Source organism: Tripterygium wilfordii, chromosome 8 (genome assembly GCF_013401445.1).
Source record: "Tripterygium wilfordii isolate XIE 37 chromosome 8, ASM1340144v1, whole genome shotgun sequence".
NCBI lineage: Eukaryota > Viridiplantae > Streptophyta > Magnoliopsida > Celastrales > Celastraceae > Tripterygium > Tripterygium wilfordii.
In genome coordinates, this window is record NC_052239.1 from 4881250 (window position 1) to 4953338 (window position 72089).

The 72089-nt window shown below is 36.6% G+C and overlaps 1 protein-coding gene and 1 long non-coding RNA gene across 2 annotated transcripts; both read left to right on the forward strand.

Moving 5' to 3' along the window:
• Positions 1-5874: 5874 nt before the first annotated feature.
• Positions 5875-7837, forward strand: LOC120003380. The gene is made up of 2 exons (XR_005469336.1): positions 5875-6122; positions 6290-7837. It is a non-coding gene; the product is annotated as an uncharacterized LOC120003380 (long non-coding RNA).
• A 5870-nt stretch (positions 7838-13707) lies between these two features.
• On the forward strand, positions 13708-15949 carry LOC120003574 (serine carboxypeptidase-like 48). Its single transcript, XM_038852593.1, has 7 exons — positions 13708-14033; positions 14111-14282; positions 14736-14855; positions 14943-15086; positions 15163-15313; positions 15475-15563; positions 15653-15949. The coding sequence occupies exons 1-7, from the start codon at positions 13708-13710 to the stop codon at positions 15947-15949; spliced, it is 1299 nt and encodes a 432-aa protein (XP_038708521.1).
• Positions 15950-72089: the final 56140 nt, after the last annotated feature.

Here is a 72089-nt window from a genome sequence, read left to right on the forward strand (position 1 = left end):
TTGGGAAAATGAAACTTCTGTGGCATCTCGATTGAGGAGATGCGATCGACAAAGGGGGAGTCACAATAGCTGTTCAGTTGGCTTTTCTTGATCGATGTTGGGACTCTGGGCATCATCGAAGGATGAATTCTATGAATAATAATCGCTTGGATTCGTTCGAATCTGTGGATTGGTTGGATAGGATGATAATCCCCATGCCAATGGCGGAGACGTGATGTTGATCGGAACCAACATTGAACAGGGAGGAGGAGGTGGAGCGAAGGATAATAGAGAATGCCCATCACTCGACTGGAGGAGGCTTTGACGGTTAGAGGTTTCAGTCGGCATGTCGAGTGACGACATAGGCTTATGGCTTCATGAAAGTAAACTTGGGAGGCCCATAGGGGAGTGGAGAGTTGAGCCATCAGTTGCCCTATCGTTTAGTGTAGAACGGCATTCTCGGAGTGCATAGTCATAATCTCTGACCTTATCTTGGCATTCTCTTCTGATAGGAGTGTCGACCAAGCAGCTTGCTCCTCCATTTGCGTTTTGAGCACCGCCAATTGGGGTGCGAAGTCGTTTGCATTATCTAAATTCATGGCTGCTTCGAGTGAACTAGCGTGAACTTAGTGAGAGAAATGAATGGCTTTTAGAGAGAGGGAGAGAGAAATGAGGCTGGGACCTCACATATTTATAGCGCTCTAGGTGACGTGACCTGCACTTGTCGACTGTATAGATAGGCCGGCCTTAAGCTTTGATTGGGCCCAAGGTCTTCTGTAGGAGCTTCCTAGGTAAATGGGCTTTGAGCCTTTATAGGCAGACTGTTCATGCTCTCATGGGCCTTTTGGGCTAAGTTCAATACTCTCATTGGTCTTTGCGAGCTTGGCTAAGACTCTCGTGGGTCTAATTGCCAATTTGTTTGGGCCATCGGCCTATCAGGGTCAACTAAGAATGGTCGACTAAGACTCTTGTGGGTCTAGCATTTGTCAGCTGAATCTTGGGTTATGAGCCTGGTCGACTAAGACTCTCGTGGGTCTAGTATTGTCGATTGGGGCACTCGTGGGCCTTGTGATGTATAGATTGATGTGGATGATTTTTGATCCATACAATGATGATAAAATTAGATGCCCTAGTGTCCTTTTAATGGATTGAATTTCGTCTATTGCTTTTGCGTTCTTATATTTCTAGTATTATTGTTTTACAGAATTTAGGATTAATTATAATTGATAATTTACAGAATTTGTTCAACACTTATGGGAATGATACTCTACTTTTCACTAGTACCATTGTTGGAATGGTACACTTGCGAATTTGTACAACAGGTACCGTCATTTTATTAAAAAAATCACTCTTTGAAGAATATAAATGAATCCATCCTTATCAGAGTATTCACAATCGAAAATTCACAAGGCATTAATTTAACTATATGTGGATGATCAACAGGCTAACTATGAATCACAAACCCAGTTTCATGTGTAACTTATATAGTACCAGATGTGAAATGGGGTTCTTATATTTTGAACACAAACCCAATTCTTTGACCTAATAGTAGTATACTCCTCAAGACATATTGAAAAATAGGAAGAAAAAAAGCCGACCACAAGCAAGAAGAATCATTGATCTACAGATAAATTATATATAGATTAATACCGAAAACCAATATTAGAACCTTGTGATCATCTACCAATATTAATACCAAAATACAACTGTTTATATAGATTTTGTTTGACTTAAAAAGGTGACTTGTTTGATTTATATAGAGAATATTTTGTTTTTATTAGGATAAGACCAAGGAAAAAGAATAGGGTCGGCCAAATTTCCTTATATTTATAATTCGTTAGCCTGCTCACTTTCCTATGTGTGCTTTTATATATATGTCTATATATACACATCACTCAAAGTTTGTCTCTATACCTCACATCATGTTCAACACATATACATATAGGGAAAAGTACGAATAGACAGGATCGTTTGTAATTGGGTCATTGAAAGAAATTTTTTTCCAATTAGATCATCCAATGTTCTAAGTTTTAGCAATTGGATCACTCCGGGCCGATTCCGGTCAATTTCACGGCGAAGATTGATTACATGTCATAAATTTATCACTGTGTAATAAAAAATAAAATAAAGAAAGCCACATGGGATATAAAAACAAATTAAATAATTAAAAATGAAAAAACAGAAAATAAATAAATAAATAAATCCCAAGAACATAGCTCCACTCAATTACAAGCTCAACAAAACGCCAAATCGAAATCCAATTTAAGCTACCAGAAGAGATAAACCCATTAACGCTACTTTTTCTAATTGCAATGGCCTCTCCAGAAGTGGAATCTCAATAAGACCATACAAATAAAGGAAAGAGGAGTAATCACTAAGAGTGTGTTTGATTTAAGTGTTTTCCAAACATTTTCTGTTTTCCTTTCCTAGAAAATAGAAAATATTCTGAAAATGTGTTTGGTTAGCCATTTTAGAAAACAATAGAAATGGAAAATCATTGAAAATTAGAAAACATAAAAATGTCGTTTTCTAAATTTAGAAAACACGGGATTCAAATGACGCGTGTTCCGTCTTTGTATTTAGCGAGCACCACAGTATGTTTGCACAAATTCTTTTATTTATTATTTTTGAATGAATTTATATGTAAATGGTGGGGAATTCAATGCAAGTGTGGCACGTACTTCTGCATTTATTTGTTTTTAATTAACTTCTATTTTCCTTTAGTGTATATATATATATATATAAATAGACTTTATTTTAAGCTAGCATTTTAAAAAATGTCTTTGTGATGTCGCTCAAAACATTTAATAATGATTTTTTATAGTATCAAAATACCCCTTCAATAAGACAACATGTATCTATTCTATAAAATTCTAAGCCGGAGATCACCTCGGTCTAACCAGGTATTCCTCATAGTGTCTCCCCTGAGGAAAACCTCGGGGATCCCGTAGTTCGCTTACGTTATCTGTGCAGCGAACATCGACCAAAGATTCCTAATAGAAAATAATTTTTCACTACTTTAAACCAAACATGTTTTCTACTCTTTAGAAAATAGAAATAGAAAATAGAAACTGGAAACGAAAATGAAAATGAAAACAGAAAATAGAAAATAGAAAACAAACCAAACGCACTCTAAGCTTTCTTCCGATTTTCTTTCGTTTCTCAGCAGAACCCTAGGCTTCGATTCGCACAAACGAATCAGACAAAAAAAATGCAAACAAGAGCCAAAACCTTGACCTTGTGGAACGCGTTGTTCGTCGGCATAGGATTTGAAGTTCCCCATCACCATTTGTTTGATTACAAGTCTCTGGCTCAGGATCCTGATCCCGATTCCGGACGCACTGAGTCGGACTCACCGTTCATGAACTCGTCCATCGTTTCCTTCCCCATTTTCAGGTCAACTCAGATCCTTCAATTGTCGATTTCAGGTTTTGAACCAGAGCAACTTCAGACAAAAGACACGGTCCACTACCACCGATGATGATAATGAAGGTGGTGTTCTCATTTCAAGGCTTTCTATCTGTTGTCCCACATCGAAAAGATGTGGGACTTAAAGTCTTATTTATAAGGCTAAAAAGCCCACCCTAACACACAACAAGGCCTTTTCCTAGGCTTGGGTGGGTTGGGCCTAGCCCACCTGCTTGAGCCTAAGGAGAAACAAAACCGTGCGGGACCGATGTATCCACGGGATCCGGACAACCCAAAGCGTACAATATTGTTGGTGTGTATAAGGTTGTGGATTTACAACATGGTATCGGAGCAATTCGATCCAGTTGGACATGACCTCTACTCCATTTGTTGGGTCTGGCATAACCCAGCCCACAAGTGCGGGGGATGTTGTCCCACATCGAAAGATGTGGGACATAAAGTCTTATTTATAAGGCTAAAAAGTCCACCCTAACACACAACAAGGCCTTTTCTTAGGCTTGGGTGGGTTGGGCCTAGCCCACCTGCTTGGGTCTAAGGAGAAACAAACCTGTGCGGGCCCGATATATCCACAGGATCCGGACAATCCAAAGCGGACAATATTATTGATGTGTATAATGTTGTGGATTTACAACACTATCAAAAGCCAATCGATCTGTAATTAGCATCAGAAAGTTACGGATCATTACTAATCTCTTGGAAACTTCCTCCGTCGTTCTTCCTCTTTCTGGGAATGTTTATCCCAAAGGATAGATTGAATGTCTCAACATTTTCTCTTTTTCATGATATATTTTGTTAAATTCTCATTGTTGTAATGAATGATGACGATAAATGAAATGATTCTCAAGGGGGTATTTCACAACGATCAATATAAGCAAGCCGGCCAGGCCTTTTGAGCTTCTCATTGATACAGGCAATACCCTCTCTTGGTCAAAAGTCATAAACCCTGCAAGAATTACACTCCGATAATGATAATATAACTGGTAACATTAATTCGTATGATTTACTCACGCTTGGTAATAATATTTTGGTTGGCTTAGGCTAAGGCCCGAGGACGCCTTGTACAAGACACCAAAAGATAGTATCGTGCACTGTTGGGATCCCTTATGTACTGCCATCCAAGGAAACAAACACAATTGTGCAAACGCACTTGAACGATGTGACTATATTATTCAATATATTAATGGCAGTTCAACTCAAGGCTATTTTAGTCAATAGTCACAGATGTTCTTCAACTACGACTTATGGATGGCTCAATCATTGATCTTCCTTTAGTCTTTGGGTACATATATATATTTCCATTTAATTTTCTTTAATGATTACATTATCATTAGATTCATCGATGTGAATAGCTATGCTCCACTGTAGGTGTGGATACAAGCAGATTGGACATTTCCCAAGGGCTGGAGTCATTGGTTTAAGCAGGAAATTAGCTGGCCTTTTGTCGCAGATTTATGAGCAAGGATTAGTAAAAAAAAGTGATTGGGCACTATTTAATGGAAAAGGGGTGGGTTTATAGTCATAGGATACAATCTTGTACCTCTTGTAGGAACCTTCTGGACGCCAATCATAGACAATCACAAATTATAAGATATATCCAATTAAGCTCTATCTATCCTGTACCCAGAATAGGATTTCTATATATATTTGTTCATGTTCTTCAGGCGCTACGCATCAGCACCAATTGATCTGTTGTTTGAAGGAAGTGCGACTCAAGTTCGAAGACTTAAATTCTTCTTCGACATTGGAGCCTCCTTAACCTACTTCAACCCACAAACCTACCGAATCACACTTGATTGGGTAACACATTAATTAAACCAGCAACATCCATTTGATCCTAATCATGAGCTAATTATGTAACTATTCATCTTTTACTCGAGTACGAGCAAAAAATAATTGTGGGGTATTTGATGTGCATATATTTTACCACATTTATGTGCTTAAGTTCATTATGTTCTCGATAATTTGTGATGGAATTGGGTTGATGCTATTCATGTTCCTTGTATTTTTATTGTAGGAAGAGTTGGATCGGAGATGGAGAAACCATTGATTCGAGTTAAAAAATGCATTAGATGACCACTCCAGCACTCACGGGCACTCCAACGGAAGCAAATATGCATTTAGATGGTAGAAGGATGATTCTTGACCGCTCCAGCGGTGGGAAACTGCACAATTTCACTAGAACACTGATTTTTGGCAACTCCAACGCTCCAACGAGACTCGACGGGAAAAACTATAGTTTTTCTACCTCTTTTAGATTTTCTAATTTCCAAACCCTATTATATAAAGGGGGCCACGAAAATTAAGAGGACACACTCTTTTTTTAGGTTTTTGGACAGCAAACCTCATTCTCTCTAAGCTTTTGCAAGAATTCAATGATTTGACACTACAAGAAAATTGACTTACTATACCCGTGCTTTTTCATAAGCGCAGCTATAAATAAATTGTACTTGCGGTTTTACAAACCGTAGGTATTGGTGTTACTTATACCTGTGGTTTTTGCCATCCGCAGGTGTGATGTTCTCTATAGCTATGGTTTTTAAAAACCGCGAGTAAAAAAGTGCGTTTTAACAATGTCGTTTTGCCCAGTATATACAACCTTATGTCTTTTCTTCCTCCCTCATCCCTGTTATGTGCAACGCAAAAAAAAATCATTCACCCCTCTCGTTTCAGACCTAGCCAGAGCTCCACTTTCCAGATCTCACAACCCTTTTAAGGTATACAAACTCCAAATCCCATCCTCGGTATACGCACTTGATTCTCTTGCATCTAACTTTATAGCGTTTGCGTTTCCTTTGATTTGGTAATTTTGACGTTTTCGTCTTTTGATTTTAAGATTTGGACCTCGATGTGGTCTAAATTGTGTTTTACCTTGCCTTCCCAGACATGCTCGAAAGCACTGTAGCCGGCTTTGACGACGATGTAGATGAAATTGCAAATCGGAGAATGCATTTGAGTCGGAGAAGAGCCTGAGATCATTTAGCCCAACTGGTTTGGTTCAAAAGTCACTTGACTTCAACCATTGATGATTTCAAGTTCTTCTCATCAACAAAACCAAATATTGAATCCCTAATCATCCATATAATTTCATTTGCTTGGATAACGAATAATCGTAAAACACGTACGGGCTCTAGGTTTTGGTAAGTTATTGTTCTCAACCTAGATGTTAATTATGAGTTCTTAACTATGATTACATCCGCCACTTCTTAGCTTGTTAGTTGTTTATGAGTCTCTTTTTATTTCAGTACGTCCGATAAACGTTGGATTCATATTTTTTTTGGGCATTATTATGTTGTGTAAATGCTAGATTTACTTGTTTTCCCTTTGACGGTGATGGTGTGTCTCTTTGTGCAGTTGTGCTATGGTGTTGTGAAATTATGGAGTTCAATTTTCAATATAATTTTCACCGAAGATATATCTTGCTTTCTTGTTTTTGATGCCATTCAAGGCCTCTTGGCAGTAGGGACTCTGTGAGTTGTTGGCACTTTTGTTAACAATGGTCAATGAAAGAATACTGTGGATTTTTTTTGTAAAAGAACGAAATTTTTGCTTCTCAGTTTTGAATTAATTCAATGCAGGGATGGCAGGGTTTGGGTCATGTAATTGATAAGTTTGGTGATTGAATGTATGGAAATGAATCTTGTGAAATGGTTCAATTGTTTAAAATGAAGTGAGAAGACCTAGTGTACCTCAAGAACAAATGTAAAGAATCTCATTTGTTCTTTACTTAATGCTTCATTAGTTGATTTTACTTAATGATTTTGTTTCAATATTTCTTGTTTAAGTTAACTTTGTTTAATAGGGACTTGGAAGCAGAAGCTCAAGAAAAAGCTCTGTCATTAGTTTGGGTAGTCCCTGTGAGTTTTTCATAGTCTTCATCTTCTTTAATTCAAATGATTTGTTCTTGATATGGTACCCCATACCAAGCACTAAGCAGACTTTTGTAGGTCTCTCTATATTTAATTTAGCTTTATACAGTTGTGTTACATTGGGGTGATTATCCTCATTCTGTGTTTCCTGATGGAAAGGATGTATGTTTCTTTGGCTCTAAATCTTGTTTACATCTTAATTGTCTCTCAAGTTTATAACGCATTGGGGAATGTTCTATGCCATGGCAGCAAAAGAGTCACAAAGCAATGGCACAAGAGTTTCCCGAGTGAGCATAACTCATGATATGAAATGCAGGATCTTCGGTGATAACTTTCAGTTACTCATACCCCATTCCCATGGCACAATACTTTAGAATTAGGAATGCTTGAGCTATTATTTCTTGTATTGTAGATTTTGTTAAGTGTATAAGTTCTCCCGATTTTTTCATTTCTTGTCGGATTGTTTAATTTCAATATAAGAGAGTTGAATATGCTATTCGTTGTTATGAACAATGTATTGGTGTAATGTTTAATTTCAATATATTTTGTTTGGCTTTGAATAATTTTTTATCTTCTTTACATCTAAAAAAATTAAAATTTGATATAAAAAAATATTTATATATATAAAAATAAATTCAATATTTTATGGTTTAGGGTAAGCTTTTACCCGCGGTCAAAAATACTAAAAACCGCAGGTAAAGGCATTACAACAACTGTGGTCAAATTATCTTTACCCGCGATCAGGAAACCGCAGCTAAAGGTCCTGTGACGTTCGCTTAGTCCGCGGTTTTGCAACCACGGGTCAAACTTATAGTTGTGGTTTATTGTACTTATACCTACGATTTTAACCGTGGGTATAAGTACATTTTGTTGTAGTATGAGGCTTCCTACTCAACAACAATTCCATCAAATCAAATCAAGAGGATTTTCTTCGACTCTCTTCCATGTTTTCTCTTTTTAGATTTGTTTTTGCTTCTTGGATGATGGGTTGTAACTAAATCTCTTTGCTAGGGTTTGATGTAGTCTAATATGAATATTGCAAGTATTTCAATTAAATGAATGCTTAATTTTGGTTCAATGATTCTTGTCTTTAATTGTCATGCTTATAGTCTATTGTTTATTTGATTGCTTGATCACCAATTGAATGCTCAATTAGGCTCATCTAGCTAGGATTAAAGAACGAACCGAATTCACGTGTCTTAATTGGTTGTTATAGTTCTTTGGATCGTAATAAGTTATTAGTCTTGGGTTAACAATTGCGAACCGAATAGGATTAATCCATTGTTGATAATATTTATTGGCACCATGAACGAACAAACCAACGTATTTAAGAAAGGATCAACCCTTGAATTGGAACCATATTTGTGTGTTAATGACTTGAATGCTTGTGATAGGATTATTAGGTGAAATCATTACCCTAATGTTTTTCTCTTATTGGATACAAAATCTAAATTTTATTTCTTGCTTTCTTATTTTATTTACATCAATCATTCTTCATTTTTCCACAAATCTCAATCATTCATCAAGTTAGGTACATTGATTAGATTAATTAATCTCTGTGAGATTGACCTTGTGCTTGCATACACCTATTAGTAGACTCTTGTGCACTTACGAGAATTATTAGATCAACATACACACTCTGAAACTAACAAAACCTATAAATTTTTGGTTGGTTTTGCTCTTCAATCTCCCGAACCTTGCGCTTCCTGTAACGTGTTGAAGGTAAGCACAATAAAGCACCATTAACACCATCCCAAAAATCATTGATACAAATGGATCAAAACTCAGTGGCAAATTTATGAAATCACGCCAGCTTGTTATTTCTAAATAAAACATGGTAGTATACTGGATAATTGACACATGGCAAATCTAGTAATGCAAGTGATTCAATGCTCCTAGCGTGTAGTAGTCCAATGACACAATTGTAAAACATTGATTTTGGAAACTGCACAACATTCAAACCGGTGTGAAACAATGTCAGCTTAGCCACAAATAAGGTATTTTGGTAAAATATGAGCACAAACACTCTGGACCTATCAAAAAGGAAGATTGAAGTACAATATGGAAAAGGGAAAGTACAGTGTAAGCTTAGGCCCAAACAAGGTGTTTTGGCCAAAATAGGTCCACATATACTATGGACCCATCAAAATGAAGGCTGAAATGTAATATGGACATGGGAAAGTATAATGCAATGTTCAAGCAAAACAATATGATTTAAACAACAGACAATTGGTATTAAGAGCACTTTGGACAACTTAATTGTAAAAAGGTCATGGGTCTTTTTAAAATTGTAAAAATGTGCAATTTAAGGATAATTTGGTCATCTGACTTAAAATATTTTTTGGTTTATACCTACAATACCCTTCTTCTTCTTCTCCTCCTCCTCCCTCCAACTATCCAACTTCAGTGTGTTCCCTCTTTCTCTCCTTCTTCTCTACTAAAAGCTATCTCCTTCTTTCTCTCCTCCTCCTCCTCCTCCTCCTTCTTCTTGTTCTCGATCTAAATTGTTCTTCGTTGCCTTCTTCCCCGTTTTTGCCTGAGCTTCTTCTCTCTTCATTGCGTTCTTCTTCGTTGCAAGATCTGGACTGCATCGAGTTGCTTTTGTCTCCGTTTTTGACAGATCTGGACTATGCTTTGTTGCTCAATCTGGGCTGTGCTTCGTTCTCTCTTCTCTCCTTCCTTGCTCTATCTGGTTTGTACATTCGTTCTGGAAAAACATTTACAGTTGCAGAAATGTATCACTATAGTATCACCAAAGAAAAATGTCATATCTGCACTAAAATTCACCAGCAAGCAAGCCAAAAATCCCTCAACCACTTACGTTCCCACAAATTGATTGTTGATATCAATTTAATGAAATACACATTTAGTATCACTATAGTATCAATCATTTGCTGCAATTACAAAAGTTTCACTATAGTATCAGTTTACCAAAATTTCAAAAAAAAAAATAGTTTCTGCACCAAAAACAATATTATTCAAACCAAAATTCAAAAATATTGAAGGAAAATATATGAAAATTAACCACGTGAAAGCCTCAAATGCACAAAAGTATCAGTATTGTATCAAAAGCCCTAACAGATTCCAACTAACCCTAACTAGCAAATGTACCAGAAATTAACCAAAACTTTCAAAAATCAAGACATCTAAACATGATTTGAAAACGAACAAAGGTTTTTGGTGCACAAATTTCAGAAAATATCACCAAAGTATCCATTAATCGAAAAAAGCTTTGGGTATGTGATATGCTAACCATTTTCCAAAAAATCAGTATAGTATCACTCGAGATTGAGAAAGAAGCGTCATTATGGATGTGAAATCTTTGAAAATGAAGGTTTTAAGGTCCGAAAATAGGTAGTTTTTTACAGTTCGTGGAGAGAGAAAATCATGGAGAGAGAAAATCCTGGTGTGAGGAGGTAGGTTTTGTGGGAGAGAAAATGAAATATGAGGTTATTTTGGTAAAAGCAGGTCCCCATTGGACTTTTTTAAAAGGATATTTTAGTGGTTGCATCTTTTTACAAATAAGTACAATCTATTGTACCGGCCCACAGTTTTCCCTTTAAACAACTATATGGTCATTTACAACATGACTTTAAACAATGTAAGCCCCAAAAAAAGGCCAAAACACACAATGGGAAACAACACACCATTCAATCCAGTGTGAAATAATGTAAGCTTTAGCCACAAACAAGGCATTTGGCCAAAAAATGGCCATCAAACACTCTGGAACCATCAAAATGAAGATTGAAGTGCAATATGGACAGGGTAAAGTACAATGCAATGTTTAAGTAGAACTATATTCCAAAAAGCGCCAAAATACAATATGGGAAACAACATTACCCATAAAATAGTGTGGGAACAATGTAAACTGAACCATTTAGTTTAAAAATAAGTTAGTCGCCAAAAATTCTGTACATTGAATATTCCAACCAAGATGCCATATGAATCCATCCAAATTAGCTGTGAAACGCAATAAGGTCAGGAGATAAAACAATGCAATGGATGACAAAAAGAAGATGTTTTCGATAGTTTAATGGTGTTTCACACAGAGTGTGAAACAATGTAAGAGAGACAATAGGCCAAAATACAAAATACACTGATAAAGATTTTTTGGTCGGCTTGATGGTGAGGAAACAACGTCATGGTGCTTCAAAAGTACAATCCTCGTTGCTTTGAATCGGAAAAACATGACAGAACGAGCTTCTGAGGTTGTAAACCGATTTGGAGAGAATGGGTGATGGATTTCCCGTGTTTCATTGTATAAAGCATGGAATTCTGAAAGTTTTTAAATGCTCCGAAAAATTGAATTTCAAATTTCGAACTCGAAATTCAATTTTGCCATGTGGATAGGCTGACTAGGCATGCCACATAAGTTTGGAAAGTTTTGGGATCATTTTAGTTGGGATATTTAGCAGCACCGCTTTATATATGGATACAAAGAGGAGAGAGAGAGGGTTTACAGTTGTCACATGGTGATGGTGTAGAAAATAACTTGGCAAAGGTCTCGGTTTCTACGCTTTTGTTTTTTTGGTCCCATCGAAGGGTTCAAGGGACTGAAATGACGGAAATACCCTCTCAATTTTGTGATTTCCGTGAGTATTTGTATTGAACATAAAATTTTAATCTAACATCACTAAAAGATGAATAAATCTCTATTGGGACTGGTACATAGTAGAAATGCTTATTAAATTCGGATAAATATGGTAGCCAATGGTATTCTACTACTTTTCTCTGAAAAATTCACTACAAACAAGAGTTCGATTGGAAAATGTGAGTAAACGGGTTTATTCCAATGAAAGGTGAAACCAAAAGCTAAAGATCCCAACAAAAGGATACAAACTAATGTTTGCTTTGCTGTTACCAGCAAGTTATTAGCTTGCCTAAGACTTTTATATATATTTTTTAATTACTACCTATTTTTCATGTGTATTTAGGTAAAATCTTACGAACCCACACAATGATCACCAAATCATGCTGGTTAGACAAGCAAATGAGAATTCCATGATAAAAATACCCTTATTATTTTTGGACTAATGTTTTTGACATCTTATATGGTTTAATCATATATTGTCATTAGTTGAATGATAACAATGTAGAATTCACCATTTCATCCAATCATAAAATCTTAATTGGAATATCAGGAGTATATGAGAATCAAGCCCTAAAAAAGCAATTATACATCCTCAACATGCACAACAATATTAATTTAAGTGATTTTTTTGTGAATTATTGTGCGAGCCTATAAATTTATTTAGTGTACACTCGAAAGGTGGTGGCTTAGTAATTTTTTTTCTAGGTTATTTCACGAACTTATAGGTTTATTCAGTATACACTCAAAAAGCTAGTGGGGATTAGTGTTCATGTTAAAAAAAGAGTGAATTTTTGTACATAGCCCGTGAAAATCACAGTGTATATCATATAAACAATATCTTCAGCAGTAAAAACGTTTTAGTCATTTTATATCATGGCTACTCCAAAAAAAATATATAAACATTATTTTTAATAAGGGGACGGTTAAATACACCGTTACTTTTGTTAAATACTACACCATGTGTTAAATACACCACAACATAAATTTAAAATATATGTGCTTTTATAAATACACCACCCTAAATTTATTATTATACCCTTAATCATTTTTAATTAAGGCACATCCACACTATTTTTGTTAAATACAACACTTTGACTAAAATAATCTATTGGTTCTAAACATTGTACTGTCAAGAAAAAGGTTTGGGAAGGAGAAGGAACTTGTTAGACAAAAAAAAAAAAAAAAAATCTAAACTAAAAACGCATTATTCCTTCAAGTGGCCTGTAGTGACATTAAGTAGTAACAAGTGGGCTTGAAAATCACAAACTAAAGCTATAAACAGTGCCTTGTTGTTCTAAAAATTCTACAATATTAAATATTATTTTCATATTAAATTTTGAGTATGTACTTTTTAGTCATTTTATAAAGTGACATTATTGTCCAAAAAATTCTAAAAATTTGTTGTGTTGTATTTAACAAAAACAACGGTGTATTTAACCTTCCCCTTTTAATAAACACTATAAATTATCTTAATACACAAGAAAACCAGTCACCATCAAGTATTCAAATTATTATCGTCATGAAAGGGATAAATACAAAAGACACCTTACAAAATTAATGACTCATAATTGATATAGCATGTTAAAAGAATTAATATATTAATAGCAAAGAATCTCTAAAACAACAAAAAGCCAAATACTATTTTCTTAATTCTAAATCATTTTAAATTTCATCGAACGAAATATAATATTTTTTTTTATAAGGAATAAACAAAACATGCATAAATTTGCAGTAATCTTTTTTTTCTTCATAAATCACCACGACCTATATATATGCCCTAGGCACCTTATAAATAGAACACAAAAATCGAGGCACTTACATTTGTCATATAGACAAATAACAATGGCTACAATATTATTTTTTAGCATTGTTATTTCAGTTTTTCTTTTTGATGTTTTCTTAATTTCATCGTCGGCAAATGCAAGATATACTAACAACCGCTTACATTCATCAAGAACTGCCATTTCACCAAAAGAACGAGCAACAAGACGACTTGTAAGATCACTAGACTTATCTCCCCAAGAAGATATCAACTCTTCGGAAATCGATGCTCCAAGACTTAATGAGAAAAAATTCAAGTTTCCTTTTCTTCCCACTTCTGATCCTTCTGTGGAAGATCTTGGATCTTATGCTGGTTACTATCAACTTCCAAATCCAGTAGGTGCAAGGTAATTAATTAAACTTGGTATTGATATTTCACAAATATATGTCAATCGTTCTTTAATTACTTATTACTCTTTTGCAGAATGTTTTACTTCTTCTTTGAATCACGAAATAGAAATGATGAAGATCCAGTTGTAATATGGTTGAGTGGAGGACCTGGAATCAGTTGTAGCATTGATTTGTTTTATGCAAATGGCCCTTTTCATATTACAGAAGATTCTTCTCTTACATGGAATGATCATGGCTGGGACAAGGTATCATATCTTGATACATTCTCTTTATTTTGTAGACTTGAGCATAATTAGAAAAAAAATTATGTTCAACTAAAACTAATATACATGTTCGACTTTAAAATGATTAGACAAGTAATTTTTAACAAAACAATTGGAATGCCTACGTAGTTTCAAGAATTCAATTTTATATATTGCCAAGCTTTATTGCTAGAAATTTGCCCCTGTGAGTACTTTGACACGAATTTGAAATTTGGATACTCAATTTGAAACGTTTGAAAAATGAGTTCCCAAGTTGAATTATGTCAGATTATTCAATACCCAAAAGTGCTATTACCCCAATTGCCGAATACAAATTGAAAATTTTCAAAATCCGTGTGCCTTGACAATTAATTCGTTGGAATGTATCACTTGTTTTAATCCCTTCAATGTTTAATTCCCCATAAAGTATGTCGTAATTTTTTTCTTCTATTACAGACATCAAATATTATATACGTTGACCAACCTATCGGAACAGGTCTTAGTTATATAAATGACGATAGTGACATAAGGCACGATCTAACTAGTGTCATCGATGATTTGTATAATTTCTTGAAGGTACTTTTCTTTCCTCGTTCTTTCTATTCTTAATAATGTAATTAAATTTAGTATTTGATTAGATGTCTAACATTTTCATGAATTTAGGAATTTTTTATAAAGCATCCTCAGTTTACTCATAAGAATTTCTTCATAACTGGACGAGCTTATGCTGGCCATTATGCTCCTGCTCTAGCTTCTCGAATTCTAGAGGAAAATGAGAAAGCCAATGCAATTCCCATAAAACTCAAGGCATGTATATCTTTGTCTCCAAACAAAACTCATGATATATTTCTTCATAGAATTTTATTAACGCTACTTTTTATAGGGATTCGCTATTGGTAATGGACATATAAATCCTCACATCCAATACCCAACCATACCAGAGTTTGCTCTGAAGCATAATGTGATTACGGAATTGAATTACTCAAATATAGAAGATTCAATGAGAAGATGTCGTGCATATACAAGAAATTGTGGTGCATATAACTTTTGACTTCAATTACTTCCCCTTTCATAATTTTCTTGATCTTTTTTTTTTTTTTATATTGTATGTGTGAGGATATTTGTTCAATGTTAGTACAACGTCACTCTCAAATGTGGTTGATTTTTTTTTTTTTTTTTTTTGCGTTCTTGCTAGTCAAGGGTATTAAAGAGGCTTGTTCTGTTGCATTTGATTATTGTTTCGAGATGATTAAAAGGACCCGAGAATATGCTGGAGATACAAATGTAAGAAAATCATATCAATCTTTATATATCATGTATTCATGAGTAAAACAAATTATTAAATTTAACTTCAACATATTTGTTATATGTAGTTTTTTGATATTAGGAAGCAACGTGTGAATGGCGTTAATTATGACTACTCAAAGATGGAAAGATTTTTTGATATTCCATCAGTAAAGATTGCTCTGAATGTACCTCAAGACAAAACATTTGTTCCAGCAAGTAAAACGGTATTTGATGCCTATTCGAAGAAGGACTACATGAGGAAATTTGATGTTGAAATTTCTGCTTTACTGGAGAAAGGAATCAAGGTCCTTATCTATGCAGGAGATCAGGATCTCCTTTACAACTGGGATGGTAAATCTCATGGTTCAATATACAAAACCTAATTAGGATTTATTTTATACTCACGTAAACTTAGGCCCTATTTGGTATTAATACTGTTTTTAGTTTTTTGTTTTGGTTTTCAAAAAATAGAAAACAAAAAAAAAATGTTTGTTTGTATTTTTTGTTTTCTTTTTTATCAAAATCTACAACATGTTTTCAAAATTTTTAAAATAAAAAAAATGTTTTCAAAAAGTTTTTGAAACACCACATACATGACGACTCCCTTTCTCTTTTCCACGACATATGTGTCGACCCTTCTCTCATTTTCGGGTTGGGTCCGACCCGGGTCAGTTCCAGGATGGTCTTTGATGCTGAATCGATCCCTGGTAGGGCTTCAGGCCCAGGTCTGTCCTAGGCAGAGCTACGGGCCCGGGTCAATCTTGGGCTGGCATTTGGGCTAGGGTCAGGGCTCGGGTTGGAGTTGGTCCAGGCAGGGCTATGGGGCCGGGCAGGGCTATGGGCTCGGGTTGATCCTAGGCTGGGCTTCGGGCCCGAGTCGGTCAGGATATCATTTACAAATGGGATGGTAAATCTCATGGTTCAATATACAAAACCTAATTATGATTTATTTTATACTCACGTAAACTTAATTTGTGGCATTGTCGATCGGTAAATCGGTTGCGTAGGAGTTATGAAGTCGTTGTTGGAAATGGAATGGAATGGCAAGACAGAGTTTAAAGAAACCTCGATGGTTCCATTTAAGGTTGATGGTGCAGAAGTAGGATCTATAATAACACGTCATCCTCTCACTTTTATCAAGGTTGGACAATATCTTTGCGCATATATACGACATGTACATGTGTGAATATTCAATTAAATGATTTGATCTGACTTTCTCTATACATTAGGTCTCTAATGCTGGTTGCATGGTTCCAATGGATCAACCAAAGGTTTCTCTTCAGATGATAAAAAGCTGGATGGAAAGGGAACTCTAGTGAGAATTGAGAAATTTGTTTTCTTTTCATCGGTCGCAATCTTCTTTTACGTCTCTGTATTTTCAATATGGAGTCTTGTGTTGGGTTACTACTGCTTTTAGTCCAAGTAGGAAGAGATCAATGTACATAATATGACATGTACGTTATGCACGCGTACTCTTGTAAGCCAAGAATAATGTGACAAAAATGCTAAGAATCCGTTTGGTTTGGTTTGTTTTCTATTTTCTTGTTTTCTATTCTATTTCTATTTCTATTTTCTAAAGACTGAAATCCTTTCACCGGATCGATGCTCCATTCCAATATATTTTGCAAACATGTTAATTATAATATTTTGCAAGTCTGAAACGATGTAAAATTAATGAACTATTATTGGGACCAATTATGTCACGCCCTGACCCGCAGAGCGTGAAGAAAATGACAAATACATAAAAACCATATACCAAACACAACCACGTGTATCTCACGTGTTACGTCCCAATCCAATATAAACTTTACCAAAAATTTCAGCAGCATCTCCCCATAAATTGAGGAAACCCACCTGTAATCAAGACACAACAAATACACTTCTATTATATCCAAATCCACTGACCCTCAAGGTCCACCATTAAATACAAATTCCATCATTCAGCATCAACCATCCAATCATCATAGAATACCACTCTCAATCATCCCTATACCATCCATATCCAACCATACACATAATTCTTCATACTACAACTAGCACACACAAACTTGACAATGCAAAACAACACTTCATGCATATATAACCATATCCATGCATATTTACCACTAAAACATAACCAAACATGTATATATAAAACACACACAAGTACTACGTAGATACACAAAACAACTAATGTCCAGGCCACCTCCGTAACGCGTCCTCTTGCTGATCCGCAGCCTGTGCACTAGATCCTGTCTCACCTGTGGGGAGGGAAAGTAGATAGGGTGAGCAAAAAGCTCAGTAGGGATAAATAATAGAACACAGGAACAATAGTATGGCTGGAAATTTATAACGAATTCATCAATGCAGCAATATGCAGTGCAAAGCTAATGCACCCGATCAACCTAACCGAACCTCCATATCCTCCACCAATGACACCCAAGCTGGCGAATCAGATTCCCGCCATGCGGCGATAAGTCGACGAGAATCCACCGCACTACCTCTCTCTCTAGCATCCAATCAATACCACAACCACATATCCATCAATCTCAAACCGCTAGAGAGGAGGTTGGCACACGTGTGGTCGCAACCACTAACTGTTGGCCCCATAGTGATATCTCAACCTGCCACGCCTGGCCTAGCATCACATACTAGCCAGCATGCAGTGACAAATTCCGCTACAGGAATCCTCTGGCCTAGGACCATCACAAGGCTCCCAACCATCATCCACGCACGTGCCCAAATCATCCAACACCTAACGTGAACCCCGAGTCCATCCTCGGAACACACAATGCATCTAATGTAATCCTACAATTCATGTCATTCATGCAACAAATATAAATACAACATCCATTCATCATGATGCATGAAGATTACATAATGCTCTAGTTATGACCAAGCATTTCAAGGTTATATAATCACCAAAATAAATCACATATAATATGTCATTGACAAGTAGGTAAAGAAACAATGGTAAGCCCTCAAGGCTTGTTTCCTCTAGGAGAAAATTGAGACAGAAACCAAAACTTACCATTTAAGCAATTCAGTGGCTTGGAAGTATTTCGAAATAAAAGGGTGAGAAATCCCTACAATTTTTATTCTTTTTATAACTAAAGCCAATTTATTCATTTTATTTTTATTATTCTACATTTTATTTATTTTTATTTTGAGACGGGGTATTACAAATTAAACGCCGTGTTGGACATGGATGAATTGAAATGCCCAGATTATGAGCCTGCAATAACTGCATTATGGGTAGGGGAGGTAAGAAATGCGTCTGGATCGGATAATATCACGTATTTATGGAATATTTACATGTTCGAACTCGAACTCTAACTCGAATTAGATTTCAGACATACTTAATTAACCAATCCCGAATGGATTTAAATCTGGACATGTAAACCAAACAATAATCTAATCTGTGTTAGGGTCCAGACAAGTAAAGCGTACAAGATTTCTATGTTTGGACTCAGACCAAGTTTTAAACTAGACAAAAATTTTGTGTTTAAACTTAGATTTCGGACATATCACTTATGTCCAAACTTGTTTTAATCTAGATCAAACAAATTTGATCATCCGTACAGGACAAAGTTTTGTAACCCCCAACAAAGCAAAATTCTGTCCAAAACATTTAACAACTCTTGACCGTTGGATATAACCCAAGCATTTCATACATTTCTCATAAATATTTTTTACATCTTTTTATTTAATCCTACTCTAAGGTGTAGGTGGTGGTCCACTTTTTTCAAAAGTCAAAAGACAACCTATTAAACTATTTAGAAATTATTTAATAAAAAACAATAAAAAGAAGGGTTTTTCTAAAAACAACCACCCTATTTACTATATAAATCCACCCTAGGTATAGGCTACATGACACATGCACTTTTACAATTATTGATGCAGCTTTGAGACTGTGGTTTGTCTCCCAACTGGGCCAATTCCCAAGGCAGGTTTCGGTGTGAGGCCTTTGGGCTGCATCTCTTGGACATAACATGGCAGTTTTGTTATTTTGGAGAAACTCAGGGCTATATCTCGATGGCAAAAAGAAGACTGAAAAAGCTATTTCGATCAAGTGTGGGATGGCAAGTCTAGCCATCTCTCTCTCCCATGTTCCTTGTCTTGGATTTTTCGCTTCTTATAATCCCTTTTTGCGGACATCAACAATTTGTTGAATCCGATTGAATTTTCAATTTTTTCCTTTTTGTACGAGGTAAAATCAAATAACACAAAAGTCTTGGATATTTAAAACAAATTTATTAAAACATATTAACACACGTTACATTTTTAATCTTCCAACACAATGGTTTCAGAAGGAAACCTAGGACGCATATACTACATGTACGCATGAATTCGCTCCGCATACGGGGTAGTCCATGCAATTGCGCAATCATGCCTGAAATGAACCCATGGAGGCATAATGGGAGGCATCAGGTAACCCTCTGTCAATGCAACCTGGACGTAGTGATTATTATTTACGTACCCAATAGCGATAGCAACATGTTGATACGACGGTGGTGGAGTAGATCGTAGTGAAAAATACGTGAAGCTCTGTGCAGCACTTAAATCATGTAATATCACAATTTCCATAAGGTTTTATGTCTTGTACATGCATAATGTAAGGATGTAGTTTAGGTGGAAACTGACAAACATAGGCATGTACAGAGTAGTTGTAAGTAGAGGAGCAACTATGTCTCGTTGGTTCTTGAAATTGGAAAATATATGGCTCAACAAACTCAAATGTAGTCGTATTAGCACGAGTGGATATGTCTTCCCTGATCTTCGAGTCGAGGCCTACAAATGAATAAATGTGTCTACTTGGTTCTCTAGAATGAGGGGAATCAGACTCAACGAACACTAATGCAAACGGATTAGCATGAGTATTTGATGCAAATTTTTTCTTCGAGGAGGGGCGTCTTAACAACATGTTCACGAATTAAAGTTGTTGATGGTGTGATTATCTCCCTCAACTTCCTTAAAAGACTGGATTTACCATGCCTTGTTTGCTGCTTAAACTGTTCTGTGAACACTTGCAGATCGACTTCACAATCAATGTCATCGTCTTGAAGAGACACACACAGTGATAAGTCAAGTTTTCTCCAAAAATTATCTATGGAATCAATTGGTATGGGACGACCATCGTTCAAATATACTACTTGCTCGTGCGCACATGGCAGTCCATAGCTCGTACGATGTTGACATCCGCATTTGTAGGAAACTTCTCCGGCATTCTTAGATCGCTCAAATTCCTTCAAAATCAGATGCAATGCGTGGATTGAAACGAAACCACATAATTCCTGGAAGTGTGGTATATTGAATTGATGTTGGACGATAGTTTTGCTGTACTCAATACTCGCTTTGATAGCTATGTCCTGTGATTGGATGACATGATGAATAAACGACAATGATGTCACCAAATCTGACTGTGATGACTCCAAGTATCGTTTCAACTTGGCATGCTGGCTCTCGACTCTATTAGTTGTTTGGTTTCCAAAATGTAGATATTTGCTAGTCCATGCAGATACAAACATCTCCTTATACGGTGTCAACCATACATCCTTAAGATAATTAATAATACTTGGAAAGTGATGGATCGTACTTAACACAAGAGGGGGGGGGGTGAATTGTGTCCCCAAATTCCGATAGGAATCTCTTTTTATAATTTAAAAGGAAATCAATGTCAATTAACAATTAGCACACAAATTTGAACTCTAATGATTATCTTAATCAATATTCATTTCAATGCAAGATGTGATACAATATGGTGAATGATCAATTATCAAATAATCAAGGAATTGCAAAAACAGATTTTTTCAAACAACACACTGTGCACAGATTTTACAACTCAAATTTCACCTAGCAAATCAAGTCAGAATTCAATGAAATTTGGTATGCAGTATCACAACACCCTAATGAATACTATATCAAAAATTCAGATTAAAATTCAAAGTTTAGCTATGTGAACAGTGCACAGACAGACTAGTGGTTCAGAAAATTCTACAATCAAGACACTTAATCAATCAACAAGCAAGCAATGCAATCAAGAAAGTCCACACAACAATTTATAGTAGTTCGGAGACTCTTCTCCTACATCTACTACCTAGGTTCACCAACCTAGGATTTTTCAACCTCCACTAAGGATGTGGTTTTCTCAAGAGCTCCACAAAACTCACAAGGGTTTTTAGGTCACCCTTAAAACTGAAGATTTCAAGACAATCTTCAAACTTTACAACCAAGGGTTTCAAGCACTCCCTTAAACTCAATCTCAACAAGGTTTTTGCCCAATGAAGGGACTTTTACAAGTGTTCGGTATAAATGGTTCACTCAAGGTTTGCACTAAGCAAATGGGGTTAAGGAACACTCAAGAATCACAATATCACCTCACGGGTTGGATAGAAAATGAAGAATAATGAGGATTTTCGAATCTGAAAATAAGAAGCCAAATGAGAAGCACTCCCTCTTTGCAAAAGCAAAATAGTGAGGAAGCCTTTAGAGTGGCTTGGGTAGAAGCTTGGATTCAATGGCACAAACTAGCTTGAAAGCTTTGAGAGCAAGAATTTCTTCAATGTAATTTTGGCTTCTCCAAGTTGGAATGAGGAAGAACCCCTCTTTATAATTTACCAAGCTCTTGTGATTTCCACCATTGGATCTTTTTCCATCTTCAAATCTCGACCTTCAATTACATGTGCAAATCTTGGCCATTGAATGAATAGATCATTAAATCTTAACCTTGCAATATGTAGCCGTTGCACTTGCATTATTTTCCAAGTCTAGCTTTGCAAGATTTGAGTTGTCATGTGCACTTGCAGCCATCTTTGACCATTTGATTAAACTTGCACCAAATCTTGACCTTGGTATCTCCAACAATTTTGTCATCTTTCACCATTTGATCAAACTTGCACCAAATCTTGACATTGGTATCTCCAACAATTTCCTTTTAAATGTGTAGCAACTTGCAGCCATCTTTGACTCCAAAAATCAAGTAAGATCTTCTTTTAAGTCAAAAATTGCAAGCAAGAATGTTGTCTTATGCACAACCATTGGATTCACCTTTAAATGATCATCTTAACCCTTCAAGTCTTGTTGTAATCTAATCCATTCATAATTCAAAACAATTCAATCTCGGCCATAGATTAGTGTACCGTTGGAGCTTGTAGTCTTCAAGAATATCTTCATAATCTAAGTCTTGTCTAGTTGCAAAATATACTTTCTCATCTCTTACAAATTTCAACCATTGCATTTGTCCTTTAGCTTCATCAATTTTCTTCTCACAAAAATCTGATCATTGACCTCAATAAAGGAAGCATGTGCAAGATCTTGTTTGATGAAGATAAGAGATCCTTCACGTGACCAAACATGTCCCTCCAATCTTGACTTCAAACTCTGAATTTGGCAGCACCAATATATCCATATTATACAGCCCTAAGGCTAATTCCAATCATCAATCAAAATGCCTTAGTGGAAAGTTGATGAACATAGGTTTTTCTTGGTTTTCTAGAGATCCAAGCTCATACTTGAAAACCGGACTTCAATTCACTTGAGCAAACTGAATTCTGAGTGATATAACATCCTCATGATGATTAACCTATAAAGAAATAGGAGGTAGAACTCCCCAATTGCATGTAAGCTCAAAGAGCTTCATATAGAGCGCATAGGTTAATTACATTAGAAAAATAACCCAGAAAATTCATATTACTGCATGATAAATCATTTTATATGTATTAGAATGTCCATGTAAAATTTCATAACAATCGGAAATCGTTTGGTCACTCAACCAAGCAATTAGATCACTAATAGTGAAACCGATAAATTCTAAGTGTAAATTCAATGTCATTTTACAAACTCAGTGTAAATGACCTTTTCTCTTGAACTTTACTGACTCAAATATGTTCATAGTGATGAAACTAAGATGCACACGAAATTTCATTTAAATCGGAGTTCATTTGGTTCACCACGTTCACAAAGAACACATATGCACAAAATTAGGTAAAACCTAGTTTTGGCGGAATTTAAGCATATGACCAAATATATATGTGATGCACTTAATTTCTCATGATTATAGTCGTAGAACATATATTAAACCTTCATGTGCATGTGGTTCAAGTTTCAAGTAATTTGGACCTAAGTTGGTTAAGATAAGTTATGATCATTAGAAGATTAATGCCCTAACTTAGTCCATGTATGTTTGTTTTCAAAACTTAATTTCCAACACTATCTCAAAAATATATAGATATCAAATTCATATAGAGATATGCATAAGCCTTCATTTAAGTTTATATGCACAATTAAGATATTAAACAATTAACCAAATAACCATTTAAGCATGTTTTCTAGCATTTTAGGATATGTTCAAGTCAAGCATGCTCACACACATTTTAGTATACAATCATACACAATCATCAAAAACACAATGTTGACCTAGACAGTAAGTCTTGGTCCAACACTTCCTTCATATTCCATTCGTATAAATATTCAAAAGTACGAATCAGCAGAAACCAATATCTTCCTCAAGAAATCTTCAAGGATGGATACTACTAACTCTCCACCTGCAAAAAGGTCTAGAACTGATGAAGGTTCTACTTCTAAAAAAGATGAAGGTGGAAATGATCCCAGATTCAACATCTCCCCTATAAGGGAAGACGTATACGAGGACGATCCCCAGAAAACCATCGAATCTCTACAAGAAGCTTTGAGGGAAACCAAAAGGAGACTTAAAAAAACAACCGACAAAGTTCAAGACTACAAAAGGCAACTTATGGTTTCAAAGTATGCCATACAAGGTGTTTGATATATGTCATGGGGCAGACAAGCAAGTACTCATGACCCAGATAAATTGCACGAAGCAATCACTGAGATCACAGTACAACTTGGATCTGTTGCAGATGGAATAGACAGTGTTCTTTATACCTTAGAATAAAATTCCTGTCCAACAGAAAGTTTTGTAACACTACCTCAAGGTCTGCCAAATTGCATACATACGCATTCCAGCAACGTAGTCCACATTTTGTAGAATGCATTCCAAGTTTTGTTGTCTGTTAGTGATGGCCTGCACTTGCTCAAAATACTCCTATAGATGTGCCATCTACAAAGTAATTTCTTAGCATCGGGAAATACCTGGACAGATGCATTCATCAAGGCCAACTCTCTGTCGGTGACAATAACTCATGGACCATTGCATCCATCCATTGTTGACTGTAGACATGTACACCTTAAAGCCCAAGTATAATTGAACACTTTTCTGAGTGCAAGAACACAAATGCTATGTAAAATGTCATATTAGTTGCAGTCATGCCGACAATCTCTAGAAGAAGCATCCTGTACCTATTTGTTTTATGTGTTGCGTCCATCAATAACACGTGCGGGAATGCACGCCATCGCTCTAATGATCCTGGATGTGCGAAAAATAAATCTTCAAGCTCATTGGTTATAACATTTGTTCGACTCTCGAAAATGTATCCTTCACGTTGTAGGAATGACATGACAACTTACATCTGGGTTTTATCGGCTTTCTCTGCAGTTTGAAATTTCTGGTGTGCATTATATACGGTCTTAATGGTAGACACGTTGTCCGGATTCTGCTTTTTCAACGATGTCAAGATATCTCGTGGCTCCACATTTTTTGTAGACAAATGTACCATCAACTGGATTTCGAATTCAGAGAGTTGACCGGGGTATGGATGTCCCTCCATATATGTTGCAGAGGCTTGATTATGTGTTCCACATACCACCCTTACCATCCAATCATCACCTATTCGCATTTTCACCCCTTTCAATCTGAAAGGACAATCAATTTTTTTTGTGCCTGTAACCTTTGTGGAGGTTTCTTGCTTTTGTACGTGCCACCGCGATCACATTGGAACAACAGTCTAGGACTCTTCCCGATTAGACTAGTCTCTGACCTTTTAATAACAATGATATATCCTAAATTGCGTCCAATATTTTGAATCCAATCAATAAGAGATTGACGCGAATTGAATACCTAAAAATGTATTAATTTTGTTAGAAATTAACAATTTTTTATTACAAATTGACATAATAAAACATATATTAATTGAGTTAAATATCATACCATGTAGGTGGAAAATTCCTCCACATTTTCGTCAACATTTTCGTCCACATTTTCATCAACATTTTCGTCCAAATTTTCGTCCTTTTGTTTTATTTCGTGTCCGAGAATATCATCCTAAGAACAATAGACATTCACTTGAGCATCTGCAATTAATGAAAAAAAATTCCTAAAACAATTAAAAAGTTGTATATTTACCTGATCACTTGAACCACTTGACAATCGCAGATCATTGGCCCAAATCCTCAATTGATCTAAATTCATATCTTCTGCTGGTATGTATATTGCCAAGAACAACCATATGTATATGCATATATAGATTAATGGCGTTAACATTGAAGTTGTTCATGGAACTAAAGAGTTACACCCTTTTACAGAGAATATATTCTCTCCAACTAAAGAGTTACACCCTTTTACAGAGAATATATTCTTTGCAACTAAATAGTTACACACTTTAACAAAGAATACATTCTCTTCAGACAGATAACATAGGACAAGACAAGACATGAGCATGCTTATCACTGGGCTAGATAAAAACCCAAGATTTTTATAAAATTCAATAATAAATTCGAAACAAGGCCCAAAGGATTAAATATATTTTGGAAACCCTAATCCAACTAAATTAAAACAGAAATAAAATAAAACATGTGAAAAAGTAAACTCCGAGTTTTGACTGCAAATATGACGCCCTAAACGAACTCGGATGGTCAAAATCCGTCGAACGTCTACGCCAAAAGGCATAGTGAATGATTTCTGCCATCGTTCCACTTCTGACAAGGTATGGTTCGCCCGAAACGGAGCTCGTCAACAATTACTAAAATACCGGCTACGTCCTTTTTTAATGACGACTGTGTCCTTTTTGTGTCATTGAATCAACACTTTTGTGTTCCAAAATTAATTATCATACCCTTTTAGTAAATCACATAATTTTCACATAAGTATGTTTTAATGTTAACTTTGTGTTGTTTAGTATAAAAAACACAAAAATAAAATAATATATAGAGACATGGAAGATGATAGTATAATGATAATATTGATGATTTTCATGCACAGAAAGAGAGAAAGGAGAGGAGTCTTTCTTGACTTTTTTTAACTTTTCTAAATAGGTATAGGTATAGGGTGGGTATAAATAGCAACACCCTAACAAGAATGGGAGGAATCCGTATTGACACATTCTACATTTTTTATGGAATAATGCGGAATGACGGAGAACTCCGTCTTTTATGCTGTGTTTTCTGAAAAATAGAAAACGACCTTTTCATTTTTTTGTTCTCTAGAAAATGAAAACAGAAAACAATTAGAAAACAATTAAACCAAACACACTCTAAAGGGTGCAGATTTAGTCTTTGTACGGGCTCAAACAATCCCTTAGAGCATGGTTTGAACGCTTTGGGAAGACGGTAAGAAGTCATGATTACTGTCAAACTCAAGTAGAATAAAGAATAGACTTGTTGATGATTTTAAGATCAAGGATTTGGGTGCGTTGAAATATTTTCTTAGGATGGAGTTTGCCAGGTGATGCAGCACGGCCTCACACGCTCAAGGGGGCTTTCTTGGGCCTGGGCCCCAGCCAAACGTCATAAGTTTGGGCCTAATTCATAACTGAAAACCATGGTTGACAAAGAGAGGATTGCCCGCCCTAATAATCTGGACTTGAGATTCCAGTTTTAACGATGTGGGATAGTCCTACATCATTCCCTCCCCCTTAGAACATGCACGACCTTGTGCATACAACCCATCACTCCGCAGGGACGGTGCATACAACGGCCCCACGACCGTACCCCCGCCCAGTACTACGCCCCTCAAGGCCTGGCATGTGGCACGCATTCGTGGGCGCATGCCAACACGGAGTCGAAACCTGCAACTGATGCAGCGCGGCCTCACACGCCCAAGAGGACTTTCTTGGGCCTGTGCCCAAGCCCAATGTCATAAGTTTGGGCCTAACTCATAACTGAAAACCATGACTGACAGAGAGAGAATTGTCCGCCCTTATAAGTTGGACTTGAGACTCTAGTTTTAACAATGTGGGATAGTCCTACATCACCAGGTCTAAGAAAGGTATATTTATTAATCAATATAAATATGTTCTTGATTTATTTATAGTGTGTTTGGATTGAGGGGTTTGGGGGAAGGGAAGAGAAGGGAAAGCTAGAGAGTTTCCTTTCAATTCCCTTGTTTGGATAGTTTATAAAAATTAAGGGGAGTGATTTAAGGGGATTTGGAAGATAGATTTCATTAAAATTTTATCAAAATTCATTTCTCCCAAAATGGAGTCATTTGGAGGGAATGGGTGACTAATTAAGTTATTTATGAGTTAAAAATCTATTTTACTCTTGTACATAATCCTTAAACATTGAAAGTAAGGATAAATTAGTAAATTAAACCAATTTTCTTTCGTTCATTTTCTTTTTGTCTATCCAAACATGAGAGAGTGAAATGTATTCTCCCTTCCATTATCTCCCTTCCTTTTCCCTTCTCTTCACTTCCCTTTCCCCAAATCCCTCAATCCAAACACACTCTTAATGAAACATTTTTACTTGGATGAAAAGCAGCTGAAACACCTATTGAACCCAACTTAAAGCTACAACCTGCCAAAACCGAAGAAGTGGTGAACAGGAGCAGTACCAAAGACTTGTTGGAAAACTTATTTATTTGGCCCATACACGTTCAAATATAGCCTTTTTAGTAAGCATGGTCAGTCAATTCATGTATTCACCAGGTCTGGAACACTTTGACATTACGTACAGAATCTGTAGATACGTGTAAGGGATCCTGGAAAAGGTATGTTGTCTAAAAACTATGGATATCTACAGATTGAAGTCTACAATAATAGTGTAGATTCGGCGGGGAGTATAACAGATTGAAGATTGACTTCTAGTTACAGTGTTTTTGTTGGAGTAAATCTTGCTACTTGGCCGAGCGAAAAACAAAGTGTGGTGGCTAGGGGTAGTGTAGGAGCCGAATTTAGATCAGTTGCTCATGGGATTTGTGAAGTAGTGTGGATTAAAAGGATTTTAGAAGATTTGAAGATTTCTTACTCTTCACCCACGAAGGTATACTGCGATAATAAGGCAGCAATCTCAATTGCTCATAATTCGGTTCTTTATGACAGAACAAAGCATGTAGAAGTGGATAAGCACTTTGTTAAAGAAAATCTCGATAATGGAATAGTTTGCACGCCATATGTTCCAACTGCCGAACATATTGCTAATATACTTATAAAGGGACTACATAAGAAACAATTTGACAGTTTGATTGGCAAACTGGCAATGGAAGATATCCGGAGTGTTGGAATACAAAAGATTTGGTTGTGATAGTTTTGAGTCCTTAGAGATTAGCTAGGTTGTTTTATTGTTGCAAATATAGAATTAATCAACTCCTGTAAATTAGGAGAATTTGTTAATTAGATTAGCTTGTTAAGTTAATTAGTTCCTATCTATATGCTTTGTATTTCCTATAAAAAGGAAACATGTAAAGCATTTGTTTTAATAAAGTCAATATACAGAATTCATTCTTCAAATACTCTCTGTTTATATATAGATCTAACTCTTCAATCCCGAAAAGTGATAAATTTAAATAGAGGCTGTTTCGAAAATATTTTCAATTTTAATTATAACTCTTTGCATAAATTAAATTTACCATATTAAATAAGTTATTTTTAATTTATTTGGATACTGTTGGTTATCTTATTCTCTAAACAGGATATCTCACAATTTCAGTTGTTGGGAGTAGGAGTTTTGTGGATGTGGATGATGAATTTGTAGGTGTGTCATGGCTTGCTATCAACCCAAAGGATTTGATAAGATTTTTATAGAATTCTGCACCGAATCTAACCTTTGCACCAAACTGACTGTGCGCAGTTAGAGTACGCAAGACTGTTGGGTCTAGGTTTGTCTTTCGGAAAAGGGACTTAAAATGCCTGGAGTGTCAATCTTAAAAAAAAAGGAAACAGAAGACTATCAACAGAATGAAGACATAGCTTGTTAGGCGTGCTTAACCAGTTAAACAAAAGACATAGCCGCAGGAGCTTTTGAAAGGAAAAGACAAATCTAAGAACTAGTTAAAACGGAGCCATGCTAAATAAAAAGATAAGTGGCCGGAGCCATGCCTACTAAATCAAATAAGGATTGAAGACGCTCGGTCCGTCTTTAACGCGAGGTGTTTTTTTGTTTTTCTTCTTCTTCTTCTTTTATACTGCCAATTTATACTGCCAAGTGAAGGACACTTCTTCTGTAAAACCCCGTATTTTCACCAGGGGTATAATTGAACTTAATTAAAAACCTATAATGGTAAATAGACAAATTAAAAGAAATGGGGTATGTCGCAACCGGGGTCACGACGCGGACCGACGTTGGAGGATGAAAAATGTTTAGAGTCGCCACCAATTGATTTAAGGTGCAATTGGACACCGTAAAGACCTGCGAACCAGAGAAAAGGGTACGGGGATCGATTGAGTGTGGGGAAGGTGTTAGGCACCCCACAACTCCCGTTTGAAAACGGTTACCCTAATTAATTTCATGGCTATCTTATGGATACTTGCTCTTTGCAAGATATAATTGTTAAAGTTTGAATTATTACTTTCAACACACTTATCAACTTATGATAGTGTTTGAAAAAAAAGCTTGGAATATCACTATCAATTTATGATGGTTTTTATTTGGAAATAGGTTTGAAATAACACTATTAACTTATGATAGTTTTGGGAAAAGATTTGTAAGAATACTATCAACTTATGACGGCATTAAAAAAAAGAATTGTAATATTACTAAAACTTATGATAGTTTTTATTTGGAGCCATACTACCAACTTTTGGTAGATTTAATTTTAAACACCAACTTATGGTGTTAATGATAAAATGTCCTACCAACTTTTGGTATGTTTAATTTTAAACACCAACTTATGGTGTAAATGATAAAATGTCCTACCAACTTTTGGTAGGTTTAATTTTAAACACCAACTTATGGTGTTAATGATAAAATGTCCTACCAACTTTTGGTAGGTTTAATTTTAAACACCAACTTATGGTGTTAATGATAAAATGTCCTACCAACTTTTGGTAGGTTTAATTTTAGATACCAACTTATGGTTTATTTAATAAAATGTCCTACCAACTTTTGGTAGGTTTAATTTTAAACACCAACTTATGGCATAAATGATAAAATGACCTACCAACTTTTGGTAGGTTTAATTTTAAATACCAACTTATGGCATAAATGATAAAATGACCTACCGGTATAAATGATTAAATGACCTACCAACTTTTGGTAGGTTTAATTTTAAATACCAACTTATGATATAAATGATTAAATGACCTACCAACTTTTGGTAGGTTTAATTTTAAATACCAACTTATGGTATAAATGATTATTTGGAAAAGTGTCATCTATCAATTTAACCTATTATTGCCAACTTATGGCAAATTCATAAATGAAATCAAATAAGGTCCATAATTCAAATAAAGGAAATCAACTTATGATTTCTTCAATTGAAATGACCTATATTCAATTTTAAGCCTATATATTCATAATCCACACTTGTACAAATAATAAATGTCGAAATTATACAAGTCGACATGAATAAGATAAATTACACAATATGGGGGGCCAAATATACACAAATTGCAATAAACCAAACAAAATCTTGAAATTGCTCAAGCCTCCATCAACTCGTCCAAATAATATCCAACCCCGAGCCTCGTCCAACAAAACAAACATAAAGAGAGGGAAAAATAGAATACTCAAATGTAAATCAAGATTTAAATCGAGTCAAGACCACATTATGAGATTCACACGTATCCAAACCAAGAAAATCAAATCCAAATATGGTCTCTCCCGCTTTTTCCAACAAGAAATAGAAGGAAAAAAATGCAAAGAGAAAGGGCTCAACATATTAGTATCAAAAACACTCACAAGCATCACATATGTCCAAGGTGAATGCAAGAAACACCATGTCTATTCTTAGTCAACATCCAAGGATGCTAAAAATGAATGAAACATTGGAATCAAAGTGTCAATAGAGCAATACTTGAGTAAAAGATATGAGAGGTATGAAGCTTCTACCAAAAAAATCCAAAGAATCGGTTTTCCCCCTCTCTCCTTCTCTTCCTCTCTTCTTTTTTTGTTTTGCTTCACCAAAAGCCAAAGCCTCCTTCTTTCTTCTTTTCTCTCACGCCTCCTCTCTTCCTCTCTTCTTTTTTTTGTTTTGTTTCCTCCCCCCAAAACCAAAGTCTCTTCTCCCCTCTTCTTATTCTTTTTCTTTCCTCAATTTGTGCCACATTTCTCTCTTTGTCTCCTTCTTTTTATTCTTTTTCTTTCCCCCAATTTGTGCCACATTTCTCTCTTTGTCTCCTTCTTTTCATTCTTTTTCTTTCCCCAATTTGTGCCACATTTCTCTCTTTGTCTCCTTCTTTTCATTCTTTTTCTTTCCCCAATTTGTGCCACATTTCTCTCTTTGTCTCTTTCTTTTCATTCTTTTTCTTTCCCCAATTTGTGCCACATTTCTCTCTTTGTCTCCTTCTTTTAATTCTTTTTTCTTTCCCCAATTTGTGTCACATTTCTCTCTTTGTCTCCCTCTTTTTATTCTTGGCTTTTTCTTTCTTATTTTTTACTTTTCCATTCTTCTAGCAAAAACAATAAAAAGATGTGACATTTTTTTTAAAACAATTCTCTTATTTTTAGATATTTTCTAAGATTTGATCTTATTGGGTCAAGATTTGAGTATTTAAGGATCCAAGAAAGGGATTATGAATATCTATGGGCTTGTAGGTCAAAGAAATGAGCTTTTGCATTTTTTGTGTTCTTTTTCTATTTTTTATTTTTCGGATCGGACGAAATCCGGTTACTACAGCTGCCCCCCTTTGTATGTCATTTATGAAATAAAAGGCAAACAAAGGCGTAGTCAACCGAGTTTCGTACGAGAATTGAAATGCACGGGGATCACTATGGCCATTCCCGGCTTGGCCAAATGTTTGTTCAAGAAAATAAAGGGGCACGGGATCACAAGGCCATTCCCGGTTTGGCCAACTGTTTGTGCAAGAAAATAAAGGGGCACGGGATCACAAGGCCATTCCCGGCTTGGCCAATGTTTGTGCAATAAAATAAAGGGGCACGGGATCACAAGGCCATTCCCGGCTTGGCCAACTGTTTGTGCAAGAAAATAAAGGGGCACGGGATCACGAGGCCATTCCCGGCTTGGCCAAATGTTGGTGCAGAAAAATAAAGGGCACGGGATCACGAGGCCATTCCCGGCTTGGCCAAATGTTTGTGCAGAAAAATAAAGGGCACGGGATCACGAGGCCATTCCCGGCTTGGCCAAATGTTGGTGCAGAAAAATAAAGGGCACGGGATCACGAGGCCATTCCCGGCTTGGCCAAATGTTTGTGCAGAAAAATAAAGGGCACGGGATCACGAGGCCATTCCCGGCTTGGCCAAATGTTGGTGCAGAAAAATAAAGGGCACGGGATCACGAGGCCATTCCCGGCTTGGCCAAATGTTGGTAGTAGAAAAATAAAGGGCACGGGATCACGAGGCCATTCCCGGCTTGGCCAAATGTTGGTGCAGAAAAATAAAGGGCACGGGATCACGAGGCCATTCCCGGCTTGGCCAAATGTTTGTGTGAACTTTATGCAAGAAAATATCCATGAGTGTATGAATGTATGAAGAGAAATTGTATTTTATTTTTTTCATTTTGAAAATTCGACTTCGGTTAATTGTCGTCAGCACCATCACTCCTATCATCCTGCCGTTATCCCTCATGAGAAGACTGCATCTTTTGATTCCATCCTATCTTCAATCTGCCATGTTACCCTTATTCTTGTATCTTTCATTCTCTTTTTGTCTGATCTTCCCATCGATTTACTGTTTACATCTGATTTCCATCAAATCCGAAGTATCTTCAATGCTAAACAAAATCTCCCTGGCCTCCACTAATGCCTTTTAACGCCATTTAATTTCTTTTAGCCCTCCTAGAGTTAAGAACACCACAATCTCTCCGACTCCCCCATGCCTTTTAGCGTCATTTAATTTCCTTTAGCTCCGTCATAGCCAAGAACACCAAAATCTTTCAAGTCCCTGTGAAGAACAATATCCTAATGCACTTGTCATAATTCTCTTATTACTTTACTCAATTTCAAATAAATTCAATAGCATGGCGATGCTTGTACTATATGAGAATTTTGCGCAAGCAATCAAAATTTTGATGAAAACAATCAATGAATTAGGAACTCAGAAATGAATGACCTCAGAGCATTTTATTAAAATGGATAGATAACAAGAGAAACTGACGAGGTACGTATATGATTCCAGAAGGTTAGAAACAAAGGAAATAGCAGAAATCTTTGCAAGATATGAATGAAATAATTCGGATTCCGCACAAAACTGCCCCAGTTTTGTGTGCCCCCATTTTGCAATTATTGAATCTGACTACTTCCATATCACTCGTCTCCTTCGCAGCCTCATCATGCATACCCCTGAACATAGCCAATTCACCTGTGTACAGCCTCGCCATCTGTCATTCATTGTATTTCCTTATATTCATCTCAAATCCTCGAAAGGCCTCTGCCTCATTCCCCTTAGTTGCTTTCACCACACCCTTCTGATCTCAATATTATTTGAAGCTCCCATGAAGGGTTTTCACTATAGTAGAGACTTTTCTTTTTTCCCTAATTTTTGCCTGAAGCGCCCACGGGGGATTTTCACTCCAGCGGGATTTTTATTGCTCTAATTTTTGCCTAGACCGCCCTTTCGGGTTTTCAATCTAGCGAGCTTTTTACTCTAATTTTTGCCTAGATCGCCCTTTCGGGTTTTCAATCTAGCGAGTTTTTTTTTTTTTTTTTTTTTTTTTTTGCTAGGGGTAATACTTTTTGATGGCGTCTGCATTCACCGGATTAGGCAATTCTTCTCCATCCATTCTTGTCAATATTAATGCTCCTCTTTCAAAAGCTTTTTTCATCACGTATGGTCCCTCATAATTCGGTGTCCACTTCCCTCTGTGATCCTTTTGAGGTGGCAAAATCATCTTCAACACTAACTCTCCCCCCCTGAAGCTGCGAGGCCGAACTTTCTTATTATGTGCTTTCATCAATCTTCTTTGATACAATTGCCCTTTGCAAATTGCTCTTAATCTTCGTTCTTCTATCAAATTCAACTGCTCATATCTCGTTCGAGTCCATTCTGATTCTTCCAAACCTGCCTCCAGAACTACTCGAAGGGATGGAATCTCCACTTCGATAGGCAAAACTGCTTCCATACCATACACCAAAGAGAAAGGAGTCTCCCCGGTAGATGTGCGTATTGATGTCCGATAACCATATAGAGCAAAAGGGAGCTTCTCATGCCAATCTTTGTAATTCTCTGTCATCTTCCTGATGATCTTCTTGATATTCTTATTCGCCGCCTCAACAGCCCCATTCATCTTTGGTCGGTATGGCGTCGAATTATGATGACGAATTTTGAACTGGTCACAAAAACCTTTCACCATTTTGCTATTGAAATTCGTGCCATTATCAGTAATAATTCTTTCCGGGACTCCATATCGACAAACAATCTCTTTCCTCAAAAACCGAACAACCACGCTACTCGTCACATTAGAATATGAAGCAGCCTCCACCCATTTGGTAAAATAATCAATGGCAACCAAAATGAAACGATGCCCATTAGAAGCCTTTGGCTCAATTGAACCGATGACATCTAATCCCCACATAGAGAAAGGCCATGGTGACGTCAACACATGTAATGGATTAACGGGAACATGTGTCCTGTCTGCATTAATCTGACACTTGTGGCATCTATTTGCATAACTTATACAATCCCTCTCCATGGTTAACCAATAATACCCTGCACGTATAATCTTCCTTGCCATTGCATATCCACTAGAATGAGTCCCACATATCCCTTCATGAATTTCCTCCATGATTTGCTTAGCCTCAGCAATATCAACACATCGTAAGAAAACTATCCCATCATTCCTTTTATAAAGAACATTTCCACTCAAGAAGAAAGATCCCGCCAATCTCCTGATGGTACGCTTATCATTTTCTGATGCTCCTGATGGATATTCCTTCTTCTCAATGTACTGTTGAATATCATGATACCACGGTTTACCATCAGGCTCTCCCTCCAAATTTAAACAGTAACCTCGAACTTCTCGTTTCTCGATTTTAATCACCTGCACTTCCCCTTTTGGGTCTACATCAAACATTGCTGCCAGAGTTGCCAGAGCATCTGCTATTTGATTTTCTCCCCTTGGGATATAATCCAGCTCCACCCAATCAAAAAACTTGATTAATTTTTTGATATGCTGGTAGTATGGAATAAGCTTGTCATCTTTGGTTTCCCATTCGTCATTCAATTGCCTAATCACCAACTGTGAATCACCATAGACCTGTAGCCTCCTAATCCCCATATCAATGGCAGCTTGAATTCCCATCGTACATGCTTCATACTCAGCCACATTGTTGGTACATTCGAAATACAACTTAGCTGTAAACGGTATAACCTTCTCTTCAGGTGATATTAACACTGCACCAATTCCGCATCCTATAATATTAGAAGCGCCATCAAACAACATAGTCCATTTTGCCAAATTCTTTTGATTCTCTTCTTCTATCGACACAGTCATGACATCAATATCTGGAAATTTCAAATCCATAGTTTGAGTATCATCAATCGCTCCCTCTGCCAAATAATCTGCTATTGCACTCCCCTTGGTTGCCTTCTGTGTGACATATAAAATATCATATTCTGATAATAACATTTGCCATTTAGCTATCCTCCCTGAAAGAGAAGGTTTCTCAAAAATGTACTTGATAGGATCCATCCTGGAAATCAACCATGTAGTGTGATAAAGCATGTATTGTCTAAGTCGATGCGCAGCCCAAACCAACGAGCAACAAGTCTTCTCTAACATCGAATAATTTGCTTCACAACTGGTAAACTTCTTGCTTAAGTAATAAATGGCATGCTCTATCCTTCCTGATGAGTCATGTTGTCCGAGCACACATCCCATCGAACTATCTGAGACAGTCAAATAGAGAATAAGCGGCCTGCCAGCCACAGGAGGCATCAACACTGGAGGACTTTTCAAGTATTGCTTGATCTTTTTGAAGGCTACCTGACAATCTTCATTCCACTCAGTAGAGTTACTTTTACGCAACAATTTAAAGATAGGTTCACAAGTAGCCGTCAACTGTGAAATGAATCTGGCAATGTAATTCAATCTTCCCAAGAAACCCCTAACCTCCTTTTCTGTCCGAGGGGGTGACATCTCCAAGATCGCCTTCACTTTATCAGGATCTACTTCGATTCCTTTCCTGCTTACAATGAAACCTAACAACTTCCCCGAGGTTGCCCCAAATGTGCACTTAGCTGGATTCAACTTCAATTGATGCTTCCTTAATCGATCAAACAACTTCTGGAGATTCACAATATGATCTTCACCTTCTTTGGATTTTGCTATCATATCATCGACATATACTTCAACTTCTCTATGCATCATATCATGAAACAAAGTGACCATGGCCCTTTGATAAGTGGCACCGGCATTCTTCAAACCAAAAGGCATGACTTTATAACAGAAAGTTCCCCATAGAGTAATAAAAGTTGTTTTCTCGCGATCTTCTGGTGCCATCTTGATCTGATTGTAACCCGAAAATCCATCCATGAAAGAGAAGGTAGAATGTCTGGCTGTATTATCCACTAAAACATCAATGTGAGGAAGAGGGAAGTTATCCTTCGGGCTTGCGCGATTAAGGTCTCTATAGTCGACACACATCCGAACTTTGCCATCTTTTTTGGGGACAGGTACAATATTCGCCACCCATTTTGGATATCGAGCCACTGCCAAGAAACCAGCATCAAACTGCTTCTTCACTTCATCTCTTATCTTCAACAACATGTCTACTTTCATTCTCCTCAATTTTTGTTTCACAGGGGTACATTCTGGAATTAATGGCAACTTATGAACAACAATGTTTGTATCAAGACCCGGCATGTCCTGATAAGACCATGCAAAGACATCCTGGTAACTATGCAATAAATCTATCAACTTCTTTTTGCTTTCTCCTTCAAAGGCAGCTCCTACCTTGACTTCCTTTTTCTCCGTTTCAGTTCCCAAATTCACGACTTCAGTTAACTCTTGATGCGGCTGTATTATTTTCTCTTCTTGATTGACTTGTCTTAATATCTCAGGAAAAATCTCAATTTCTTCGTCTATTTCATAGTCAGATTCAACATTGCTAATGGGTGCATCAAAATCTGGGTCATTAAGTTCGTCCTCTTTATTATCATCATTTTCAATCCTGTTAAAGAAATGAATGAAAGTGGTTTTGAGAATGGAGAATAACACTTGAATGGAAATGAAGAAACATGAATATGGATGACTATCAGGAGATTTTCATTTCATGGAAAAGGAAATATGAACAAAGATAGAACATGCAATCGCCATACTATAAAATCTATTGAAAGCAAAGTAAAGCATGCTCATTACAAAAGACCCAAACGAAGGCCGTGAGCTAGGCCCACGATGGTAGTGCACTCGGGATTACTCTTGCAGGTTCTTGAGAGATACTGGGAGCTCCAAACTGGTCCAGTTGCCAAGTTTGAAATTTGAAGGACGCGAGATGACAAAGCAAGGTCTAGCAGCCGAACTTTGTTCGTCTTCCACCATAGCAACTTGGAACTTTTCAAACTAATCACATATATTTGCCAAAATTGCCCTAGTTACACCAGTCGAGTTTTGAAATGGCAGTTTTCAAAAAACTGCCCCAGTGTCAGTCAAACTTATCTTGTTTTGCATCCCTCCATACACAAAACTGTCATAAAGCCAGGGAATCGGTTTCTTTTCAACTTCCAATTCCTTTCCTTCCAGACGGGCAAGCCTCTTCTCCTGTTTTTCTGCTTGCACACAATTCCTGTCAACCCTAGTTGGCTTATAACCCAAACCCCAGCGTTCTGGATGTTTCACCATTTCTACTGGCTTCTTAATTCCCTGTCGATTCTTACCGAGTCCTTCTCCTGGGCGAAACCCCTTTTTCAACATAAATTTTGCTACATTCTTCGTAACCTTTGATATTTGTGGCTTTAGGGAAGAAAGTCCTTCCTTCCAATAGCTAGCACTAGCAATTTCAAAAGATTGGAATGAAATCTCAATCCCCTCTGTCGGAGCATCAATAGGAGAACTATTAGACAAGCTGGCAACCATCCATTCTGACTAACCCTTTACTATGTAAACCCTTCCATCATAAACAAATTTGAGCATTTGGTGCAACGATGATGGAACAGCTCCCGCAGTGTGAATCCAAGGGCGTCCCAACAGGCAACTATAGGTTGGTGAGATATCCATTACCACAAACGGCACATTGAACGTTACACTTGCAACCTGTAAAGGTATTTCAATTTCTCCCATAATCTCTCTACGTGTTCCGTCGAATGCTCTCACTACCATTGGTACTTGTCTTAGATAAGATCTGTCAATTGGTAGCTTCTCAAAAGTCTCCTTTGGTAAAATATTGAGGGATGACCCATTGTCCACTAGGATACTTGCTAATTCCTTTCCACGGCACATGGCTAAAATATGCAAAGTTTTGTTGTGCCCCATCCCTTCAGGCAGGATATCATCTTCAGTAAAGGTCAACAAATGGGAGGCCAACACATTTCCCACAATGCCATTGAAAGAGTCTGTAGGAATCTTGTCTGATACATATGCCTGGTTTAACATTCTCATCAAGACTTGTCGATGTGATTCAGAACTCATTATCAACTCCAAAATCGAAATCTTTGCAGGGGTTTTCTTCAATTGATCCACCACCATGTACTCACTTTGCCGAATAATTTTCAGGAACTCCTAAACTTCCACGTCAGATACCACTTTCTTTTTCTCTTCTGGGCGTACAAAAAGACCTTCTTCTGGAATAAAACCTGACTTTTCAACTTCAGGTATTGCTTTCCCTTTCCTTTTACGCTCTGCTTCAAGGTCCACCATTAGATTCCCTTCTGTCTCATTTCTCGTGTAACATCTTCCACTCCGGGTAACTCCACCGACGCCAGAAATATTATCTACCACTTCTCCTTGCTTTCCACTAGCTCCTGCTTCATAATTCCATGGCACAGCCTTGTCATTCTTGTACAAAGGATCTATTTTTGGAGTCACAGTCATTGGCTTGTCCTCTGTAGAGTATTGTAGAACAAAAGGTTTCACACAATTCGGCCTTGGTCCTTGGTAGTAACCCCCTAAGACATTGATATGGCCCTCTCGACTTTCTCCTTCTTCAAAAATAATTCTCCTCAAATCCATCAACTCTTGTACGTTCTCTCGAAAATCATTGCATTCTTCAATAGTATGACCTTCCATTCCACTGTGAAATTTGCAAGTCTTAATTGTGTCAAGTTGATTACTTTGGCGGAAAGAACTCATCATTTCAATAATCCCTTGCTCCTTTAAGATGTCAAATAACTGGCTCAATGGCATCGTAATCTCTGACACCCATCTCTTGATAACACGAGACTCACCAACACAATTCACACCCTCATTTCCATGGTTTGGCAGCGGATTGTTGTTAACATTTGGTTTGTCCACAGCATCCAAGTTGAGCCATTTTGCTTCAATCATCCCCTGAATTAACCTCTTGAAAGTCAAACATGCTTCAGTTGAATGTCCGGGTGCGCCCCCATGGTAAAGACATGTAGAATTTGGATCATACCAGGTAGGATATGGAGGCTGGTGAACTCTTCCAGGTATTGGTACTACCGCCCCTTGGGCTTGTAGCTTAGTGAAACACTCCGTATATGTCATAGGTATAGGGTCAAAACGTTCCACTGGCCTTCTGGGTCTTGGATTTTGGAAATTTGGACGAGGGTTTTGGTAGGTATTTGGGTTCTGAAAGTTTGGGTAAGTGTTTGGGTTTTGCGAGTACTGATTGGGTAGCGGTGCATTGAATCGGGGTGGGTAAGGATTTTGGATGTGGTGTTGGTTATAGTAGACTTCTGGGTTTGACATCCTTGGGGCATTGCTTCTAGGGCGATAGTCTGAAGTAAGCACACCATAAACAGCGGGATCAAAATTTACAGAATGCACTTCAGTCTTTTTGCCTTTACTTCCTTTAGCTGGGTCCGGTTTATCAAGGGTGGGATAATGCAGAGTACCTCTCTTCATACATCGTTCAACTTGTTCTCCTGCCTGTATCATATCAGCTAGGTTATTGTGGCCACCTCCTGCCAAATTGGAAGTATAAGGTTCCTGGAGAGCATCAATAAAAGCATTCAACAAATCCTTCTCTGACAGTGGTGGAATTATCTGGGCTGCCAAATCCCTCCATCGATGAGCAAACTCCCTGAAGCTTTCCCTACTCTTCATTGTTGTATTCTGCAGATCATAAATGGTAGGGATCTTCTCTTCATTGTGCTTATATTGCTTCATAAACACTTCAGCCAAATCCTCCCACGAAGCTACTGTTGAGGGATTAAGGGTATTGAACCACCTTTGAGCTGCCCCAGTCAGACTATCTTGGAAATAATGCATCAACACTTTCTCATCGCTTGCATATGGCTGCATACGTCGATAATACATCGTTAAATGATCCAATGGAACTCCAGTGCCATCAAACACACTGAATTTTGGTAGTACAAAATCATGCGGAATATTCAGATTCTTCACAAGGCACTCCATGGCTCTTAATCTCTTTTCCAACTTCTTAGTGGCATCTATTGAGTTATTTTCTTCATTCTGAACTCCCTCATTCACTACTCCGGCTGTTACAACTCCTGCAATATTAGCATCGACTGGGAAGGAATTATCATGCACATGGGTCTCAACTGGATGAATATATGTCAGGTTCTGAGTGGTTGCCTGTTGGGAAACATACTAATGCTGATGCAAACCAGGCAAAGGCTGATTACGAATAGGAGTAAACCCGGGTGGGTAAGTTGGTATTTCCTGGTGCAGATGATTCTCAGGAATCTCTAGTATTTCAGAATTTTCAGCTACTACCTTTCCTTTCATCAGCAACACCATATTCTTCATCAATAAGGCCATCTGTTCTTTGATTTCAGCTATATCCTGATTCTGACTATGCTCACCCATTTCCTGGTCCATATTCTCAATAATTCTTGATTGTAGGTGAGTCTGATAGGGGTGACGATGTTGCTTTTTGAAAGCTATGATTAATGATGCACTAAAATCCCAATTAAGAATGTGTACAACAAAACATCAGCCACAAATGAATAAATCACACAAAAATAAAACATGCCATTACATGGGGTATCCTAAATTTCTGGAGGTTTCGGCCATGGATCTAGGGCTTTATAAAGTGCATGGGTAAGTTTATCTAACTACTCCGCGAGGTCCCAGATCATGTTGCTTTTAAAATCCCAACTATTGGGACAAAAGCTCCTCCCTTAACTTTTAAGGGAAGTCGATCCGGTGAGGATATCTTCCACTATCCATGCGGAGATGGAATCTCACGAGAATAGTGGTCAACCCTCTCTAATACTAAAGGTGGAGCCCGGGTGGTAGGCTACAGTGAGTGTAAATGTATGAGATGACAAATACTTTACCACAACAAAATAAATCAACATCTCTAACATATAAAGGAAACAAACAATTAATCATACAAAAAGAAGTAACCGTAGCCAATCAATTTAATCATATGGGCTTGACCCTCTTAGGTTTAAAAACCTGGTTTCCCCAGCAGAGTCGCCAGTTGTCGCAACCGGGGTCACGACGCGGACCGACGTTGGAGGATGAAAAATGTTTAGAGTCGCCACCAATTGATTTAAGGTGCAATTGGACACCGTAAAGACCTGCGAACCAGAGAAAAGGGTACGGGGATCGATTGAGTGTGGGGAAGGTGTTAGGCACCCCACAACTCCCGTTTGAAAACGGTTACCCTAATTAATTTCATGGCTATCTTATGGATACTTGCTCTTTGCAAGATATAATTGTTAAAGTTTGAATTATTACTTTCAACACACTTATCAACTTATGATAGTGTTTGAAAAAAAAGCTTGGAATATCACTATCAATTTATGATGGTTTTTATTTGGAAATAGGTTTGAAATAACACTATTAACTTATGATAGTTTTGGGAAAAGATTTGTAAGAATACTATCAACTTATGACGGCATTAAAAAAAAGAATTGTAATATTACTAAAACTTATGATAGTTTTTATTTGGAGCCATACTACCAACTTTTGGTAGATTTAATTTTAAACACCAACTTATGGTGTTAATGATAAAATGTCCTACCAACTTTTGGTATGTTTAATTTTAAACACCAACTTATGGTGTAAATGATAAAATGTCCTACCAACTTTTGGTAGGTTTAATTTTAAACACCAACTTATGGTGTTAATGATAAAATGTCCTACCAACTTTTGGTAGGTTTAATTTTAAACACCAACTTATGGTGTTAATGATAAAATGTCCTACCAACTTTTGGTAGGTTTAATTTTAGATACCAACTTATGGTTTATTTAATAAAATGTCCTACCAACTTTTGGTAGGTTTAATTTTAAACACCAACTTATGGCATAAATGATAAAATGACCTACCAACTTTTGGTAGGTTTAATTTTAAATACCAACTTATGGCATAAATGATAAAATGACCTACCGGTATAAATGATTAAATGACCTACCAACTTTTGGTAGGTTTAATTTTAAATACCAACTTATGATATAAATGATTAAATGACCTACCAACTTTTGGTAGGTTTAATTTTAAATACCAACTTATGGTATAAATGATTATTTGGAAAAGTGTCATCTATCAATTTAACCTATTATTGCCAACTTATGGCAAATTCATAAATGAAATCAAATAAGGTCCATAATTCAAATAAAGGAAATCAACTTATGATTTCTTCAATTGAAATGACCTATATTCAATTTTAAGCCTATATATTCATAATCCACACTTGTACAAATAATAAATGTCGAAATTATACAAGTCGACATGAATAAGATAAATTACACAATATGGGGGGCCAAATATACACAAATTGCAATAAACCAAACAAAATCTTGAAATTGCTCAAGCCTCCATCAACTCGTCCAAATAATATCCAACCCCGAGCCTCGTCCAACAAAACAAACATAAAGAGAGGGAAAAATAGAATACTCAAATGTAAATCAAGATTTAAATCGAGTCAAGACCACATTATGAGATTCACACGTATCCAAACCAAGAAAATCAAATCCAAATATGGTCTCTCCCGCTTTTTCCAACAAGAAATAGAAGGAAAAAAATGCAAAGAGAAAGGGCTCAACATATTAGTATCAAAAACACTCACAAGCATCACATATGTCCAAGGTGAATGCAAGAAACACCATGTCTATTCTTAGTCAACATCCAAGGATGCTAAAAATGAATGAAACATTGGAATCAAAGTGTCAATAGAGCAATACTTGAGTAAAAGATATGAGAGGTATGAAGCTTCTACCAAAAAAATCCAAAGAATCGGTTTTCCCCCTCTCTCCTTCTCTTCCTCTCTTCTTTTTTTGTTTTGCTTCACCAAAAGCCAAAGCCTCCTTCTTTCTTCTTTTCTCTCACGCCTCCTCTCTTCCTCTCTTCTTTTTTTTGTTTTGTTTCCTCCCCCCAAAACCAAAGTCTCTTCTCCCCTCTTCTTATTCTTTTTCTTTCCTCAATTTGTGCCACATTTCTCTCTTTGTCTCCTTCTTTTTATTCTTTTTCTTTCCCCCAATTTGTGCCACATTTCTCTCTTTGTCTCCTTCTTTTCATTCTTTTTCTTTCCCCAATTTGTGCCACATTTCTCTCTTTGTCTCCTTCTTTTCATTCTTTTTCTTTCCCCAATTTGTGCCACATTTCTCTCTTTGTCTCTTTCTTTTCATTCTTTTTCTTTCCCCAATTTGTGCCACATTTCTCTCTTTGTCTCCTTCTTTTAATTCTTTTTTCTTTCCCCAATTTGTGTCACATTTCTCTCTTTGTCTCCCTCTTTTTATTCTTGGCTTTTTCTTTCTTATTTTTTACTTTTCCATTCTTCTAGCAAAAACAATAAAAAGATGTGACATTTTTTTTAAAACAATTCTCTTATTTTTAGATATTTTCTAAGATTTGATCTTATTGGGTCAAGATTTGAGTATTTAAGGATCCAAGAAAGGGATTATGAATATCTATGGGCTTGTAGGTCAAAGAAATGAGCTTTTGCATTTTTTGTGTTCTTTTTCTATTTTTTATTTTTCGGATCGGACGAAATCCGGTTACTACAGGGTAGTAGAATAAGTTGAAGGAAATTAAATGGTTAAAATTGAAATTATAGAAAATACTTAAACCTAATGGGTACGGTATATCTACCCCTTCTTCACCTTTTATTTTATAAAAAAAAAATTTAAAAGACAAAAACACATAACAGCCGCAGCCGCTCAACTAAATCTCGAATCAAACCTCACAGAATAAGTGATGTGGGGTTTATAACCCGCTAAAAGTATAGCGATTCCAAACCCAAATTATACTCGCAAGTGCACGAATTATTTGTAGTATAGAAGTGGCAAATACGAGTGTCGTACCCACAGGGACTGAATATTAAATATATGCAATTCCAACTCTTGTAATTATCAATGGAAACAAAATAAATAAGGATTAACACAAATAAACAAACACTAGGGATCCGATTTCACCAACTCTATTGTATTTAAATTATTTAACCGACAATTATCATTTCATTCATGCATGTCAAAGATCAAGTCCCCTAATTTATGTAATAGTCATGGGCATCTGACTTACCACGTCTATTCCCAATTGCAACCATCCATGGGCATTTGGATTGGCTAGGACAATCAAGAATGCATTAGGATTTATGGTAACTTATGTAGCGATCACAAAGATCCTAGCATTTGGCATTTATGTCTAGGTAACTCCGGTGTTAACTGCAAGAAGCTGGTCTCAAATTGGACATGGGCATTTGCCTCAATTTGCATCATGGTAATCAAACCTAGATGGAAGCTAAGCATCAAGATTTAATTATCAATAAAGAATAGCTAATTAACACTTGACATAGCATAAATAAACTAATAATTAATCAAACCAAATTTATTTAGATACAATAGAGTGGATCCATCATCACCCTAGTAAGAGGATTAGTTCCTCATACTAGGTTTACACAACCAACAATTAATCTCACAAAATTCTAGAAAGAATATGTGAGAGAATTGTTGTAAGAGAAAAACTCAAGAACTTACTCCTTGATTTTTCTTCTCCTCTTGCCTCTTTCTCTCTTCCTTCAATGTTGTCTTGTATTCCTTCCTCTCTTTTCTCCCCCTTTTCTTCTCTCCCTAGCTCTCTATTTATAGGAAATTAGGAGCTATCCATCCATTGAGAATTTTCAAACCAAAAATATTGAATGGCCAAATATGTCAAAGGAAGAGATGTCATCACCATTGAAAAATAGAGTGTTGCACATGGCTATCCATCCATTGAGAATTTCCAAACCAAAAATGTTGAATGGCCAACCATGTCAAAGTAAGAGATGTCACCACCATTGAAAAATAGTGTTGCACATGGCCAATTTGTACTATAAAAATGATGGTGATGCATGGAATGATGTCAAGATGGTAGTGGACACAAGCAAATGAGCTCTTCACGAAATGGGCCAGCAAATGTTGAACATGGGTTGGTATGAATTGAGCCTGAAAATATAAAAAACAAATATAAAGTGAGTGAAAATGATATTTGCATTTTATGGTATAATACTCACTTTAAGCCCTAATTATCTAACAAATGCCTTAGTAATTCATTATTAAAAGTGTACATTTTTGGCACTTATCACAACCCCCAACCAGCTTATTGCTAGCCCCTAGCAATTCAAGCGTTCAGAAGATTCATGCCATATACAAAAATAATCCAATTATCTCGTTAGTATGAATACATTCAAAAATCCACCAACCACTATCACTAGAACAAATCATTCTGACTAAATCTCATACCACCCATTCTATATTAGCGTGATGTGTAGTGCGTAGCGAATTTAACATAAATACGTGGCTTTAATTTAATCTTAACACAAACATTGCAATATCACAAGAATCATCAGACTCAATGAATAATTAATATCAAGGGATTTTATTTATCGACTCTTCATCTTTTATTTTATTATTATTTTTTTTTTATATATATATAATATTTTTATGTGACTTGTGCAATGCTCAGTCTCATTAAGCTTTCTAAATGACCCTTGTAACAAGCGTTCAACCAATGACTCCCAATCCAGTTGGCTCAGGGCATTAGGTGTAAAGACACCCCAACGGGTTTAATAACTCAAGTCAAAAAGGCTACAAAACTTCACTTGTCACATAAGTTGATGTCTTGATTTTTCTACCTTTTTACGCGAACACTCACTGCTTACTGAGGCAAGAGGCCCGGTTACTCAGCAGAAAAACTTATAGACACTACCTTTTTTTTTTTTTTTTATAGATGTATACATGTATCCCAAGATATTAATATTCAAAGAATTCCAATTCAACTCAAGAAAATCAAAATATTCATAATTAATCTTAAATATCATACCCCGCAAATATGTAATTCTGTGCAATTGATTCAATTATTACATAGAATAGGTGAGACAAAACTAAAGTCAGAAAAATCCACAAGTGATTATGGGTTTTCAACTCAAATTATCATCCATACTTTAGAGATATTCAGACCAATTCAGAAATATGATTGAAACATGACTTCCAAATCACAAACAAATTTTTTTTTTTTTTAAAATACGTAACTACACAACATAGACATATCGCAAACAAACGGTTCTAAGACTCAATATTCCCAAAGCACCGTAAACAAACGGAATTTGTCTCAACACCAGGATCCTTGAGACTGGATGCTAGGTTACTATCAATCTAAATAGAGAGATCAACTACAAGTGTTTCAAGCTTGCACCTAAGGTAGCACAACACTTGTCTCCTCTAGCTACAGATTTTTTTTTTATTTTTTTTTTAAACAAATCAGTTCCTCCCCCACTTAAAATCTTGCATTGTCCTCAATGGGAAAAGAAAATTAAAATAAAATAAAATAAAAATGAAAAGTACATATGCGAAGCTATGGTTCAGAGAAATACAACCTGACACAAAATATTCTGGCCGTTGGATTGCTATGTTTTCACTTTCGTATCATATCCATGATTGCGGCCATCATGTGCTCCAGTCTGTGTTGTCCATCCTCTAGTGTTTGTAGCCTCATCTCCAGCCGGGCTATCGCTGCTCATTTCCACGCTAGAGGAAGACTTCTGTTTTTTTTTTTTTTTTTTTTTTTTTTTGCAACTAGATAATATTACATAAAAAGAAATAGATGAAAAAGAAATATGGGTTGCCTCCCATAAGCGCTGTATTTATTGTCTGGGCAAGACAAAGCGTTCCCAACACTCAATTACCTGGATCTTGGAGAGTAATGCTGGAGACAGTTCTGTCAAGATTAGCTTCCAAATAAGGTTTGAGGCGCTGGCCATTAACCTTGAACTCGTTTCCCGTCTCCAAATTTTTAATGTCAACAGCTCCATGGGAATATACTCGAACAACTTGAAATGGACCATACCATCTTGAACGTAACTTCCCTGGAAAAAGTTTGAGACGAGAGTTAAACAAAAGTACCTTTTGACCAGGAGAAAATTCTTTCATTGCGATGTGTTGATCATGGTATCTTTTTGTCTTTTCCTTGTAAATCCTCGCATTTTCGTATGCCTCATCACGTAGCTCATCAAGTTCATTGAGTTGCAGTTTCCTCTTCTCACCAGCTGCATCATAATCAAAATTCAACCTTTTTATTGCCCAGAATGCTTTATGCTCGAGCTCCACAGGAAGATGGCAAGCCTTGCCAAAAATCAAACGATATGGAGACATGCCAATTGGAGTTTTATATGCAGTGCGATATGCCCAAAGAGCATCATTCAATTTTATACTCCAGTCAGTTCTTTTGATATTCACAGTCTTCTCCAAAATGCGTTTAATTTCTCGGTTAGAAATCTCAGCTTGTCCACTAGTTTGAGGATGATAAGCAGTGGCAATCTTATGTGTGATATTGTACCTGGCAAGAAGTGTAGACACACTCTTGTTCAGAAAATGCTTCCCTTCATCACTGATTATAGCACGTGGAGTGCCATATCTTGGAAATATTACACCCTGAAGTAACCGAATTACCACCTCACTTCTATTGGTTGGGCTTGCAACAGCTTCAACCCATTTGGACACGTAGTCTACTGCCACCAGTATATATTCATTCCCATGAGACTTGGGAAATGGTCCCATGAAATCTATTCCCCAAACATCAAAGATTTCAACCACCAAAATATTGTTGAGTGGCATTTCATTCCTGCGAGAAATGTTGCCAAGTTTCTGACAATTTTCACAGGTAGAGCAGAAAATGTGGACATCCTTGTGAAGAGTTGGCCAATAGAACCCTGATTGTAAAATCTTTGCAGAAGTTCTCTGGGTACCAAAGTGACCACCACAAGCGAATGTATGACAGAATTGTAGAATACTCTGTTGTTCTTGTTGTGGCACACACCTTCGAATGATTTGATCAGCACAATGCTTGTATAAATAAGGCTCATCCCAAAAATAATGCTTGGCTGTGGAGAAAAATTTCTTCCGTTGTTGGTGAGTCCAGTTTTTGGGAATAACACCTTTTGCAAGGTAATTAGCAATATCAGCATACCAAGGTATCTCAATTTGTACGGAGAAAAGTTGTTCATCTGGAAAAGTTTCATTCAATGGAAGCTCCGTCTTCTCACCATTGTTTGTTTGAACAATACGAGAAAGATGATCTGCCACAACATTTTCTGCTCCTTTTTTATCTCTTATCTCCAAATCAAATTCTTGGAGCAATAACACCCAGCGAATCAATCTCGGCTTTGAATCTTTTTTAGACAACAAATATTTGAGGGCCGCATGATCGCTATAGACAATCACCTTAGATCCAATCAGGTATGATCGGAATTTCTCCAATGCAAAAACTACAGCCAACAGTTCTTTTTCTGTTGTTGAGTAATTAAGTTGGGCATCATTGAGAGTACGACTTGCATAGTAACTGACATGTGGTAGCTTGTCAACTCTTTGCCCCAACACGGCTCCAATTGCATAGTCACTGGCATCACACATGAGCTCAAATGGTAAACTCCAATCTGGTGCCATCATGATAGGTGCAGATGTAAGTAATTGCTTCAATTTGTTGAATGCTTGCAAACACTCGTCATCAAAATGAAAAGTGGCATCCTTGGAAAGCAAATTGCACAATGGCCTGGAAATCTTCGAAAAATCTTTGATGAACCGGCGATAGAACCCCGCATGTCCGAGAAAAGATCGCACACCTTTTACAGAAGTAGGAGGTGGCAATCTAGAAATAACTTCAATTTTTGCTTTGTCAACGGCAATCCCCTTCTCGGAAATAAGATGACCAAGAACAATGCCTTCTCGAACCATAAAATGACATTTCTCCCAATTAAGCACCAGATTAGTCTTCTGGCATCTCTCCAGAACCAAGGCAAGATTGCACAGGCAGGTATCAAAAGATGATCCAAACACGGAGAAATCATCCATAAAGACTTCAATGATGTGGCCCACCATGTCAGAGAATATACTTGTCATGCACCGTTGAAAAGTAGCTGGTGCATTGCAAAGCCCAAATGGCATTCTTCTATATGCAAATGTCCCAAAAGGACATGTGAAAGTTGTTTTCTCTTGATCCTCTGGTGCGATCACAATTTGATTATAGCCAGAGTAGCCATCAAGAAAACAATAATGGGAATGGCCCGCCAGTCTTTCTAGCACTTGATCAAGAAATGGTAAGGGAAAGTGATCCTTTCTTGTGGCAGAATTCAGCTTTCGATAATCAATACAAACACGCCACCCTGTCTGTTTTCTTGTTGGGATGAGCTCATTGTTCTCATTAGTAATTACCGTGATTCCAGATTTCTTGGGAACCACTTGAACAGGACTGACCCATTGGCTATCAGAAATAGGATAGATGACTCCTACATCCAACAACTTCAATATTTCAGATCGAACTACCTCCTTCATCGATGGATTGAGGCGTCTTTGTGCTTCACGTGAGGATTTTGAATCTTCTTCTAGTAAAATTCGGTGCATACACATAGTGGGACTTATGCCTTTGATGTCAGCAATGGACCACCCAATGACACTTTTGTATTGTCGTAGCACCCTCAAGAGACTTTCTTCCTCTGAATCAGTAAGGTTAGCAGCGACAATGACAGGTAATGCCTCTTTAGCACCAAGATAAGCATATTTCAAATGATCTGGAAGTTGCTTCAACTCTAGCTTTGGTGGAGATTCAATAGAACGAACCACTTTCGGAAGTGAAGGACCGAGAGCTTCAAATGTACGAATCCACCTATGATTCATTGGTTGTTGTGCCTGCAAATATGCACAAAATTCTGCAACTTCACCATCGTCTTCAACTTGCAGTTCAGGAAACGCAAGACAAGTTGCCAAATGGTCAATAGATTGATGCTCCAAAAATGAATCATAAATTGAGCCATCAACAACTTCAATGCTAAAACACTCCCCTGTATCAGAAGGGTGTCTAGTAGCTTCAAATAGATTAAATTCCACCGTTTGTCCTTGTACAGTCATGGACAAGCAACCCTTTTGTACATCCACAATAGTTCCTGCAGTGGCTAAGAAAGGCCTCCCCAAAATAATTGGTATGTTTCTGTCTTCCTCCATATCAAGGATAATAAAATCTGCTGGAAGGAGAAATGTATCAACTTTGACAAGAACATCTTCTATGATACCGCGTGGAAATTTTATTGACCGATCTGCCAATTGCAAAGTGATTGAAGTTGGTTGTAATTCCTTTTCGAGACCAAGTTGCACAAAAACTGAATATGGCATCAGATTGATGCTAGCACCCAGGTCTAGAAAAGCTTTCTCGAAAGAGACTTGCCCAACAGTACAAGGGATAGTGAAACTCCCCGGATCCTTTAGCTTTGGTGGTAGCTTCTTGTTTAGAACGGCACTGCATTGTTCAGACAACATAATCTTCTCATATGGTGCCAGTTTCTTCTTTCTGGTGCAGACATCTTTGAGAAATTTTGCATAGGGAGGAATTTGTTGAATCGCGTCAAGAAGCGGAATGTTGATCTCAACTTTTCTGAATATATCCATCATTCGCCGCATCTGGTCAGTCTTCTTCTCATTCACCAACCGGCTAGGAAAAGGCACATGAGACTCATTCATTTTATGCTTTGATAAGTCAGTTGGCTTGGGCTGAATTTCCTCATTAGGCTTTTTGGCCTTTTCACCATCGTTCTCTAAAAATCCCACAGTTGTTCCGCGTCTGGTGGTAATAGCATTGATTTGTTCCTTGCCTTTTGGATTGACTTCTGGTTGACTCGGCAATCTGCCCAGCTCCCTTTCACTTAGTCGCTCAGCAATTTGACCAACTTGAACTTCTAGTTTCTGAATAGATCCATGTATGTTGCTGAATTGTTGGTCGTACCTGTTGTTTTGCTCCGTCGTTTTCTGAATAAAATTGTTGGTGTTGAGAGCTAGAAGAGCCATTTGCTCCTCCAAAGAAGGTTTCTTTGGTTCAATAGGAACTTGTTGTGTCATCTTCTGATTGTATTGCTTACTCTGGCCTTGTCCTCCCCAACTGAAATTTGGGTGATTTCTCCATCCTGGATTGTATGTATTTGAAAATGGATTGTTGTTGGGATGGAAGCCACCTTGTCCCACATAATTGGTATGTTCTTGTTCAGCGTTAGAAGACATAGGACATGTTTCCGTGGTGTGGTTAGATTGAGAACAAATGGCACACATCTCAACTTGGGTTGCTTGTTGGGAAGATGAAATTGCTTTCATTAACATGTCAATCTTCTTCTCCATGGCTTGCAACTGAGGTTGGTTTTCTACTCTGGTGTGGACTTCATATACGCCTTTTGGAAGCTTTACCCCTTGCTTTACTCTAGATGAAAATTGTTGAGAATTTTCACTTAAAGTTTCAAATAAGTCAAAAGCTTCTTCACTGCTTTTCTCCATTAATATGCCTCCACAAGCTGAGTCTACGATGCTTGTGTTTGTTGCGTCGAGTCCTTCATAAAAAGCTTGAACTTGATCATCTTGTGACAAGTTGTGGTGTGGACATTTTAGCAGTAGCTGTTTAAAGTTATCCCAAGCTTCATAAAATAAGTCCCCATCTTTTTGCTGCCATGTTTGAATTTCCTTTCTTAATTGCTTCGTCTTCTGGGCTGGGAAAAATTTCTTCAAGAATTTTGTTGCCATTTGCTCCCATGTAGTGATCGATCCTGGGGTCAAAGAGTTGAACCACAGTTTCGCATTGTCTTTGAGAGAAAATGGAAACAACATGAGTCGTACTTCTTCTGACGTCAAGCCCTGAACAGATTGTGTCTTACAGAGTTCAAAGAATTCTCTAATGTGTAGGTAAGGGTCATCAAATGTTGTGCCTCGGAAATGTGGGACTGCATTGAGTAGAACTGGAGAGAATGTGGCATTGCCTTGGACATTGGGTTGAAATGCTATGCTGGATGGCTGCTCCATATTCTGAGGTATGAATGAATTCTTCATTGGCCTCCGAGCAGGTGCATTGACTGGTGGATTTGCAATTCTAGCAAGAGCATTCTCAGGATTCTCTTCTGCCATATTTCCTCTTACTTCTCTTCTCAGTTGTGCAAGAGTTCGTTCAATCTCTGGATTGAATTTAAGAAGATTTGGATTTTGAGATCGACGTCCTTGCATAAAAGAAAATGTCAATGATAATAACCCCCTTTTTTTATTTTATTTTATTTTAATTATTTTTTTAACAAAATTAAAAGAGTGAATATACACAAAATAAAAAAAATTTAAAATAAAATAAAATAAAATGGGGCAAAGAGGCCAACCATAAATATTAACAGAAATAAAAGGTTATTTTAGGCGGCTCAACCGACCATATATATATATATATATATCTATACGGGTGGGGCAGTGTAAAGCCAACCACAAATATAAATAATACTGTATAAATAAATAAATGTTACTGTTAGTGGCGGAAATTTAAATGTTAGTAAGTGTTAGTGACAGTTATTATAAACAGATATGGGCGGTAGCAGTAGAACCAGCCAATAATATATAGTTAGATGGGGCAGTTAAGCCATCCACAAATATAAAACTGAAAAACCTTCCATTAAGGAGGTGTAGTATACTAATATTAATATATAAATATATACATATATACAAGAGTTAGATAACAATATATTAAATCAGTCCCCGGCAACGGCGCCAAAAACTTGATGTGGGGTTTATAACCCGCTAAAAGTATAGCGATTCCAAACCCAAATTATACTCGCAAGTGCACGAATTATTTGTAGTATAGAAGTGGCAAATACGAGTGTCGTACCCACAGGGACTGAATATTAAATATATGCAATTCCAACTCTTGTAATTATCAATGGAAACAAAATAAATAAGGATTAACACAAATAAACAAACACTAGGGATCCGATTTCACCAACTCTATTGTATTTAAATTATTTAACCGACAATTATCATTTCATTCATGCATGTCAAAGATCAAGTCCCCTAATTTATGTAATAGTCATGGGCATCTGACTTACCACGTCTATTCCCAATTGCAACCATCCATGGGCATTTGGATTGGCTAGGACAATCAAGAATGCATTAGGATTTATGGTAACTTATGTAGCGATCACAAAGATCCTAGCATTTGGCATTTATGTCTAGGTAACTCCGGTGTTAACTGCAAGAAGCTGGTCTCAAATTGGACATGGGCATTTGCCTCAATTTGCATCATGGTAATCAAACCTAGATGGAAGCTAAGCATCAAGATTTAATTATCAATAAAGAATAGCTAATTAACACTTGACATAGCATAAATAAACTAATAATTAATCAAACCAAATTTATTTAGATACAATAGAGTGGATCCATCATCACCCTAGTAAGAGGATTAGTTCCTCATACTAGGTTTACACAACCAACAATTAATCTCACAAAATTCTAGAAAGAATATGTGAGAGAATTGTTGTAAGAGAAAAACTCAAGAACTTACTCCTTGATTTTTCTTCTCCTCTTGCCTCTTTCTCTCTTCCTTCAATGTTGTCTTGTATTCCTTCCTCTCTTTTCTCCCCCTTTTCTTCTCTCCCTAGCTCTCTATTTATAGGAAATTAGGAGCTATCCATCCATTGAGAATTTTCAAACCAAAAATATTGAATGGCCAAATATGTCAAAGGAAGAGATGTCATCACCATTGAAAAATAGAGTGTTGCACATGGCTATCCATCCATTGAGAATTTTCAAACCAAAAATGTTGAATGGCCAACCATGTCAAAGTAAGAGATGTCACCACCATTGAAAAATAGTGTTGCACATGGCCAATTTGTACTATAAAAATGATGGTGATGCATGGAATGATGTCAAGATGGTAGTGGACACAAGCAAATGAGCTCTTCACGAAATGGGCCAGCAAATGTTGAACATGGGTTGGTATGAATTGAGCCTGAAAATATAAAAAACAAATATAAAGTGAGTGAAAATGATATTTGCATTTTATGGTATAATACTCACTTTAAGCCCTAATTATCTAACAAATGCCTTAGTAATTCATTATTAAAAGTGTACATTTTTGGCACTTATCAATAAGCTCTTTTCCCTTGCATTGAAAGACATCTACGAGTCATCTAGGGGATCAGAGTGGTTGTCGAAGACGAGAGAAACGTACACGGTAAGTTTTCTCGCTCTAGTTATCTTTGTATACTACACGGCCATCCATGGTGGTCATGGAAAGATTCAGGTCAAGCAATCACCATAAGGGAGATCTCTGGCCTGAGATGATATCCGTCACATCATTGGCAACCGTGAATGTCGCTGTTGATTGTGCATCAGTACGGTCGAGTTTCAGGGCAGTGGCTCGGTGGATCTAAGTTTGTGACTTTGTGCAACTCTGTTGCATGAAGGGAAGGTCCCTTATGGGCTGAACCCCACGTGGACTTAACCAAGAAATAAATATTAGGTGATTGGCTCACATAAGAAGAAATCATGATGTATGGGCTTAAAATTGTGGTACAGTGGGCCGTGAGATTTGGTTGTCCAAGTGACCAATTTAGACTACAAATTAGGGGTGTACACCGGGCCGGGTTCCGGGTTATCGGACCGAGTCTGACCTGACCCGGTGATTTTTTAGAGGTAAGGGACCCGGTCCGGTAACCCTGTTAAAAATCATTGGGTTACCGGGCTATAGGGTTCGGGTACCGGGTCACCCGATAACCTTTAGTTGAAACTGAAAATACGGAAACAAATTCAATGAGGGAAAAAAAGATAGATCTCTGTGATGAAAATGGTGAACCATCCGAACATCACAAGCTACATGAGGTCATGGAGAGTAAATCCAAGATATATTTTTCACCATGGAACTCGTTCAGCAGCCATAGCATGATAAAAAAGCTTTTCTTGGTTTAAGAAATCAATTCGATGCCTTTATTTGAACGGCAAAAAAATCAAACAATCAGATACTATTTTGTAACAAAAAGAGACTAGATCTGCTCGACTTCTTGTTATCCAAAAGTCGGTCGAATCGGGCTGGCCCCTGCCCCGGAACGTCGAAGAGAAGTAGTCAGAAAGGGAGATGCTTGCCTTATCATGTCCCTAACTTGGTTCCTTCTTTCTAGGCTTCCATTTCACCGGCTAGGAACTGAGACTTCTTTCAACATGTCCCTAGCCTAGTTCCTTCTTTGTTGCCTGCCGGCCCTGCCTCTCCACTTACATCAGCATAGAGGAAGGTTTCAATCCCGTTGAGAAATAAGAAATGCCCTAACTCAGCTTCCTAACATGACAAAATGACAAACCGACTATTAAAGTATTGGGCTTGGGCTTATTAAAGTATTGGGCTATATCATTTATCTTGTCTTATTAAAGTATTGGGCTATATCAGTTATATCTCGTCTTTATTCTTTAGTTTTTCTTGGTAGAACTTAAAACTTAAAAATGACACCCAAGTGCACATATCTCACATCGTAAAAAGATAGAAGGGAACACAAGAAATCAGTCTTTAAAAGCCCAAAGAAACCCACAGCAATACAAATTCTTTTGTTTTTAATATTTTTAACCGGGTTATCGGGTGATCTGATAACGTGAAAATCATCAAAACCTTTACCCGAAACCTGGACCTATTAAGAGACAATCGGGTCGGGTTTGACCCGGACCGATAAAAATTGTTTCGGGTCTGCCTGATAAGCATCGGGTCGGTCGGGTTTTGTAACCCGATGAACACCCCTACTACAAATAGAGTTGACTATTAGGAGGGATTGTGGTGGCCCCTTTGACCACTTAAATAAATATTGATCGAGTGTGATGATAATGGGTTACTAGAATGTTAAGGCCACCAGATTTTAGGCTTTAGTATTTAAATAATTAAAAAAAAATTTATTTCAAGCAGCTAGTAATTATTTTGAATCATTTAATAACCAACTATTCGCCGGTACATTTATAGGAGATTGAGGAGACGCAGTTGACGCTATAGACGCATATTTGATTTGCACGGATTTTGAGGTAGGGGTTCTTCATTTATTGGCCTCTATTACCCGATACTTCGTGTTCTACACTTTTCTGTGTTTTTCTTGCGTGTTAAATACTTGCCTCTTGAATCATTCTTTGTTGTCTCTTCATTGGTTCTCATTTCTCCGTGCTTGACTATAATTTTTTCAACATGTAGATAGGCATGTGTAATTTTGGCTATGGGAAAATGTTTGATTTGATTAGCACTCTTCGTAGAGCTTTGTGTCCTATTTTACTAAGAAAGTAAAATCTTTTCTTAACTAGTTTGGAAATGGGCTTTGGGTGCATGGAAAAACTTATTTGTAATACATGCATCATAATATATGTTGATTGTGTGTTCGGATTGTGGATTTATGGAGATGGGAGGATGTGATAGCCTTGTTGTTGTTGTTTGGCTCTGATTTGTGCGGTGGTTGTGATTCGCGACACACCACCTTGAGACGTGATCACTATTTGAGATTTATTCCCCTTTATCTGTTCCCACGTGATTATACGGGGATTTGATTGCCGCGGCCTCCGAGGGAAAATCCGGACTGTCGTTAGACGTGATTATAGGGGGATTTGATTGTCGCGGCCTCCGAGGGGAAATCCAGACTGCTGTGTGCCGATGTTTGGATGTGGATGATTTGTGGCTCTACGAGCAATGGGAGGAGATGTGTGTTTTGCATAGATAATTTGCATGCTTATATATATGCATATTGGGTGGTGGTTGTGGCATGAGCATGTTTCTATTGTTTCTGCCTATTCTTGCATTACTCTTGAGCTTATTGTTGTATTTGTAGACTCGTTCTACTCTTTGTCATATCATATGTGATTATCGTTGTGATTCTCTCTCTCGGTATTCACTTCATGGATATCCGAGTCCATAACGGGTATTTTACCTCTACTGGGCTATTTAGCTCAACCTCTATTTTTTTCTTCCCTTTCAGGCAAGTACGGAGATGATAGCCAGTTTTCGAGGCGTGCGCGGTTTCCCATGGATACAGTTGTGGTTTATGGGTAGTATAGGGTTTGATTATTAAAGACTTCCGCTTTGTTAAATTTTAATTATGTCTTAATGGATTTCTAAATGCATTTTATTCATTTTTTGGGATTATATTAAATGATTTTGGAGGATTTGCATAGATAGTTTATGTTTTGGATAAATTGGTAATTCTGTAGACCCCCCTCTGGGACGGGTCGTTACATCTTCTATTCTTCTTCACGAATCTGTCATGGGACATCATGGGGATCATGGTAAAACCATCTTATTGTTGCTTGCTGGAGTGACTAGGTTAGAGGGCATCATAACCGCAACATTTTCCTTGAAAATGGGGATGATGGCAATATCTCTCTGGTCATGCTTCTTCTACAAGGAGGATATGGGCTTTCTTGAAAGTCGTGGCAGTTTCTACTTTACGAGTCTTCAAGCTTTCTGGTTGAAAATATGGGAACATGGCTAATAGTAATCATTTTGTTTCTACTTCTATACGATAGATCGTGTAAAAATGTAGTCTTCAGTGTTGTGTAGGACGAACATGGTTTGACTTTTGTGGAGTCGTGCTTTAGCTGAAAATAAGTTTATGAGAAAACATGGACGTTCAACTAACAGATTTCAGTTTCTCCAAGACGCTGTTTGACATAATCCTTCTAAAATCTCGGTAGTTATTCAACAAACCACGTTTAAAAAAGATTTATCCATTAAGACCAAAATTCCTTGAATTGTAGCTTTTTGGATAGTGGATCTTGGACAGCTCTGATTTCTGAGAATTAATTCCTGGATTTCAGGTCAACAACCAATTAGAATCCGACAAAATGAAGAACGACTAGTAGAAAATTATCTTTGCCTCCCCCACGTTTCACCAGGAGATTGGCCCCTCTTTATGCACTGTGGGACCCGCCTTGCCACGTGTCAGTTGACGTGTAGAGTTTAGATTTGGTACAAACACATTCATAAAAGACTACATAAACTTCAATTAATCCCACATAAATAAATACAAAATAGATTTTATTTATAATCACAAAAATTAAACGAATTGAAATAAAACATAGTATTTCATTACTTGCATAGTGGAATATTTTCAAGAAATGAAATTAATTTAAAGATAATTAAAAAAACACATTAAACATGATCCTAAAAGAAAATCTATCACATGTCCAATTAGGGGCAAAACTAGGAATTGATGTTGGGGTGGGTTGCTATATTTTGATTTGTTCAGAAAAAATTTTGGGGGAGGCTCAAGGGTGGCGACCCCGAAATTTTTTTTAGGGTTATATTACAACAATATAACTTATTAAAATAATATTATGGATGAAAATTCATTTTAATATTTGGTTTCATAAAGTAACCCCGAAAAGTTAACATAAATACAAGTTAAAATTGATAAAAACTAAATAAAGACCATGTAAGATGAAATCGTATATAAATGGAGTATATAACTAGAACACATAAGTATTAGATATTGTTATTTAATACTAAGGGATAAGTATGAAATTGGCCCCTATACTTTGCCTTTTGATTCAAAAAAGTTCTTAAACTTTGTTTTGTATCAAAAAAGCCGTTGTACTTATAAGAATGGTACGCATTAGCCCTTATGTCAAATATCCGTTAAATATTGTTGATTTGGAAGTTAGTTGAAAGTTACTATTGTTATGTATTGTTCAATATTATTAGGTAATAAGTAAAAGAAAACTTTACAAACATTATAGTTAAATATACAAATATATATACACACTTACTAAAAAATACACATAAGAGTATATTTACATATAAAAATATGTATACAAACACATATATATATGTGTGTGTATATATATATATATGTATGTATGTATGTATGTATATATATATTATATGTATGTAGTAGTACTAATAATTTTTAAAAAAAAAATTAGGTAGGGCTACGACCTAGCGTAGGCCCCCAGTACCACTTTTGTGTCCAATCCCCCTCAGGTGGTATTAGTCTTAATTCTCTTACGTATATGTTCAATTAGCTTGTCAAGCAGAACTAGGGGGTCACCCACTACCCACACCTGATTCTCGGATCGGACCAATGTCCTTCTACCTTTTTTCCTCACATATTCCTTGAGAATTCTTGAAGAAAACATCCACAATTTTCTTTGGTTTTCTTTGAATTACTAGCTTTATTCACTACCTTGTACCAATTCCGAGGGAGGGTATTCCTAAATGCCAAGAACTGTTCGTATTCAGACATTACATACCCATCCCAAATGATTATCTGAATCTTTTTATTGATATGCTCAATAATGTCATAATTCTCCCATTTGTAAGATTCCAAGTCCTCTTTGGACTCGGATAGCTTCGATTTTTGCGCAGGGATCCTTGGAACCATGGGAATCCTTGTCTATATTGACAGCCTGTATTCTGTAACAAATATAGAATATTATAAAAATATTTTTAGGTAGTTTAAAGGGCTTAGATGGTCCAATTAACGATTAAAAAAACATTTTAATCATTTTTGACAAATTTAAGTTTCAAAAAATTAATTAAAAATAATAGGTAAAGGGGTTAAAATGACCCTCAAACTTTAATAAACGAGTTGATTGAGCCCCTGAATTTTTTTTTTGTGTCATTTGAGCCCTTCAACTTATAATTTTGATGCCCGTTAGCCTTATGACAAATTTTTGTTAAAAAATGTCTATGTGGTAATTTTTTGCCATTAAGTTTGTGGTGTGGCTTTTTATTTATCTTTTAACATTATTTGACGTGGAAATAATGTGGTAGTGACCATTTAGATTGTGACATGTGACATTTTTAATTTATAATTTAAAAAAATCAAATAATTAATTTTATTGAAAAGAAAATTCATCTTCTCCGGCGAGAAGACTCTATCTCTGGCAACAACACTTTTGCAGTCCTTCCTTAAAGTTGAGTTTGACAAGCCTGGGGATGCCCCCTTGTCACCGTAAATGCAAGCACCAAAATTGAAAATATGATTAGGGAAGGATCTCATGCCAACAATTTAGGGGCTGTTCTAATAGATTTTGTATAAAGACAACAGAAAGCTCAAAGAACGATTGACCCAATTAAGCTGTGAATATGGCCCAACAGCTCAGCTTGGGTCCTATTGTTGTACCTTCTTTGTAAAATAAACTATGCGGAAGTTGAATGAAATGATCGTTTAATTAATGAGAGAAAATTGAACTTCAAAGCTTACAAGAACTCTCGAGCAAGAGAGTATTTAAACAGAAAGAAGAAGCTCTGCAAAGCTGAGCAACGGTAACAATGTCAGAAGCAACGGGAAGAAGAAAAGAAATACACGACAGTGTTTTGATAAAGTGACACAATGTTTTGATAAAGTGACACGACGTCGTAAACAAAAAGAAAAAATACTACAGTGAAATGATGGCGTGTAAGGAGAGAGGAGGAAAAGCCTTGAATCTAACATCCCCCCTCAAGATCAACATGGTTTTGAATCATGTTGAGCTTGATCATGAAGGTTTGAAGTTGAGCCGTTGTCATGGGTTTAGTTAAAAGATCTGCAGGTTGATATGTTGTAGACACATGTTGTAACTGAATGAGCTTCTTGTCGACCCTTTCTCTCACAAAATGGCAGTCAATTTCTATGTGTTTTGTTCTCTCATGGAAAACAGGATTTGTAGCAATATAGATGGCAGCTTGGCTATCACAATACAAAGGGATAGGAGTAAGCCTTGGTTGATGAAGATCATTCAATAAAGCATTGATCCAAACAAGTTCACTTGTGACAGAAGCTATTGACCTATACTCTGCTTCAGCTGAAGAACGAGAGACAGTTTGTTGCTTTTTAGATTTCCAAGCAACTAAAGCTCCTCCCAACATGATGGTATAACCAGTGGTGGATCTCCTACTGTCTTTGCATGCTGCCCAGTCTGCATCGCAGAATGCAATAAGCTTGGATTCTTTCTTTGCAGGGTAAAATAGAGCTTGATCATACGTGCCCTTCAAGTACTTTAGAACTCTATGAGCAGCTTTGAGATGAAGATCAGTAGGAGACTTCATGAACTGACTGAGATGATTGACTGTAAAATTGATGTCAGGTTTGGTCAAAGATAAATAGATCAATCTCCCAATTAGCCTTCTATACAGCATTGGATCTTCTAAGATAACTCCTTCATTTTTAGAAAGTTTGGTGTTGATATCCATGGGAGAGGTCACAGTGGTGCAATCACTGAAGCCTGTTTCTGTAAGTAAATCCAATATATATTTCCTTTGACATATGGTCATGCCAAGGTCAGTATTAGAAATCTCTAATCCTAGGAAATATCTTAATGTTCCCAGATCTTTTGTTTTAAAACAAGTACCTATGTAGTCTTTTATTTCTTGAATTAATTCAAGATTGTCACCTCCTATAGCCATATCATCCACATACAGAAGTAAGATCACTTTGAAAGAATTTTTAGAATAAACAAATAAAGAATAATCACACTTAGACTGTTGAAATCCAAATTTAATTAAAGCTTCTTTGCATTTTATGTTGCATTGCCTTGAGGCTTGTTTAAGTCCATATAAGGACTTGTTCAACTTGCATACATGATCAGGTTCATGTGTTTGAAACCCAGGAGGCATCTTCATGAAAACCTCTTCATTTAAATCACCATTTAGAAATGCATTATGCACATCTAAGTGGTGTACTATCCATTTATTTGCAGGTACAATGGCCAAGAAAATTCTCACTGTAACCATTTTGACAACAGGAGCAAAAGTCTCCTGATAATCAAAGCCAAGAGTTTGACTGTAGCCTTGTGCTACAAGGCGTGCCTTGTGTCTTTCTATGGTCCCATCTGGATTATATTTAATTTTGTAGATCCACTTGGATCCTATGGGTTTTCTGCCTTTGGGCAATTTGACAATTGTCCAGGTATTGTTCTCATTCAAAGCATGGATCTCTTTGTTCATGGCTTCACACCATTGAGGGACCTTAGATGCTTCTAGATAATTTTTAGGTTCTTGAGTGATAGATATAGCAGCCAAAAAGTGACTAAAATCTACAGAATGAACATGAGATGCATATTTGTCATGTTTGAGTTCAGATTGTTTAACAGAGTTACAATCATATTGTTTCAGGTATTGAGGAATCCTCTTTGTCCTTCTTGATCTCTGAATGTCATTCTCTACAGAATGATCATTAGAATCATGATTACTGTGAGCATCAGTAACATGAAGATCAAGATGTTGATTTTCTTCTTGAGGTGTGGTGTTCAAAGTTTCTGTACTTTGTTTCTTCAAGAAAGGAAAATTATTTTCATCAAAAATCACATCCCTAGATACAAAAACCTCATTTGATTGTAAATCTAATAATTTGTAATCTTTAGTATTGTTTGGATATCCCAAGAAAATACAATTTTTACCTCTACTGTCAAACTTAGATTGTTGGTGTCTAAGGACCTTAGCAACACATAAACATCCAAACACCTTTAATATATTATAATCAGGTTTCTTGTTGAAAAGTATGCAGTAAGGACTTTTCTTGTCCAGTGTTCTAGTGGGCAATCTGTTAATCAAGAAGACAGCAGTTTGAACATAAAAATTCCAGTATTTTTCAGGAACCCCTGATTGGATCTTAATGGCTCTATTGACATTCAATATGTGCTGGTGTTTTCCCTCAACAATTCCATTTTGTTGAGGTGTGTAAGGGCAAGATGTTTGGTGTATAATTCCTTCTCTATTGTAGAATTCTAACATGTTGAATTCCAAACCATTGTCTGATCTAATAGCTTTAATTTTAGCACTAAATTGTGTCTTAACATAATTGTTAAACCATTCAATGTGGCTACTCACTTCAGTTTTGGACTTCATCATAAACACCCAAGTATGTCTACTAAAATCATCCACCAATGTCATAAAATATTTGTGTCCATCAATGGACATTACACTGTTGGGACCCCAAATATCCACATGGATGAGGTCAAAATTAGCTAAGCTCTTAGTCAAACTAACTGAGAAAGGTTTTCTCTTGATCTTAGCTAAGTTACATATATTACAATCACTACACTCCTCCACAAAATCAGCACCCAGCATTCCTGCAATTTGGCTAGAAGGATGGCCTAATATCTTGTGCCATAGATGATCTTTCAAAACATGGTTGACTTGAACCACAAAATTCTTCTTAGGTTTCAATTCTTCATGAAGGAAATATAGGCCCTCATGCATGGTTCCCATCCCAATTCTCCTCAAAGTGACTAAATCCTACAGTTGACAAGAGTAAGGCGTAAAAACTAGTTCACATTTTCTACCTTTCAATAACTTATGGGCTGAGATAAGGTTGAACCTAAAATTTTTCACTAGCAGCACTTCTGTTAGTATGATATCATTCCCAAGTTTTATATCACCTATATGACTTATTTCATGCTTGGTCCCATTAGGAAGTGTAACAGAGCAACCATGCACTCTTCTATATGAATGAAAATGATTAAACAAACATGTAATATGATGTGTAGCACCAGAGTCTATAATCCATGAAAAATTTAAATTGTCATTACCTCTAACTGCAGAGACAGAGGCAGCATTGATAGTTGAGTCAGAATTTGCTTGACTCTTCAAGTATGCTAGGATTTGCTGGCATTGATCTCCTGAAAGAATGGAAGATCCCTGTGAATTTGGAATCCCAGCTTCTACTTGATTTATGCTCCTCTTCTCATTGAAAGCAGTGTTGGTTTGTTTCATCCTTTTAGCCGGGTTTGGTGCATCAGCAGGGAAGCCCACCAGCTTGTAGCATTTTTCAATATTGTGATTTGTTTTCTTACAATATCTGCAGAACATTTTGTCTTTCTCTGAAGTGCTCCTCTTGTTTCCCTTGAATTCCTTGTCTCCTATCTGACCACCCCTTGAAGAAATTTGCATTGCCATGGAGTTTTGAACATATTCTTCTTTCTGTTTGTTGGCAAGACCAGATTTTCTCTCCAACTGGCCCACTTGGGCAAATGCTTTGTTAACATCAGGTAAGGGTTCCATCATCAAGATTTGATTTATGACATGCTCAAAATTCTCATTCAAGCCCATCAAGAATTGAAGGAGCTTCTCCTTATTTTGTTCAACCTGAACCATTTTGCTCAAACTACATTTGCAGTGTCCACACTTACAAACAAGTAGTTGTTTATATTGATACAATTCATCCCAGAGTGATTTAATTCTAGCAAAGTATTCTGTAACAGTAGAATTACCTTGCTTGATGTTTGAAATGGACCTTGCAATTTCAAAGTCTCTTGCAGGGTTTGCACCTGAATAACTGTTCTTCAAGTCCACCCAAAGCTCATGAGCGGTCTTTGAAGTTGAAATGCTAACATGGATGTCCCGAGACACACAATTGGTGATCCAATTTTTTACCAAGCTATCACATTGCATCCAATCTTCGTGGTTGGGGTGACTTTCTTCTGGAATTGCAAGAGTTCCATCCACAAAACCCACTTTGTTGCGAGCTCTGAGTGCAGTCAAGAGTTGATTGCTCCATAGATGGAAGTTGCCTCCAGTAAGAGTCGTAGCAATCAGATTTGAGGAGAAATCTGAGTTTGTCAAGAAATAAGGGTTTCTAAAGGGATTTTGATTTAGAGTCTGTATCGGTTGTGAACCGTACGACTGTGAGAATTGAAAGTTTGTGGGCTGAAACATATCAGTTGAATCTCGTGGTCGAGTTTGTAGAGATGGTGGATTCACAAAGTTGGGATTCTGAGTTCCCGATCCGAATTTTCCATGAGCCATCTGCTCCGATACCATAAAATAAACTATGCGGAAGTTGAATGAAATGATCGTTTCATTAATGAGAGAAAATTGAACTTCAAAGCTTACAAGAACTCTCGAGCAAGAGAGTATTTAAACAGAAAGAAGAAGCTCTGCAAAGCTGAGCAACGGTAACAATGTCAGAAGCAACGGGAAGAAGAAAAGAAATACACGACAGTGTTTCGATAAAGTGAAGTGACACGACGTCGTAAACAAAAAGAAAAAATACTACAGTGAAACGATGTCGTGTAAGGAGAGAGGAGGAAAAGCCTTGAAATCTAACACTTTGAGGAAACTCAGGAAGCATTATTGTCGAACAAATACAAGTCTGAGTATGGAAATGACATTGGATAGTTGAATCTCGTCCTTGTTTTGTTTTTTTGGGTTCATATCTATATGTGGTTTTGATTTTTTTAAGAGAGCATCAAAGTTATAAGTTGAAAGGGTCAAATGACCAAAAAAAATTCAGGGGCTCAATCAACCGGTTTGTTAAAGTTTGACGACCATTTTAGCATTTTTTTCCAAAATAATAAAAAATCATAAATTTCTTGCACCGGTCGTGTTGAAAATAACTGCTGGTGTGGGCGTGCTTCTGGGCATGGCTGACTTCCACAGAAGCAGCCACGCTCCTCACACGCGCTGTCTTACGATTCTCTGTCTATCATCAAATTTTGACGGCCGCCTGTTTTCATCATTCCGAACCCGATGGTGGCGTCCATTTTATGAAACAACACCGGAAATTTAGTCAACTTCACTTACCCAAGAGTGGACTTGTACCTAAACTTCATCTTCAACCTTCGAAAACCCTAGCTTTTGCAGAGTTTAAGGTTTTGCAGAATTTTGAACCAGAAAATCCAAATTTTCTTTGAGACCCCATAACTATCTCATTTCTTGTCCAAAAATTATGTATGAACTACTGTTGGAAAGCTCGCATTACATACTATCTAAATACGTAATCCTCACAATAGCATGGCTACATTACAAAAAATTACAGTACTTACAAAAACCGGATTCAACAAGATTTGAAAAAAAATTCAGAATTTTACGAAAGTTTCAAACCCGAATTTCTTCAATCCCAACTTGTTCCATACTATTTAGAACACATGTAGAGACCATAACACATGATTAACCTAGCTCTGATGCCAATGAAGGATTGCAACACATGCACATTATCATGAAAAATAATTTTCCATTGTCAAGATCAAAGTATTGATGGTTTAAGACATACTATAAAAGTATACCTTGATTTCCACAAGTTGTTTGATTGTTCTTTAGAGAGAGCAATCCTTGAGAGATTTCTTGATTAATTTTGTGGTTGATGCAAGTGAGACAACAATTGGTCTCTTGGAGTGTCGTAACTCTCATATAACACCCTTTTGGTTCAAAACCCCAACTACCCATGGCAGTTGGAAACCCTTCCTTGGAGTGGGTTAACCCATCTTGGGTGTCCACTCCAAGTGCACCATGGCTAGCACCAAGCTAGCCATGCCAATACTACCAAAACAACTCATAGAATAAGTATGCCCACAAGAGATAACCAATGATCACCTCTCTATTTTGATGCAGGGTAGCTTGATGAAAGAACACATACTTGTACCTGTTGATTCGATCCACAAATATTAGGAACAAATCTACTTAAATATGTTGATTCGACAAACGAATACCAAAATTAAGACTACAAGACTTTGTTGATTCTACCGAAACGAATTAGAAACAAGACTAGCCATCTCTTAAAACGGCACTGCACAGAAGAAGAAACCTTCTCATGATGGACACAGTGAGCAACAAGCGTAGCATGTAGTTTTTATGCATTAGGTCTATGTATTTAAAGATAATGTATGTGTTATGTAATATTTTGAATCTTATTTGGGATGTGCTCATGTCTGTTATGGATATGCTGACACAGTGAGCAACAAGCGTAGCATGTAGTTTTTATGCATTAGGTCTATGTATTTAAAGATAATGTTTGTGTTATGTAATATTTTGAATCTTATTTGGGATGTGCTCATGTCTGTTATGGATATGCTGTATTTTGTGATGGATATGCTGGATGTGCAAATGGATTTTCTGGTTGTCAATGGTCAGAGTATTTAAGGGCCTTTTTGAACCATTTTTTGAAACCTCAGGGGCTTAAATGATTCATTTTCTAAAGTATAGAGTTATCTTTGTACTAAAAATGATTTAATATTACAGCATTAATAGGGATATTTAATTTTATTATTAATAAATGACACGTGTTATGATTTAAATGGTCACCGCCACTTTATGTCCACGTCATATAAAGTCAAAAACATATAAAAAGCCATGTTATACACTTAACGACGTGATGTTGCCACATAAGCAGTTTTTAACATAATTTTACCATAAGGGCTAACTGGCACCAAAGCTGTAAGTTGAAGGGCTCAAATAGCCCAAAAAAAATATCGGGGCTCAATTGACCTGTTTGAAAAACTCTGAGCGCCTTTTAGCACTTTTCCTTTTATTCAATCAAAATCGAATAATACCCTCAAGGATTTACAATCTTAAATAGTACGAAAGTCAATATCTTAAAATAACTTGAAAGGAAACATTATAACAAAATAATAAAAATTACGAAAACGACACAGAATACCAAAATAGTAGTAAATAGCTAATTCGAAAGCCCAAACGATGGAATTTTGCCAAAAAAGGATGGATGTAGTGCAAAACAACTAGTTTTACATAATGCGTCGTTTCGAGTCAACTATGTTATTTTCAGCCCAATCCAACACTGTTAACAATTACCTTAATGACCCTTATGCCCAATTATCCATTCTGCTCTACCACTCCTCCTCCTCTCTTTCAAATCCAAGCATCAAAGTTATTGTTTTCAACTTTTGGTTATAGTGTCAAATATCTAGCAAACTTGAAAAGTAAAATTAGTACTGGATGTATTCTAGACAGTCACTTCTTTTGTTTCAGCCTCGATAATGCCTATTTGAGCAAACATTGAGTGTCTAATATCTAATATCATTAACTATGTAATATATATGCAGTTCCACATTCTAGATTTTCTTTTTCTTTTTGATGAAAGGTCTCCAGTATTCATTAAACTTCCCAAAACTTCTTATGCTAGATCAAGATAATAAAGAAACGATATAATTTAGCTTGTTTTTCAAGCTTTTGCCAAACAATCTCAATATCTTATTTTTATACAATTTCTCTCAAAAAAAAAAAAAAAAAAAAAACCCAAGAAGAAGAAACATATGAACTACAATTAGTTCTGCCGATTTTCATATCCAGAATATGCCCATGGTGGGTAAGGCAAATCCTTAAAAGAAACAAGGCAGGAACACAAATTAGTGATCCACTCTTCATCCTCCCAAATTTTGCTTGCAAATATGCTTTCTTCCTCTTCCAGTGTCGATGTATTCTGAAGTGGTTCTTGCTGTCTATATGACATTTTTGAAAGCCCTAATTCTTGAATGACACCATTTGTCTGTGGCTCTCTTTGAATAACAATCATGCTTCTGAGATCTTGTTGCATCAAGACGGCTATGAGTTAATGTCACCATGAAACCAAGGCCAATATATAGTGAACATGGATAATTACAATGGTTTTGATTAAGAAATTTGATTTTCAAAAGCACTTTCTTTGAATAAGTAATATGAGCAAAAGAGAGATAAAATATTTCCAAATTAAGTCATTCAAATCTCATATTATCGAGATATGATTAATATTTCAAATAACTTCTGATCCCCTCAATCCCTCTTAGAGTGAGTTTGGATTGAGGGATTTGGAGGCAAGGAAAGGGGAGAGAAGAGAATGAATAATAATATTCACTCTCTCACGTTTTGGATAGATAAAAATAAAAAGGAAAGGAAAGAAAATTAGTTTAATTTACTAATTTATTCTTATTTTTTTATGTTAGAGTGTTATGTACAAGGGTAAAATAGATTTTTAACACGTAAATAAGTTAATAAGTCATTCTTTCCTTCCAAATGACTCCATTTTGGAGAGGAAGAATTTTGACAAAAAACTAATGAAATCTTCCCTCCAATTCCCTCCAAATCCCTCCCCTTAATTTTTTCAAAACTATCCAAACAATGGAATTGGAAAAGAATCTCTCTTTCCCTTCTCTTCCATTCTCTTCAAATCCCTCAATCCAAACACACTCTTAATTAACCAATTAATTAATTCAAATTGAGAATTCAAACCATCTAGACACCAAAATATAACTTTTCTTATAAGAAGAAAATACTAATTAAATTTATATGGAAAAAAATTAATGTTTTCCATATAAAAGTGAATACCCTGTACATCCATTTGTTGAATTATTTTACAAAATTTTCTCAGCTATGAAAAAATCATGCATCCTTTGAACACAAAAAAAAAATCTGCTAATTAAACTTTGCTTCATCCGTGTCGCAACCGGGGTCACGACGCGGACCGGCGTTTGAAAGGATGAAAAATGTTTAGAGTCGCCACCAATTGATTTAAGGTGCAATTGGACACCGAAAAGACCTGCGAACCAGAGAAAAGAGTACGGGGATCGATTGAGTGTGGGGAAGGTGTTAGGCACCCCACAACTCCCGTTTGAAAACGGTTACCCGGATTAATCTAATGGCTATCTTATGGAAACTTGCTCTTTGCAAGATATAATTGTTTTGAGAAAAAGGTTGGTATGAAAAATACTATCAACTTATGATAGCTTTGGAAAAAGGGTTTGAAATAACACTTATCAACTTATGATAGTGTTTGAAAAAAAGGTTTGGAATATTACTATCAACTTATGATAGTTTTTATTTGGGAATACACTGCCAACTTTGGTAGGTTTAAATTTAAATACCAACTTATGGTTTATTGAACAAAATGCCCTACCAACTTTTGGTAAGTTTGATTTTAAATACCAACTTATGGTATAAATGATTATATGTACTACCAACTTTTGGTAGGTTTAATTTTCAATACCAACTTATGGTATAAATGATCTTATGGAAACTTGCTCTTTACAAGGTGTAATTGTTAAAGTTTGAATTATTACTTTCAACACACTTATCAACTTATGATAGTGTTTGAAAAAAAGCTTGGAATATTACTATCAATTTATGATGGTTTTTATTTGGAAATAGGTTTGAAATAACACTATCAACTTATGATAGTTTTGGGAAAAGATTTGTAAGAATACTATCAACTTATGATAGCATTAAAAAAAATTTGTAATTTTACTAAAAACTTATGATAGTTTTTATTTGGAGACACACTACCAACTTTTGATAGATTTAGTTTTAAACACCAACTTATGGTGTTAATGATAAAATACCCTACCAACTTTTGGTAGGTTTAATTTTGAATACCAAATTGTGATGTAAATGATAAAATACCCTACCAACTTTTGGTAGGTTTAATTTTGAACACCAACTTATGGTATAAATGATTTTTTGGAAAAAATGTCATTTGCCAATTTAATCCATTATTGCCAACTTATGGCAAATTCATAAATGAAATCAAATATGGTCCATAATCCAGATAAATGAAATCAACTTATGATTTCCTTAATTGAAATGACAACATATCAAAGAATCAAGATTTGCACAAAACAGATTTTCAAACCACACACTGCGCACAGATTTTTCAACTCTGATTTCACCTATCAAATGAGGTCGAAATGCAACGAAATTTTATATACAATGTCACAACACCTCAATAAACACTATATCAAAATTTCAGAGCAAAATTCAAAGTTTAAAGCAGTCTGCTAATCTCGGACAGATTAGGGTCTTGAAAATCCTACAGTTTGAAGTCCTTGATTGTAGAGGCTCGCATTGGAGAAGATTGTTGTAGCAAAAAAAATAACAGGAAAGCTTGATGATTGATGAACTTGATAGCAAGAAGTTTCTCCCCTTTTCTTTCTCTCTTTTTCTTTTTCTTCCCCCCCTAGCTCTCTATTTTTGCTCTCTTCCCTTAGCTCTCTCCCCTAGCTCTCTATCTTGCTCTCCTCCTTTAGCTCTCTCCTTGCTCTCCTACTTGCTCTCCTCCTTAGCTCTCTATTTATAGGAAATTAGGAGCTACCCATCCATTGAATGACCAACCATGGCAACCTAAGTGGAGTCACCACCATTGAATAACCAATTTGCACTAAGTAAGTGGATTCACCACCATTGAATGTAAATGGAGTCACCACCATTGAATTTGCACTAAAATGATGGATTCACCACCATTGAATGTAAATGGAGTCACCACCATTGAATTTAAGTGGAGTTGCACATCAATTTGCACTAAAATGATGGTGATGCATGG

Bases quoted from the DNA above. Each gene is read 5' to 3' on its own strand.
- LOC120003574 (XM_038852593.1), top strand. From the start codon at position 13,708: ATGGCTACAATATTATTTTTTAGCATTGTTATTTCAGTTTTTCTTTTT. The intron at 14,283-14,735 runs GTATCATATCTT...CTTCTATTACAG, and splicing joins ATGATCATGGCTGGGACAAG to ACATCAAATATTATATACGT. The intron at 15,564-15,652 runs GTAAGAAAATCA...TGTTATATGTAG, and splicing joins AATATGCTGGAGATACAAAT to TTTTTTGATATTAGGAAGCA.